We start from the raw sequence: 60,450 nt of genomic DNA on the forward strand, positions 1-60,450 counted from the left end.
CCCCGGCTGGAATTAACCTGCAGTAACCCCAGGCGCAGGGGCAGCCTTGGCGGGGCGTGCCTGCCTGGCCTGCGCTGGAGTATGAAAGCCATTATAATCCACTCATTCATGATGCTTAAAGAGCCAGAGGCATTTTTCCCCTGGTTCTCCTGGAAGAGAGAAGGGTTTGGAAACAGTAAGGCACAGCATTTCCCATCCTGACAGAGCAATCTCGTGCTTTTACCAAGCCCTGCCCACCATGTCATCAGTCCAACAAGTTTTAAAGTAACATTTATCATTTTTATTATGAACAAATAAAATTTCAGATCAGCACAACCAGACGTCTGTTTCCATATTAGTAGAAATTATTTCAAAAACATTTTTTTTTCCCAGTACACAAAACAGAGATACTACTATGCAGAAATCCCTAAGCTGTGAAAAATCGTATCCTACTCACATTTCAACAGTGACAGAGCTTAGACAATGTGCAGATTCAACTTTCCAATCCTTCCCTGAACACCCAACACTTAGACTTCTGCTCTTCACAATACCAGCAGAGCTGGGAACGGTTTTGGAAAACAAACCAGTCCATGCTTCTGCCAGCAGCAGTGTGTGGTTCGTACTGTTCCTTCCTGTGCTCGGCTGATTGGCAGCGAGCCTCACCACACCTCAGCGAGGCAGGGTGTAACCCCTCACTACAGATAGGGAAACTGAGGCACAGAGCGTTTTTAAGTGACTTTGTCCCAAATCACGCAGTGAGCAAATTGTTAAGCTGGGAACAGGTCCCAACTGCTTTAGCTGCGAGGTCCCACTGCTTCTTTTTCTGCTTCCATCTTTCACAGACTCATTTAAGCTAAACATACAGATGATGCGTCCAGGACACAAACATGCCACCAAAAATATATATATATTTATAGGTATATATATATATATCTCAAACAAAGTTCTACTTAAAGTGTTGTATCTGTTTCTTAATCTAACAAAAATTCTAACTCATATACATTCAAAATCACCTGCACCCACAGTTCAATGTAGGCAATTAAATAATTAAGAAACCCCTTGCATGTTCATAACTCAGGAAAAAAAAAATCAAATGGCAAATAGCTGTCAATACTTCTATGTATATTAAAGAAAGATTTAAGGCACCCAGAGATATTTGCCAATCTACTTTTAAAGTGACTGGACAAACACCAGGACTGTTTGGTTACTGCTCCTCAACTTCCACTCTCATTCCAGAATCTGGACCCAAATCAGCATTTGAAATTTTAAAGGAACCCTTGATGTCAAGCCCTGCTTCTCTGCTGAGAGGATGTGAAACACTGCTGCATTTCACAGCACACATCTTTTCTGTAGGGTTATGTCACACCACACCTTAAGGGCACCAGGAGCAAGGAAATCATTCTGCCCTTCTCCCCTGCCCACACCCCTTTCAAATTACTGGCTGGAGCAAATTCATCCTCTCTGGGGACTTCCACAAGTTCAGAGGGGTTTACAGTAGAGTGAAATCAGCCCATAATTACACAGCTAACAGTGTTTCTCTCTCTCTCTCTCTCTCTCTTTTTTTTTTTTTTTTTTTTTTTTTTTTTTTTTGAGGGTTTTTTATTTTCTTTCCAAATGGTAGGATACTGCTCTAGCCACAACTCCCTTTGCTCCAGCCAGCACCCAGAGCCTCAGAGCAGTAAGTATGCTGTCTCCTGAAACCAGGAGCTCTCTCTGAAGGACTCTCTTCTCCATTTGTCCTTGTTCCTCTTGGCTGGAAATCATATCACTCCTTACGGCTCAAAACCTCAAAGGGTCCCATTGCTGAGCAACACAAGGTCGTGGTGGTGGCAGGGAGGGGAAAGTGAGGAGACAGACTCATTTTCTGAGTAACAAGCTTATTCTTGTTAAGATCACAGAGCTATCCTGGCTCCTGGCGAGTTTCACTGCAGCAGGAGGAAGCAAAGCTGCAGACACTCGCTCCCATGAAGCTTCCCTGGCTGCAACGTGGCAGAGCTGAGGTGAGGAAGTTGGCATCTGCACTGTCTCTGCCTTCCCTGGCCTGCCTGAATAAGGGAGACGCTGCAAACCCCACTCCAAAATCACTTTGTTCCAGCTACCTCTTGTGCTTTCCTCCAGCTCCGATTGATGCATTGAAACAACAAAAACAGTACTATTGCTACAACTAATAATAATAATAGTAATAAAAATTAATAAAAAACTAGGAGAATTAAGGAAAAAACACGTTCAGCTCAGTGAGGGGTGTGACACAGTAACATCCAGAATGTAACCGACTGCCTGAACTCAAGCTGGTCTCTGCAACTTGCAGGAAACAACACCCACGCGGACTTTTTTCCCCGGCGCCCTCCAGCTGCATGCCCACATCGGCTCAGTGGTGTAGCTGACCTTTCTGCAGGCTCAGCCACCCTCGCTGCCAGTCTCTCTGGCAAAGGAGCGAGGTGGCGAGATGGCTCGCCGAGGGGGCTGGGAGGCAAGCTAAGGGACTAACAAGGAGCTGTTTTTGCTCAGCAGGGAACGGCAAACCAACACAGCAGACCCTGGGCAAGAGTGCACAGAGGTAGCTTACACTGGTGGCAGTGTCTTGCCTTGAGGTCTCAACTTCTTCGAGCCCTCTGTGCCAACTGGCTCCACACTATTGTTTCTCAGGCACTTGTTGAGTGGAGCCCCCAAGGATGAAAATACCTGCTCCTGCGGACACCCTCACTCCTACCTACACCTGCAGGTGCTCCCTTGTCCTGTCCCTGTGCTCAGCAAAGATGTGGATCTGCCTGCCACCCCGAAGGGACCCTGTTTTTCCAGCACAAAAAGCAGCTTAACTCAGAGGTGGAGCTTTGGCTTACATCCTTCTCCTCCTCTCCATTTTGGCAAAGTCCAATTTGCCAGCAAAAATCTCAGCAGTGGCGGTGAACAAAACTCACTATGGGCCGGTACTGCCCCTTGGCAGCCAGTGGCACACCCCTCCATCTGTCCTCCTCCTCACTGTGGCTCTCCAAAACAGCTGTGGAGCTCAGAGTCATGCTCTGCCTTCAGTCCCTCATGGCACAGAGGGCAGTGAAGGGGGGAGGCTGTGACACCAGAGGGAGTAGGAATTAAGGCCACCAGCACTCCCTCTCCAGTGCCCACCGCTGTTACCACATCCCCTGGCCACTGGTGGACATGGCTGGGGATCTGAGAGAGTCTGGGCACTCTCCTCTCCCCAGCCAGAGTGGCTAGGTGGTGAGGAGCCGGGGAGAACACCTCCCAAGAGACATCTTGGAAAGAAACAACTCTTCTTTCTCTTGGCAAGAGCAAGGGATGAGGCTGCTTTTCCCAGGAAGAGCAGTTTAGCCATGTCATGTCTGTCAGCAGCCCTTGAAAAAAGAGGAGGGACCATGGCAGAAACTTCGTGGGGAAGGGAGTGGGGAGAGGGTCACTGACTTTGGCTCAACTCTTCTGGCTGGTACAGACTTCCCTTAACTAAGTAGTACATAGCCAACTGCAATGGGCCTCCCCATGCCTCTTCCTACCAGCTTCTCTTCCAGGTAGAGACTGGGGCAATATAACTCAGGAGACAGGTTAGAGAGGCTGGAGAGGAAAACAGAAAGGGAAAGGAGAGGAGGGAAAGGGTGGCCTTGTGTTATAAAGGCAGAGTCTTAGATCTTAAACACGTCACGCAAAATGCAGCTTGGGAGGGGGTGTTAAAACTCATTATCATTATCTTAAGCAAACTGGTAGCATTATTCAGTAGTTAGTTAACAGAACATTAAACTCTTGTCCAGCGTGTTTGGAGGGGTCGGGAAAGGAGAAGGGGAGAAAAAAAAGGAAGGAGAGGTGTGGATGCATGTGTGAAAGGGAGCAGGAACTCAGCCACTCTTGTGACTTCCATCTCCAGTCCGCATTTTCCGAGCCAGGATGACCTCCTTGGAGACCTTCTTGCGATCGCTGGCCAGCCCCAGGAGGCACATGAGGTCAATGAAGGCTGTGGTTAAGTTGAAACGCCAGCCAAACTCACTGGTGGAGTAGTCATAGGGGAACGTGTGGTGGTAGTTGTGGAAGCCTTCTCCTGAAAAACATGACGAGGGAGAGGATGTTGCAGAGCTCTAGGTGATAGACCCTTTATCTTGACCTAAAGCACCATATTCCTGTAATGGGCTGTGGATTGAGTCCAGATTCCTCTCTCCTCTCAGCCCAGTTTCACCCTTCTGCAATCTACCCCATCTAATTTGGGCATGACCCAGCATGTCAGGACTGGTCCAAATGAGGCAATCACAGAGTATTTTGGTGCTTTAGAGGAAAACAAGCATGTGGCAAGGAACGGTGAAAGGCCCTAGCTCCCCAGCTGCACCAAAACACCACAAGAAATCTTGTAGCATTAAATCAGCTACCCTCTAGACCAGCAGCAAGTCCCCAATAAATCAGCCTAACCAATACTCCTACAACACTGGCAATCCTAATGCCAAATCCAAAGGACATTTCTAAATGGAGAAAAAGGCAGACACTAAGTAGACACTTCTACTAAGCAAACTACACCAGTCACCCACCATCTGTTCTGGACACTGACAACACTGGCTTCAGCGCTAACCCCTTCAAAGACACTGCCTCGACTCCTGCTCCTACCCCTGAATCTCTGCAGTTCAAATCCCTCTCTACTGAAATTCCACAAGCAGATCCTTTGGTGGTGGAAATCAGTGAAGCCCCAGTGAGGTACAGTGGTGCAAAACAGATGAGGATTTAGGTGTGGGAAAACAGATAAGGGCATATGCTGATCCTGGGATGTACTCTCTCCTAGATCTCCAAAATTTCAGTAAAAAACACGAAAGCATCTATCTTGTCTTACCCTCAAGTACCCCCAAAATCACCAGCTGTCCTGAGAACATGTCAAAATGTGAATCTGCTGGTTTTCAAGTTGACAAATATCAGACAGATAAGCAGTGACTGCAGCACGCATATTTCAGTCTAGTGAACGTGGCAGAGAGACCTCTGAACAGGGTAAATAAAATATTGCCACTGAGATAAGAAGGTGCTAAGTGTAGCAGAGTCCTTTCCAGCCTGGAAAGAGTCTGATGGGAGCTGATAACCCCACTGCCCTTAGGTACTCACTGGCCAGCATGGGAAACATTCCCAGATGCAAAGGCTGGAAGGGAAGGGTGGAGGGGAAATAGGGACACTTGGATTGATAGAAATTCCTAGAAGCAGTTGCAGCCCCAAGAGGCAGTCCCTGTTCTACAGTCCCTCTGCAGCAAAGACACAGATGCTGGACATACCTATGGCCCCCAGGCTGACCAGGGGGTTCTCCCGCGGGTTGATGTTCTGGTCATATGGCCGGTTGCCATACATATGAGCAGCACTGTTCACTAGCCAAGTGGCATTGAGCCCTAGGGCGTAGCGCAGGATGGCTGGAATGAAGAAGCTGATGATGATGGATTCATCCCAGAAGTACCAGGGCACTACAGTTGGCAGTGTGAAGCACAGCAACACCACCGAGGGCTTGTAGTATCTGGAAAGGAAGGGACCAGGAGAAAGGTGTTCAGTGGCAGAGGCAGGACAGGAAGGACTGATTCAGTCCTCCATTTGGAGGATTCATGCTCAGCTATACAGGGAAAATCAAGTGCAGAAACGCCTCACTCCTGAACCTTGTATCTTTTGCTCTGGATGTGCAGAAGCCTGTTGTCCTATTCTTTTAGCCTTCTGATGTTTACATTTTTGTAGTGGAGTCTTTTCACGGATTGTAACATAAACAAAGTGATTGTTTTCGCATTCCTCCTTGGAGGAGGGACAATTGATGGACTTCTAGTCTGACCAGTGGGGTGGAGAGGTGGCAACCTCATTGTCCAATCCATGGTCATCGTCCAGAATCTATATAAGCGAGGTCAAGAAAATAAACTTCCCTTATTTTGCCCTAACGACTTAACTGTGTGAGTATAATTCTTTTTGTGTCCTCTAGCAACAGAAGCCATGCCTGGAGATTCCCAAGTCAAGAGACTCAGACTAAATCCTGCTCTCCTCACATATGCACAAAGCAATGGCCCCATCACCATGAGTCTAGAGACCAGCTGCTGCTTTTGGCCTCGTCTGTCATTTGCTTCTCAGCTACACTGGTCCCTGGAAAGGCAACCCCATTATTCCAGAGTCCCACAGATGGTCCTTTCTCTGGATTTGACCCAGTGCTGCAATTTCTCCTTGCAGACTTGACTCTGCCTACAAATACACCCCATCAACAAGTGCAAGCAACTGGCACAGATGAGCATACATACTAGTATTGGGCTCCCTCACACTAGAAGAATGGGAGCAGAGGAAGGTGAACCACTCTGATGACCCACAAGAAAAATCAGTCTAGGACTGAACTGGGGAATTCCTGACTTAGGCTGGTTACTATATGGGTTCAGTCCCACATCTCTGTGAGGCCCTGGTGATAGGCTCTCCTGCTCTGGGGATCAGTCCTACTGTAGCTCCAGATGGCTGAGAGATACCCTACCCAAGAGTGAATCAAGACTTTCCTTCCCAGTTACTGCCCCTCTCACATCTCCCTTTTCACCATACTTCTTTCACCCTTCTTTCACCATACTTTTTCCAGAAAACTGAGGGAAGAGGGGCAAACATATGGCCTGGAAGATGTACAATCTCCAAGGATGTCTCAGAGGCCCCAGTGTGAACTCTAGGCTAGCCAAATCAGCAGCTGGGCTGTGGGGTGAGCGGGTTTGTGGGGGCTTTGTGGTGAGAAGCTCAGCCTGCTGCTGGCAAGATGCTGCAGGGTAGTCAGGCAAGAGAAGGATGTGGGAGGGCTAGAGGCAGCACTGGATTCTAAAGAGCTCATTTCTCACAGTTCATCTCACAGCAAAGCCTTGGGCATGCTGAAGAGTCACGTTTCTCACATGATGCACTCAATCCTCTCACATTCCGTCAAAGCCACTCGAGTTCCCAGCCCATTTGTCCCGGCTCCATTCCCCATGGCTTTCCACTAGGGTTGACCCCACCGCTCACCTGCGCTGGAACATCACCACTTTGTCAGCCTTTATGTCACTCAGGTCCAGCTTCTGTCCCTTCTCGATGACATCCGGGTGCTTGCGCACAAGCAGCCAGCCGATGTGGGAGAAGAAGAAGCCCCGCATGGCGTTGTGCGGGTCTGCATCTGTTTCGGAGAACTTGTGATGGACCCGGTGGTCCCGCACCCACTCATAGATGTCATTCTGCAAGTCAACGGGAGTGAACACTTAGGGTCAGGGCTGGAGACATTCCCTTCAAATTACAGAATGGTCTGAAATGTTTAAGTACTTAAATCCTATTGACATGAACTTGTATCAGTGGCATTATGTCTCATTAGGGTTTCGGGTTTCTGGCCTTTAAAACAGAGATTGGGTTTTGGCTGCACCACTCCAGGTTTTTGGTAAGCAGCTCCAGGGGTCCCTCAGTGCTGCTCTTTGATTGGCCTCTGGGCTGGGGGTTCCACCACACCCAGGGTGCTGCAGGCTCTGATTGATCAGCCTGTGCCCCACCCCTGCAGCAGCCATTCTCATTAGCTGGCTGGTGCCCCACCCTCCTTTGCTCAGCTCCTGTCCCATCCCCATCCCTGTCCCCATCTCCATCCCTGCACAGTGCCAGCCGGGGCTGACCTGCCCTTTCCCTGTACCTGACATTTCCCATAGGTCATCCTGCCTTGCTTGTCCTGGAATTGCCTAATCAGATGTTTAACTTGGGGCAGGGGTGCACAGCTAGGCTTTTAAAAACTTTTTTTAACTTTTTTTTTTTTCCATTGGAAATCAAACAGTCTTAAAATTAAGGTACCTTTTTAGAAAGAGAATAAACACACCATTTCAATGACATTTCTCAAAAATACCTCTCTTTAGCCCCATTAGTGTTCCATTTAAGTAGCAAAATCAATACAGTTTGAAAAATGTCAACGCTTTTATCATTTGTATTATGAAATGATTGCTTTGGCTGGTTTTAAGAATAGATTTTCATAAGCCTGTCATCATTTTTTTTGTATCAAGATTTCATCAAGCCATGTATTACACCATCCTAGAAAACATGAAATAGAGATCCAACCATGGCTCTATTACCTGTATTACACAAGAGGCTTCTTAATCTCCTACATACCCAGGACTTTTCCTGAAAACACTTTGAAGGTAGGGAAATGGCATAACCATCCCTATTTCTTACCTCGAAAGACTAAAAGACTTGTCCACACAGGGAGCCTGTAACAGACACGACTCCTCAAGTCCCTTTCAAGTATTGTAACCACTCCTCCTCTAACTGAGATAAAATGATTTACCTGCAGGCCATTCAAGAAGGCAATGATAAACATGGGCCAGGATTAAACACTTACTTGTTCCCAAGTACTGGGAACTGCTGCCTTCCTTCCAGCCAAATATCTCCAAGTATCAGCAACCCTTGATGATCGTGGCCAGAGCTTGGTCACTCAGTATTCCCCCAGGAGAGGGTGGCCCAGCCGCCCTCCCTACCTAGTAAACAATGAAACTCAACCAGTACCTATGCTGGAAAAGTTTCACCAGTAACCCAAAGTCTCTTTCCCATTCCAGACCCTACACAGCACCATGTAACATGAGAAAGCCCAGTCTGAAAGTTGACAGACAACTTGGGCTTGCACATATGGGAAGGTTTTCCCTGTCTTGCTGGAGGCAGGAGGCACAATTTTGGAGAGAGTTGATGTAACTCAAGTGGATTGTGGTATGACTTCATCCACCACACCCTGTCTACAAGCAAAATTGGGAGTCTCAAACCTGAAAAATCTGTATCTCTACCCAAACTTTAGCTCATTATCTTTTCTACAGGTCTTGTTTTTCAACTCTAACCTCTAACTGCAACCCTGACTGAAAATCATAACTTTCTGAAAAGATCAAGCAAAGCCAAGAATGTCTTCTTTCTGTTTGCAGCTACAGGCCATAACCATGAGAACTTCTGTTGTGCTGCAGCTGACAGGTCTTGCAGGTGGAAAAGCCAGTTAGAGGCAGAATTCACAAATTCTCTGAAATTACGAGTCACAGGCCTCTGAGCAGCCAGCAGGCATTTTCTGCAGGACCTAAGATAAAACAGTCCATAAACTTCCATGATCTTAAAAGTTACTGATCACCTCTGCTGCCACTAATAGGAATGAGATAAATTCAACATAAAACTTCTCTTGATTTCACTGAAAGTAACTATTAAAAAAAATCCATGGGGAATAGTATCGAATTTTCAGTAAAACTTTGGATTAGTTCCTATTGAAACTGAAATATCTGTCTGTCTCTCATCTTTGTCTATTCCTATCCCCTACAGCAATAGCTCAGCAAATTCTTTCCCCCTCTGCCCTATAACCCTCTGAAAGATGGTCTTTGTACAGGACTAGCTAACATGCAGCAACCCATCCTACTGCCTTGCTGAGTGCTGGACCACTGGCTGGAATCAGCAGCTTGGTCCCTCCCCTTCTTCATCAAAGACTGCTGTTTGGTCTCTATCAGAGAAGAAGAAATTCAAGGATGTTCTAGAAAGTTTTTCAAGGCTTAAAAAACTTTCCTGTTTTCATTATATGTAAACAAAGTAATATCCTCTGCAGAATTACTTAAGAGCACAGCACTGATACTTTTGTGTTCACCTTTTTATAGCAGAAAGTGCTGCATTCTGACACCTTCCTGAGTACTTCCCACAGACAAGCAACCTTTCAGTACAGTTGGAGGATGGAGTGTTGTTAGGGCTGGCTTACAGCAGCAAGCCTGAGAGGATTTATTTTTCTGTGCCAGGCCAATCTGAGTTTTCACTCTGACTTCTACAGATTTGCAGTTTTGTTTGCTTTGGGGAGTGTGAAGTACTCTCCCAGTAGTTAGGCAATATCCTGAGGTTAGTGCTCTTTGAGAGGTGAAGCAACCTCCCAAGGTGCTTAACAGTGCCTGCAGTCACTTGTGCCACTTTGAATGGGCCCAACCCTTCTCTCCTTAAAATATCACTGACCTGGGACCACTCTCTGGAAGCCAGTGGTGTGATTTGTACCATGATTAGTCCTAAATATCACTCTTCTGAATAAAAGAAACATCTCCTAAATCTCAGCAAGTTCTTGGTCTTCATGAAGTAGCAAATTCTACATCCTGTAGAATTCTACCTCCTAGGCTTTGCAGATATTTTCTCCTTTATCAGCCACACATCAAAAGGAGAGTGCCGCAACCTCAGGAGAACACTTAACACTTCCACACCTCTTTCATGGGGCCTGGTGCAAGCACGGAGACACCACGCCTTGAGAGAAAGGTACATTCCTGCTTTGGAGAGTTTTGCTACCCCTGGTCTTGGCCAGTTGTCCTCTCCCCATTGGGTTTGTCTCAGAATCAACCCCTGATGGGACAAGGTAAAGACAACGAGACAGACTCTAGCGCTGAAGCGTTAGATGGAAGGGGCCATCTTTTTCCTAACAAGAGGTAGTAGGAGAGAGGAACCTCTTCATCAGATGGTGTCCCATATCTGAGACAGGGATTCATGGGAGCACTTCCTTCTGAGGACCAGGGGCACACTGCTTACCTGGAAGGCCATGGAGTTCGCAATGGTCAGGACGATGCGCAGGGGCAGCGTGGCTTTGTAGGACCGATGACTCCAGAGGCGGTGAGATCCAGCTGTGATCCCCAGAGCGCTCACCACGAAACACAGAACAGCTGCAAAGGAAAAGAAAGTGTTTGAGCAGCTAGAGCAAAGCTTCAGGCAGAGCAACACAAAGGTGGGCCTTCCCCCAAAGCTGTATAAGCAAGAGAAGACTCCATGGAGAGCACAGATTGGGGCAATAAAACTCAGTGTGAGAGTGCCCAAGCTACCCCAGGCCTCCTAGGGATTGTGGGGCAAATCAATTCAGCTCTTCATCTCTAACAAGGAAGGAGGCTCCCCCTTAGAAGGCTTGTCACAGGGGTTGGTTCTTCAGCATAGTGCCATCTGTCATGGTGCAGAATAATCAAAATTGTATAAAGGGGCTGCTTCCATAAAGCACTGTGGTAAAAGCACTGCGGTCCACCAAGGAACAGCTTCTTCCTTTCCTTCCACCCCGAATAATCCAGGATCTTGCTTTCCTATCTCACCACTCCCCACTAAATGTCTTTTGCATTATTTTCACCTAGAGCTGATAGATAATCCTAGCATTCTTGAGAGGGACAGCTCAAGACCTGGGTTAGGCTTTTCTTCTGCTCCCTTTCTGAGCAGGAGCTGGCTAAAAAAAGATTTAACCTATCGTCCCACTGAAGTCTGGGCTTCACCTTCAGCTCTAGCTCACCTTCAGCTCTAGCACTGGCTTAAAATCTGCCCAGAGGCTACCACTCCTAGGGTCTTTTTGATCCCTCCCTCCGCTCAACCCCTTCACCTTTCACAGAAGGAAACCCCAGAGCTAATGATTCATTGCAAGTTGTGCCCCATGGCAGAGGCAGATGTTGCTGGGCCCTGTTGAACTTTGAGGCTGCTTCATGTGTTCCCTCTTCACTCAGGGCAGAAGGAATTCCTTGCCTCTTTGGCATCTAGTAAAAAACCACATCCCTCCCCCAATACATCATGTGTTCGTATTTGCCCTGGTCTGTGTGCCCTGTTTGTCCTCCTGGGAATTCTGGAAATTAACCTCAGCTCCAGCACTTGATCCTAAAACTAAAATGGAGAAAAGACCCCAAGAGTTTCATAGCAGCATTACACTACAAAGTAGGGTAAGAAGAAGATTGGTTCTGCAAATTAACTCTTCCTCTAGGAAGGAAGGCTCAGCAAGTTTGGCAAAAAAAAGAGCATTCAACAGCTGGTTTGCTCGGCAAGCTCAGACACAAAGAGGGAAGGGCGCACATCTGTGAACTGATCTACCTCTAGTCCTCTGGGGGAAGCAATGTCTTCTTACCAGTCCCCCAGGGCAAACTTTCCTGGTATAAATTTGCACATTTCAGCCAATTGTATCAATCATGAAAAGAGTTCCTTATGTAAGGAGTAAGTCCATGGATAGGAATTGCTAGTAGTATGCTTGACGTTCAGCCACTCAGTCCAGCCAAATGGCTCTAATCAAATTTATCTTGAACCCAGAAAGCCAGATACTCTGACAGAAACTTGTCTGGAATCAGAAATCTGAGACCTGTGCCAGGTATGGCCCGGTTCTTTCGTTCAAAGTAATACAGGTTTTATTTCTTGTCACCTCCTGCTTCAAGCTCCTTCTGTCACCTCCTTGTTTTTCTACATTCTTAACCTAATCTCTTATCCACTAAAAGCCTGTCTTGGGTGATTTATCATGTTCTGGTCCCTTAAACTTGCATGAACTTTTCTCACTTCCATCCCACTGCACAAGAGTGATCTTCCCCGTCGGCTGATCTGACCATGATTCCCCATCTTCATCTTGTCCTTTGGTTGCCCTGCCTGCTGCTGAATACAGCACAAGCCTTGGACCAGCACAACTCTGCCTTGTGTTTCCCTCAGTGGTCTTTCAGAAGAGCCAAGCATGCAAATACAGCAGGATCCAGCCTTTGGAAGAGACAACGGAGCAGAACAAAGCTCACAAAGCTGTCCAAGCCTGGAAGGGGAGAAGTGAAGGATGATGGAACAGGGAATTTGGTTCAGGTGTCCCTTTGGCCTTATGGGTGCTGGAAACCTTGAGGATCTTACTCAGTTTCATGATTCTGACTTGAAAGTTATGAACCAACTCACAACCTGTTTATTTTAAATTTTAAGATACATTTTAAATCAGTACTATCTCCACAGATAACACAGAACAGAGAGTCCATGATAAACAACATCACCTTGCAATGGATGTGTAAGGCAACTTGCTAGGGAAAGGGCCCATCTGTCCACGGCAGGGCAAGCAGGCCCTATGGATTGATGGTGTACCAGAGACACAAATCAACCATGTGATTTTTCATGATCTTCAATAAAACAAGAAAGTAAATGCCAGGTTAGATGAGTAGAGGCCTGATTCATGGCCCTGAATTTTCAGCTTTTTTTAATCTGGTGAATGCTGAGTGAGCATATTTTGGTAAAAGAGGCCTCCAGGAAGATGATTCTGGCTGAAGACTGTTGTATTTAAGTTTTGCAGGAAAGGAAGTTTATCTGTATCTCTTTTATACAAACAGTTCTCAGAATTTGTCTGTGGATATCCCTGCTGGGAAAAGATAACACCAGCAACAAAGACATTATCAGCAAGCACAGGGAATCACAAAAGAGATGTAATGGGGACACCAAGAGACTCCAAACCCAGACAACCCAGCATCTGCTTTTGGGTAGCCTTTCCTGGAAGCTTTTGTAAAAAATTTGGAAAAATACCCACTGCTTTTCGGTGCCCTGGTGTAGAACAGACTCAGCCTCCATCCAAAGCCCATGAACCTCAGCAGCTCATGTTGACTTATCCTGGAGCTGCATCCCAGGTCACTACAATGCCCATAACTCTCTAATTATAATCCTGGGCTGTCTGGCCTCTTGCCCATATACAGAAGCTGTAGTTTATCTAAGGGGCAGACACTTTCTGTGGGAAAGCAGCTGATTCTCAGTCTATGCATTTGTGGCAGCACAGAAAGCCAGACCCTACCTGGAGACAATTAGATCCATCAGCCATGTCTAAGAGTTTATGTGACAGTGACAGGATATGCACAATGATTGAAATCCTTTTGGAATATGGAAGAATCCAGCACCCTTATGATTCAGAGAGCTCACCCCCACAAACAGGTACAGTGGTGATCATAGGGAATCAGCATCCCACAGGGAAGAAGAAAAACACCTCCAAGATAATCCATTAAGAATTCAGTTGGAAAAAGAGTAGAGAAGGTGAAATGAAGTAGCACAGCTTCTCACGCCTGCCCTGTGATGCTGCCCCAAACTGAAGGACTTAGGGACTACATCAGCTGAGGATTCAAAGTCATCTTCCATACCATGCTTTGAACTACACAAGATTCAAAAGATTGGCAACAGGTGATATTCCCAGTGACCCATTCAACTGGAATACAAAGAATTATTACCACTGGCAGTAATAAGCACTCAATGCTCCAAAAATTAAACAGAAAACATTCCGCATTCAGTCATAGCTATGACTCATTGGGCTTTACCTCTTTAGGGCCCAGATTCAGACCCAAGTTATGATGAGAAACCAGGAATGTGCTAAAAGCATTGTCACCTGCAGTGAACACCAAGGATGTTTACATGAAGAGGTGCTTCTGCTTCAGAAGGTGTCCTTGGGCTTTTGCTCAGTGCAGGACTGTTCTCTCCTTGCTGCCCAGTCCCTATTAGCCAGGTGAGTCCTGCTACTCTCAGCAGAAAGATACCAGGGGCAATGAATTTTACAGGCTGCATAAAAGGAACAGTGTTTATTTAGAAGGAGCAATAGGATCTGCTGTCACTGAGACCTAACTTTCCTGCCACTGTCAGAGAAGCACACCACTTGCTACTTGAGCCTGGAAGGAACACTAAGTGGAAGGGTGTTGCCAGCTGTAGTCTTGATGGGAAGGTGAAAAAAAACCCACTGTAAACACTTTGCTGATTGTATCTCTAGGGGTAGTACGGGCTGGGATTTTCAGATTGTCCGAATTGCCTAAAATATCCAGCAAGATTCACCTTGGTCCAAAGATAATATAGCAACAAGAAAATATGGTATCAACTCATATTTCTAGAGCCTCTGGCACTGCAGGGAACTGAGATGTTGACAGAGCACCATGTCGAGAGGATCCGTTCCTGTTTACACTGCTGTCCAGGCCAACAGGAGTTAATACAATTACTGTCAGTCTGCTGCATCCAAGGGCTAAAAAGACTACCCAGAAATCACATTTCCTGGGAGGATCTGGGCAATTAGAGAAGAAACTGTCCATCACCTTTGCATCCTGCCCTTTTAGTGTCAGTCTCTGTGCCATTTGACAAATGACATAAAATCTGTCCATGATCCTTGAAAAGACTAAGCAAGACTTTGAGAAGTGCAGTGGAGGAGACAATAAATAAAAGAGGAGCTGACTAGAAAGCCAGGCCTGGAAAGGCTCGGAGAGCTCTTCTGATGGTGAGCTCTCACCTGATCAACAACCCGAGCTCATTCTGGGAAGCTCTGTACCAGAAAGAGATCAGGGGATACAATGCACACAGCAACGCAGAACAGCAAACAATGATGAAGGCAGGGCTGGGGAGCTTGAGAGACAAAGAGGAATCAGCTCATAGAGAAATGAAAACAAAAGAGGACAGTCACCACTATAACTGGTTTCAAAGGGACGGGAACATTAAGGAGACGATGGCCTGGATGAAGTGGGTATAAGCAATGGATAAATTATAGAAGGTAGATGAGTTACCAGGCCCCCCAGCTGCCTGTTGCACCACAACAGAAAACATCTGGGACTACGTTAATTCTATATCATATGTACACAACCTAAGGAAGAAATTATCTGAAAAGCAAACAAAGAGACAAGCAAAAACTCCAGCAGCTCCAGAACTCCCATTGCTAGAGCTGGCCTGCCATGAGCCTACTGCCAGGAGCAATCTAAGTCTCTGCTGCACTATCCTTGTGTGTAACGTGGGAACTGTCATCCTCTCCTTGCTTCCAGAGGGTGACAGGAAAAAACAGCAAGTCACTGACATGACAACCACAGATGCCTTATATATACCAAATAAGTATAGCTGAGAAAAGGGCAATGCAAGGAGCAAGACACCTTGCTGAGAAGGTAGACCTGTGGAGGATCAGAGTACTCCAGCTCCAGTTACTGCTGGAGGAGAATGGACTATAAGGGAACTCTCACTTGGCTGCAAGGTGCCATGAGCAGTGATCCTTTCCTGGAAGAGGAGTGCAGGACAGGGAGCTTGGTGGAGCTACTCCAGCTTTGGTAAGGCAGGGGTGATCTTCAGCCATTCCAGAATAGTGCAGTTCCCCCCAAACACCATGTCCTCCCATTCCCAGAACTTGTCACTCCAGAATCCACCAAGGAATCTTGCAGTGCCTCACAGTGGCAGGAGAGCAACTGGCACTTCACATCAGAGCAAGGAGGGCAGGAAGGATTGACATCAGATAAAAGCAAAACAGAATTCTGGGCAGTGCCATGAGATGCCATACAGACATCCTAAAGTGACACACGGTTGCAAAGACACTGCCTCAGAGACCATTTTGGGGTAGGGTGGGGTTTAGCAGAATGCAAAACAGCGTTAACTTTCTGGGTAAAGATGCTCAAGCCCTCTTAAGTATCCTAAGGGAACTCAAGGTGGAAGGGTTGGATGGATTTGTAAATCATGGAGCACATCAACAGCTAGAAATGAAATCAGAAATTCGACCCACTTTGTTTCCTTCTCCTTGCCCCAACATCCAGAGATTGGTTATCTGACTGGAATTGGAGGACCCAGGCTGTCAGCTCAGTGAGTGAGAGAAGCCAGCAGTCTTTGCTTAGCCTCCAGCCCAGGGATGGGACACACAGAACAGGACCAAGAGCCCTGAAATGCTCCTCCAAGGTCATGCTGTAGCTGCATGTTCTGCTCAGCTCTGATAGGCCAGGGGAGAGTACAGCCTGTCAGGTTTTCACAAGGGAAAGGCCCAGCAAAGTCTTCTTTCATGACATCCCTCTGAAAGCCCACGTGAGCTGCACAAGGGAACACATCCGTGCCTCTGCTTTTGCAGACTGACTGTAGCCAGACTCCGGCTGTTGCCTCCAGTGAAGTTCATCCCGCAGAGCTCTGCCTGCGCGAGGCTGACGTGGTCCAGGAGGAAGAGTCAGCCTGGCCATCCAGGGGCCAGCTCCTTCCCGGTTCAGCTGTGATGCTTGTTGCACACAGCCACCAGGAAGACAGACTTGGAGAGTGACAGACCAGGTGGATTGCCCCAGGGCCCATCCACAGCCGGGCTGAGCAGGAAGCAGGAGCACTGCTGAACCCAAAAGCCATCCCAGCAGGCTTTAATCTAGACTGTTGCTTTTTGTTTCAGAATGTTCTCTTTCACAGGGAGGCAGGGGCTGGAAGCAGTTTCTCGACCTCCCTACTGGGAGCCATTTGGCTTCTGGACTCCTCCAGGGGTCCACACAAAGGCTTGTGGAAAGCGAGGTTCTCCTGCAGAGTGGGCCCTGGGCCCAGCTGTCTTTCAAGCAGTCAGAGGAGAAGTTTGGTTCCTACCCAGGGTAAGATCTCTGAGAAAACAGAGCTTTGCCTAGCTACCTTCTGCTGGGTTGTGCTTTCCACTGGAATTTGCTGCCTGGAGAGACGCTTATTTATTTTCTGAAAGTTGTCAGGCTTAGTTCCAGGATGATGGAGGCTAATCTGTGCTTTTTAAAGAACGATAAAAAACCTGAGCTTCAGATTTAATTCTTGACTTTTATCTTCAGCACTACTGTATTTTGTCTCTTTTCCCTCATACACACATTGAGGCTCTGTGGGATTTACACTTCCCTGGTAAGGACAGGAATGGTTCTCATGTCTGGGCAGCAGCCTCATGCCAAACAGTGCTCTGTGCCTTGTCTCCCCAAACACCAGTTAAGGTGCTCTCGCTAGCATCTTTCTTCCTAACTTTCTAGCACTGTCACGGTACTCTATGGAACAGTTTTTGTGCTTCACCCCAGAAGCAGCTGCACATTCAGGACATTTCCAAGCCTAATGTCTGTGAATCAAGTTTTTTCCTTTGAGCAGACAAGCCAAATCCCTGTCAAATCATTCCCTCTAACATATGACCTTACAAGAGACACTAGCAATCCCTTCCACAGCTTGCTACAAATCTGACTGAAGAGCTGCTTCTAGAAGAAGCCCCCTGCTTCTTTCTGTCTCATCCCTGAGTCTGTGGGCCTGGAGGAAAAGAAACAAACCACCCAGCAGATTTGGGGATTGCGGATGCCAAGAAACAGACAGAAGAATGTGCTTACCCCATGCCAGCGTCTGGATCTTCGCAGAAGGTATCAGCGTCAACGCGAATAGGGCCCCGAGGTGCAGCAGGCTCATGAGGATGATATTCCTCCAGACGTATCGCAGCGGGGGCTTGGGGCCCTCTTTCTCCCGGTAGGTCTCATCAAAGATATCGTCTACCATGCCCCGGTCTCTTGCCAAGTCCTCATGATTGGGTAAGTCCTTCTCCATGATGGCATTTCCATTCTTGGTCACCCGGGAGGTGACTGTGCCAACAGCAGTGGTGCTGGAGGTGGAGGAGAACTCCTTGAAGAGGTAGCAACGGGTATTTTTGAGAAAGGAAAAAAAGGGAAAACAAAACACAAAGCTGGTGGTTATCAATTCAAGAAACAGAAACACATGCATCTAGGCTGGCAGTGTAAAGGTTTAGAGCCTGTAGTTTCCCTGAAGGCTCCATTCTTTCAGCTGAGCCCTTGGCACAAAGAAGAGCCTGCTCTGGCCATATGGAGCCATGACCTGAGAGGACGGAGGACCTGGTCTTTCTGGAGAGGAGGTGAGTGGCAGGTAGGGTGTCCAAAGTAAAGAAAAATACTTGAAAGCCAGTCTCTTTTCCACCAGTGGCTTTGGTGAGATCATTTGCAGACTAGAAGGATTTTTATTTTCCTTCAGTTTGATTAGTGGGTGTTTTTAGGTGGGTTTGTAGTCTGGGTTTGTGCATAAGCAGACAACAATAAAGGTAATCTTGTGAATGAACGAAGAGGTGAGAGAGAAATATGGACTGAAATACAGTTTTATATTAAATCAATGGGCTGCTCCTGATATCTGACTAATTTGTGTCACCCCACCAAGGATCACTGGGGACTATCAGGAAGATCCACAGGGGGATTCCTCTGGGGTCCCTCCTTATCTCCCCTTGCCTCACCTTCCAAGATGGCATGTGGCGAGACCGACATGCTTGAAGATCAGTGCAGAGACAGTCAGGTGTGGTACTTCCAGTTAGAACTGCAGCTGCTTATCCCGTGCCTGCTGCTAAGACTCTTATCCCTCTCTCATTTCCCACCCACAGGCATACTGAGGCAAGGGAAGAAAATCCTCTGATCTATGGCCACCAGCATGCAGAGAGGAAGTTTTAAGCAGCAAAGTTGGCTCAGCTTGGCTCCTGGCTCCCTTCTGTAACTGTGACACAACATTTCCTCAGAACACGCTTGTTTGCTCTGACTGAGTGACAGCCTGCCCAATCAGGCATGCATGACAAAAGGAGCAGGCAGGACTGACCCTAATGAGACAGGTCACTGAACCCTGAATCACCGATTTCCATCCCCATCCTGACAGTCGTGTGCTTGCTGGTACTCGCAGTCCTTTGTCAGTCCCGAGCCCAAGTGCCCAACGTGGCTGTGGGGTGCCAAGCACGTGGGATGCAAGCGGAGTGTCCTGCACACATCGCCCCCATCCCCTGCCCCTTGGGAACCTGCCCAAGGGACACAGCTCTCTGCCGCCCGCACCGCTGCCTCCGTGGGTGAGGCGGCACTGAAGGTCAGCCAGCAGGAGCAACAGAGCAGACTGCTGGGGAGGGAGCGTGGTCAAGCTGGGAAAGCTCCTTTCCCAACAGAAATCTCTCCTGAATCAACAGCAGATTCCCACTCAGGTGTTCAGGATTCATAAAAGACCACCATCCTGCCGTGGCCTAGTTTCCTAAGGGAGGCATTAAAATCAGGCCAGGCAGCTTACGTGGCCACCCCAACTCCTCCCTTTCCCAAGGGTTGAAGCTAGAGGGTTACAGACATACCTTCCGATGGGGAGGAGCTGCGAGGCTGACAGATTCCCCACATTTGGGAAGTAAAATGATCTCTACAGAAGGAGCGCTTTTAGTTTTTCCTTGGGGAATCAAAAGTTTGAAAGGAAAAAAGCTGGACACAAAGTATCCTGCTGTCTTCACTGCACGCAGGCAAGCTGCTGACCTTGGGACTGGCTCTTCTGCATCCTGGATATAGGCAGTCTCTGCCTGCTTTCCTACTTAATGTTTTGAGGGTATGATACTCTCATCTGCTGCAGAATTTAGAGGCAATCCCCACACCAAAAGAGCCATGAGAAATGGCTTCTAATCCAGACATTAGGGAAGGAGAATTCCTGCCCGTTCCCAAGTGTTAGATATTCTCATCTGGCATTTTGGCAGAAAGGTACAATTTTCTTTCTTGGCAGCAAGACAGTCTACCAAAAAGACCCAAGACTTGTCTATGCAGGAAAAATTCCCAGCAGTGATTGGTGATATAATTAGACGGGTAACACACCCCATATGGACATGCTGCTTCCACAGTAAGAATGTGGGGTTGGAGTTGCATTTTTCTCCTCCATGATAGCTTATGTCACTGTCAAAGTTACACAGGGGCAGAGGAGGAGGAGGGAGAGCGCAAAGAAAGCAGCAGAAAGGAAAAAAATCTCTTCCAGAGTTGTAGTAGCCACATGAGGAATTTTACCAGCATACCTATGCTGCTGGAATTACACTGATATAATCAGACTGGTCATTTCACACATGTAAAGTAACCTTGAACAAAAGGGCTATAAAGAAGCTGTGAAACAGCTCCACCGTTACAGACTCGGTGGGAGGAGCGTAGAGGGAAGGGGGAGGGAGAGAGGGCAGCTATTTAGGTAGAAACGGGGGAAAGAAAGAGAATTTTTATCCCCTTATGAGCATAGTGGCTTGTACTGAGGAAAAATGGGATGGAGCTTGTCTGGGGTCTAGGGCTGAGAGAAGGAGGAGGCCAGCTAAATCATTTTCATTAGCTTTCTCTCATTTCTGAATGACTTCGCAGCTCTCATCTGCAGAACAGATGTGTTTCCCCACCTACACCCCCACCTCCCCAGCACTGAACATGCCATAGGTGATCCTGACACCCAGCCAGCTTATACAACCAGCTGCAGCTCAAAGGCTCCTGCACCGGGTGCAGTGTTCGGGCCCCAGGGCACTGAGTCTCAGGTCCAGTACATTTGAGTATGCCCAGCATGACGCAGGGACAGGATTCTTTCCAGCTTCCAGGATATGGCCCAAAATACATGCCAAAACCATGAAACGTGGTTTGAGAACACTGCCCTTGACATCCATTCTTAAGGGGGAGAAAAGTAAAGTTCTTTACATCACAGCATCCCTGAAAGGTCATGGCACCCGCGCAAAAGGACCAAGGGAGACCCTGCGTGCTGGTGACAGGAAAAGAGCAGGGCTGTGATTTACATCCACTTCTAGGCATTGGCAGAGGGGGAAAGGATGAGAAGATGAGAGCACAAACGTGAGAATCAAGCCCCTGCCACCTCTGCTTGGGCAAAGGGGGGCTGCCCTAAGGGTCAAACATAAAAATGAAAACCTTTAAAAACCCAAAAGCTCCACATATCTTACTGGTGTGTCAAGTTGTTATTCAGACCTTCTTATGCCAAAAATGGGCAGTCTCCCTATTGTATGCTTGCTTGGCTCAAGCAATGCAGACACAGTCATTCATTTCATTTGGGCAGCCGGCTTTCACCTTGTGTCTGTCCTAGAGACACTTCCTGCTGCAATATTTGGTTTTAAAACCCTGTGAGTGAAACCCCTCTCTTATTAAAAAGAAAATTAATTTAAATTTTCTTAGAATTTTTAGTTAAAAATGAAAAAAAACCAAACAAAAAACCCCTCAGTTTGCGTATTATCAAAAAACCTATTAAAGAAAAAATAAAAATCCCAGTCTGACTATTATCAAAAAACATATGACTTCTCGGCACAAAAGATCTTCTTGAATAGCCCTTCGTGCTATTCAAGCACTCAGCATGCTTCGACGGGTGTTTTCAAAATAAACCTGTATTTTATGCTCAGTCTACCTGAGGGTACAGGATCCAGGAAGATCACCTCAAAGGCAGATGTCTCTGCTTCATCCATGGGCCGCTCATCAGACTTGGGTGATGTCTTAAGCTACCACCGAACCCCTTCGCCTCACGGCTGCGAAGCGGTGCGGAGAGGACACGGGCACACACGTGTGAATACGTGTGTGTGTGCACGCACAGACACGCGTGGGTGCCCAAACCTTCTTCCCCAGCGCGGCAGCGGCGCAGCGCTGCCGGAGCCGCGGAGATGGAGGAGGAAGGGGAGAGGGGAAGACAAAGCGCCCGCGCCGCGGGGCCCCCCTTACCTCCTCTTGCAGCAAGTGCGCAGGCATGGGGCGGCCCTGTCGCTGCTCCTCGGCGGCGGTACGCGGTGCAGGTCCCCGGCGCTGGCGAGAGCGGCTCCGGTCGGCTCCTCGCTCGGCGAGCTGTGCGGCTGGCGGAGGCGGGTGCCGAGGTATTTAAGGGGGGCTGCTCGCTCGGCGGCTGGCGGGGTCGGGCTCTGCGCGCCCCGGCCTCCCGGTGACCCCCTGCCCGCGGCTGGGATGCGCGGGGTCAGCGCGGAGGGCGGCGAATCGCGGCGGGGGCCCGGCTCTCGGCGTAGCCGGGGGGAGAGGCGGGGCGGAGCGAGCAGGGGGGCGGGAGGGAGGAAGGATGCTGAGGAAGAGGAGGATGACGAGGGCCAGGCTCTCTCATGATGCCTGGCTGCTTTTTTCCTTTTTTTTTTTTTTTCCCCTTTTTTTTTTTTCCTTCTCCTCCCTCCCCCTCGCGAGCTGATTGGTTGCGGGAAATTTGGTGCCACCTCGGCTTGCCCTCGCCATTGGCTGTCCGCAATCTGCTGTTCGCTCCCCGCGGCGCGCACCCTGCGCGCCCCGCTGCGCGCCCCGCTCCGCGCACGGTCCCGCGCCCCGCTCCGCGCCCGCCGGGGCTGCCGCCGTCCCCCGGGAGCCCCCCGCTCCGCCGCCGCCAGGGCTGCCCCTCGTGAAACAGGGGGCTCCCGAGGGCTGAGGGATGCCAGGGAGCCCCGCGCCCCATCCCCAGCTGGATGTGGGTTGCGGCGGGGGAAGAAGGGGATTCAGCATGAAACATCTGTCTGTATGGGGTCTGTCCGGGGAGCATCCTACAAAGTATATGCGTGTATAGAAATCATACATTTCTGCAAAGAAAAGCACCCCACAGCTTATGTCCGGATAAGCATATATGTCTATGTAGATGTTCATCACGATATGAGCAAATAGTTTGGAAACTGTTGGTTGTAACATTTTAAAAAGAATCCTGTCTGTTGTCCCCAGAAAATAATGCCTTCAGCAGAGGATGGAAGGAAAAAGTAGTGGCTCAGTTTGCCATCAGCTATTTTCCATAACGACATCCTCGCTGGCCAGTAATGCCAGCAATATCCAGCCTCTATCCAAAATCCAATCTCTATCCGAAATTCAAACTGTATCCCATAGAGACCTTCATCATTAAAAGAGAAAAACAGGACCTTTACAAATCAAACCTTTTCGGTGGCAGAGCCCGGAGGCTCTCCTAACTCCACCGTGTGGTCACCGTGTCAGGCACCCTCAGTCGTTTAGCACCAAGGCTTAGGTTACTCTAGTGCAATCACCCTGGCCAGGACCTCTGTAGCTCTTTCCTCTACTCAGTAGTGTGTCCCGTGTTCAGTTTCTGTCCCCTGCTGACACATGAGTCATTTTTGGGAGTGGAGCAGGGATGTCAACAGCCAAAAGTGTGCCCATATCCTCTGACATACGTCCCGTCTGGAGCTCTCCTGCAGTGATGGAGCTGACCACACCAAGATCGTGAAGAGTCCATCCCTGGGCTGATCCTGCTCAGACATATCGTGACTTTTCCAGGAGCAGCTGTCAAAAGTGAGTTGCATTGTAATCACTGGAAGGGGAAAGTGACAATGAAAATGAATGAAATGGTAGCCCATTTGTTCTCCAGATTTAGATGTGTCCAGCAAAGTGGGAAATATGTCCCTGCTTTTTCATTTCACTGTGATGGATAAAGAGGACTGTGAGGATTATATGTTTAAATTTTATATTAGGATCTTGAGTCATGCCTACCTTTTGAGACACAGTATTAAGACAGAGAGCCCAAATCAGAAGATATTCCGGGATGGTGAAAGCAGACATGAGTCAGGGAGGGACTTTCAACCTTTTCTTTTAAGGCTCTCCATTAAATGTTTGGTTAACAATACTGAGGAGAAATTATGTTTAAATTAAAGATTCTACCTATTTTCTATGTGAGCGCTGGAAGAACTACAAACTGAGCTAAAAACTACCCTAACAAAACCTGACTCCTGCTATTTCCAAAAGAAAACCAGAAAAGAAATAAATTTTATAAAAAGAAGGTGGTACTTGATGATTTTAAAGAGGTCATCTCCAGCTCATAACACACAGGGAAAATAATCTCAATGTCATGAACCAGGAGCAGACCTGGAATCGCTACCGGTGGGTGACAGTGAGGCCTTGGAGAATTCAAGGTTTGCAGTTTTGCAAATATTCAGACCCACCAGAGCCCTTTTCTTTTCCACGGGTTTCTTTCTGCAGACGTGGAGTGCAAGTAAGAGGGATAATACAGGGCAGCAGCTAGATTTTACCATCTAAAATTAACAACGTGTTTGGCTGCTCCCTCACAACAGGAGTAAGTTTTCTGCATATTTCCCTGCCCAGTTAGTCTGGGGGGTGACCATCACATTTTTTGTTGTTGTTGTTGCATAGAAGAATAGAGGGATCTTGACTATCACTGGGCTGTGCTTACCTGGTAGGTTTCAAGTCTTCTGTGCCAAGGACAGTTCTGAGAAATGCCCTGCACAGCTTGACCAACTTCTACAGCTGCCATTTTCATCACCTTTGAAACAGGTTAATGCTCCTGAATGTGGCCACGAGGTTCAGGCATTGACACCTTGGTGGGGAAGTGGAGAGTGTGCAGCGTGGTTTGCTTTTCCGATGTTTGGGTTGCAGCAGAACTGGCCTTGCTGTCAAAAGGCTTTTTGGCCCTGTGTGGGCTAGAGGCTCGGGCATGCTGTGCCAGGCAGGCTCCTTCCTGTGGAGAGCTGCTGGCCGTGCCTGTGGTCTGCACCCTGCGCCCCCCTGGCCCTGCCCATCTGAGTCCCTCAGACTTCTGTCTCAGCTCGGCTGCTCAAAGGCTTTACAAAAAAGGGGGATCACTGAGCAGCCCAGGTGGGAAAATAGAAATGTCTATATAGACACAGCAATACAGCTGAAATCAGGCTTTTCCTACTCTAGTTTGTCTCTCTCCAGACAGGCTTTTCCTTCCTTCCAGGGAGAACTTCCCAGCTGAGCCTTCAGCAGAATTACATTGCCTGTGGTGTACACCAACATTGCTTCATGAAGATTTGGCTTCAGCCATCATCCTCAGGAAACTGATTCAATTTTTCTGCATCTGGTGACTGCTGCCCTGGGGTCATAGTCTTTCATAAAAGAGCTGATGCAATGCCAGGGCCGCGGTGCAGGGTAGCAATGAGCAGAGCCACGTCATGGGCAGCACAGCCCTGAACTTCAGCACTGCATTCCTTTAGAAATACATGATCCCATGTAAGGCTGTGTCCACCTTCCTAAGACCTCCCCAGAGATTCACGACTCAGATGAGGAACTGGGCTAGTGAAAAATTCTTGCAGAATTCTTTTTGTCAGAGGGTCTCATAGGTTTTCATCAAGACTGCAGAAAACGAGGCATGAATGAGGCATAAGCCAGCACTGAGGTTTACCACAAGACAGTATCAGTGCGCAGACACCTTAAGAGAAAGAACTGTCACATTCCTGTCCTGGGATGCACTAACCACCCTGGTTTTGCTACCACAGTGCCAGGATGCAGATAAAAGCATCAAAGCTAAGTTAAGGTTCTTTTACCAAAACATGTTCCTTCATATTCTCCCCTAAAAATAATAATAATAAAAAAATCTTTTCCATTTAACAGTAAGTTTTGCAAGGGGATTTCATCTGGTGTTGACATCTTGGAAATTTTATTGGATCTCCTCAGTTACCCTCTCCAAAACTGTTGAAAAAGCCATGTACACAAAAATACTTGCCACAAGGGCTTTGCAAGGTTTGTTTAATGTTGTTTAACTTCTTTAACAACATTCCCTGTCTCCCACTTTGTCTTCTATTTCACAGCTGGAAGTTGAAACAAGAAGAGGAGACTTAAGTAATGAGGGAATAAGCAGAACACTGGGTAAAGAATGAACCCTATGCCAAAAATAAAGGCTTACAAAAGTTTTCCTAGGTTTATTTTTTCATCTCTTGCATTGATTTCCTGAAGAAGTATGAAGCAATTGCAGCTTTAGAGCTTTTTCTAGAGATAGGAGAATCATGCCGTGGGTCTTTCATACAAAGAGCAGTGCTGGGGTGGCTTTCCATCCTTTCACCAATGCTTTATCTCCTCCTTACCCTCATTAAGAATCTGCTCTTCAAAGATGTCAAGCCCACTCTGCAGAGCAGACAAACACTGGCATCATTCACCACCGCTGCCAGCGGTCTCTTAGGTTAAAGGTGTCTCTGGTTTTGACAACTTGACTTTTGGGCACAGTTATGTGTTGCAGAGAAATAGGGTAGGGGACCATGGCTACAGAATGAGTTGGGACAGGACCTGGCTCAGGCTAAAAGAGCTCAGAGTTAATCCCTGCTTGAAAGATGATGGCATTTGCAGGTCTTTCAGGGTTGTCTGTTTCAGGAGCTCAGCTGCCAGGGATCAGATGCCAGCTTGTGGGATCACAACCCTTGTTAGATGTTGTTTTCTCCCCATGCTTTCTTTTGGAAGCTGATGAGCCTGTGTTTTATTTTCACTCTTCCTTGTCCAGGAGAGGTAGCAAATGGCTTTCATATTTGAAATGGAAAGCTAAGAATTGTTCAGTCATATGGCTCCAGACACAGAGACTTAAGGAGCCTGATATCATGGCATTTACCAAAAGTGCTATCTAGGTTTACAAGAACTGGCAGCACTCTGGACACTTGCTTGCTTCCTATCACGTTCCCCCTACTGCACACACACCTTAAAACATCAACCGTTGCTCTATAAACTCAATGGTTCCCACAGATTCCTGAAGATCCCCTGCTGCAGCCTCACTCTTCAAGCATGGCTAAACTCAGTATGGATTACCTGGGCTCCTCAGTTGGGAGCATGCAGAAGAATAGCAATGGCCAAACACCCAAATGCTTTTGGAAGGGCAAGGGCTGGAAGAAGCAGTGGATGCTTACGTGTCCACCCTGCTGCTGAGTGGGAAATGTGGGGTTAATGGGAGTCGATAAAGTAGCTGAAATCACTGATGTCTCATTGCCAAGGTTAGAAGGGAATGCAAATGTACCTGGGATGACAGTCATAGCTCCAGGCAATGACCAGGATAGCCAAATTCCCTGCCATTGATGAGAGAATAATCGCCAAGTCACTCTTATCAGCATCAAAAATTAGGCTGATAACATGCTGATGACTGGGATAGGGTGCTTATCTCTGCACTTTGCTCCATCCCTTTCGGTCTGACACAATGCCAGACACCCTGCCCACCCTCCTCCCCTCCTGTTACCCCAAACAGGCTTTGCTCCCGGTCCTCGGGCTGCCAGCAGCAAGAACCCAGCCGGTATTGTCTAAACAGGGCCATACAATGGGCAGCATTGTTGATACTGGATTTTTGCCCTCATTGAAGATGACCTCACAGCCCACCCCTTGGCCACTTCAGCCAGCCCCTCGGGACTGTGAGGCTGTCTTTTGAACTCGGGTAAATAAATTGCGAGAGGAGGGGGAGAAAGGGATGGGGACCAGAGGAACACAGCGGTCTTTGTGTTGCCACCCTCACTTCAGCACTGGTGCTCTCTGGTGTCCTTCTACCCACATCAGATATGGCAGGCCAGGTGCCAAGGAGCCGCATGCCGAGCGCCCATCCCCACGCTCGCTGGGCAGCGGCACCTCTGCCCTTCTGCAGCCTCCCTTCTTTGGGCTACAGCGTGCTCTGCTCATCTCGGCTGCCTTTCTCCTCCTCCAGGCCTTCTGTGCCTTCTTTCCCACATCTGCAGCCCACATCTGCTCCTCTCTTCAGGTCGCGACTGTCCTCCCAGGTACCCCGTCGCCTGCTGCCAGCACCGTGGGAGTGCCGAGCAGGGATCTGCAGAAGTGCCACCTCCTGGTGGCAGATCTTCCGACCCAGCTTAGGTGGTGTTGGCAGTGCCACGGTGTCCCGTGCTCCATGGTGGCAGCTAACACATCCACGATACCTGCCGCGTCTGCGGGTGGATCTCCACCTGTGTGGGGAGAGAGGTGATGCTGCGTGGCTGTAAGCGTGAGCCTTGGGGACACATTGCCACACAGTCAGCACAGGGGGAAATTGCAGCACCGGGGAATGGTGAGGGCGCATCCAAGGTCAATTTGCAGCTGCCTCTTGGGCAGAGCACAGTGTCCCATGCCACTGTTTATCCTGTTTGTGTGTGTGCTCTGCATCATTGCTTTCCAGCCTGTCTCCTTGCTGCAACAGCAGCCTGACCATTTGATGGCTGCCTCAACGTTTAGGAGAACAAAAATAGTTCACCAAAGTTAAAAATAACCTGAGGTCTAAAGAACTGGGAGAAATCTCCCTTACATACTTTCTGGCTGAATCTCAGATATTCATTTTTATCCTGGAGATGTTTCTGATAGACTCCTGTTAGGGGAAGCAGGCACACCCCGGCAGGGAGACACTGGTGGGGTTGCCCTAGAATGCACACATGCTGCTGGGATGAGAAGCAGGAAGGACAAAGGAGAAGCCTGCTGGACTGTCAACCCAATCCTCCCTACTCTAGGCTTATCAGTGGCACACAGATGAAAACCTCAATGATGGGGTGTGCCCCTCCCTGTCTGCTGCTTCCAACTTTGTCCATTCCATACCTCAGTTGCTTTTTAACTGAATGTTTTCTTTCCTCTTGGACAACAGGACTAGAGCAGAGAGCTTTGTACTCCTCCGGGAGCCAGCATTGCTTTTCCTCTTTTTGCTCTCTGCTTATCCCACTGAAGAGCTATATATTGTCAGCAGCATTTTATTGGTTTGGGGATTTTTTTTTTCTTTTTTTTTTTTTTTTTGCCTACAGAGATGGTGCTCATGTCTTTGTCTAAGTCCATTTGCAACTGAAAATCCTTTAGGATTCCTGTCTGAGCAGAATGCCTCCCCACCATGGTGTACGGGCTGCAGCAGCATGCATGGCTAGCCCAGTAAAGGACATTTTTAGTCCTTAAGGAGAAACGTCCTTCAAGCTGTCATGTTTCTGCCCAGCAAAAAGGTCCTACAAGCTGCTAGGTTTCTGGTCAGGAACAGTTTTAGCTTTCCTTGCTTGCTCCCTTACCTGCCTGCCTGGTTTTGCTGCCTTTCCAGGTCTTTAAAGAACTTGTCTACCCTGACTCCTCTAAAGAACAGAGCTGAAAATACTCTTACCTTTCCGTGTCTGCCTCCTCACTTAAAGTAAAGGGCTGCAGACTTCTGGGTTCCTGTTAGTTTTGGTGGGTAAAAATGTCCCATGTTAACCTGGTGTTTGTGTTTGGAGAGTTAATAGAGGGAAAGTTCTGTTGCAAGTGTAAAGGAAATCCTGAGCAGGTAACATTGAGGGGACCCTGCAGCCCCATATCATCTGCTCTTAGCTACTTCTGTTACCTTTTTAAAGCATCCTCATTTTGTCTCTAAAGTCTTGTGACCGTACTAACGCAGCAGTCTCATTCAAAATATCAGTCTACAAAAGCATCTTACAAAGTCTAGTCCTCATGGCACTGGAGAGGTGAGCAGATGATTGACCACCACACACATTCACACATTCACACAGCAGGCATTTGGTGTGTTTTGGAAGGTGTGTGTTTTCCTTCATCCAAGCTGTGTTTGAGAGGATCACATTTGCAGAGGATTCAGGCATAAACTTCAAGAACAACCAGTGTTGGCACAGAAATTACGTCAACCTTCTCTAATTGATGATGCCAGGTGATTTTATTCTTGATTCTTTGAGAAAAGGAAGCAAGGTAAGGGTGAAGGAGCAGAATTTTATGGCTTTTGGTATAGAGTTATATGACATTATCAACACTGTTCTTATCCTAATTTTACCTAGATGAAGATGGTTATGGAGGTGTTGGGAAACTGGGCTAAGGGCACCCACTTTCAGTCTGAGGGTTGCTGGAACAACTCTGGGATCCATAGCTGCAGTACAGCTACTTTGAATTTCCCTGCTGATACACATGAAGAAAGACAGACCAAACTTCTTCCTTCTGTAGACTGTACTGGACTAGGAAGAACAGAAAGTGTGTTGGAGGTCACCTGCTTAGATTTCCAGCAAGATCTTGGCAAATGGGATACATGGACTGAACTAAATAACAGGATGCAATTCACCACACAAATACAAAGCTCTAGTTTGAGGTGAAGAGACAAGTATCCAAACCTGCACTGGGAGAGTAACTTGGTGAGATAGCAGTTCTGCAGATAAGAGTCTGGGGGCAGCAGTGGAGCATGTGCTCACAACGCCACACTACAAGCAGAGTGAACTGTAGGTGTACAAACAGTGGCACATGACAGACACAGGGAGTGACTGTCTGGTTCTGCTTGGCACTGGGGATACCCAAGGTCTGAGGGTTTTGTTTGTTTGTCCACTGTGCCATTTTGCTTTTTAAATAGCCTGCTAGCTCTGTGGTGTGCCTTGGGAATAGCAGCCCTGAAAAAGGATTTGCGTGTAAAGATTAGCAACCCTAAAATTTGAAGAGCCTCCCTGAACAGCAAAAATATCACACAGAGAGAATCCAGGCAGAATCCTTTGGTGCCTGTCCTGTAGCAGCAAAGTTTTGGTTTTGTGTGAGATTCTCGGCTGTACAGCTTTGGGAGATAGATGCCTGTCAGGATGGCACCTCTCAAACCACTACCAAGGGACTGCAATATCTCCTGCCCAGTGGTGTCCCCACCTGATCACAGCTTCTGTATTATGCTGAGAGCAGCCCACCAGTACTCCAGGATCCCAGCTAACATGCCTGAATGCTGAGACAGAATGAGTTTGGAAAGCACTGGAACACAGATAGGAGCTAACTGGCATGCAAACACACAATGTTGCCAGAGACTGGTTTGGCTCCAACTCCTTCTTCACCTCCTCTTTCTCAATCACTCGAGTATATCCTTAAAAAAATGGCTCAATCAGGGGATTGGTTCACCCCGAATATCAATCACATGCAGCACCTAATCCCAAAACTGATGGCAGACTCTGGGTGTTCAAATGGCCACCTAAGCCTTTCTCATCCTGTCTTCCTACCTATAAAATATAAACTTAATGGATTATTTGGAATTACATGGTGAGGAATAAGTAGAGGAAAACAAGTACTGTGCAGCATGGGACTGTGCAGGTTGAATAGATGTAATTGCACTGTAGACAAATGATTTTCATCTAAACAATTATTTGGTTACAGAAAACCAGTGAACAAAATTAGAAATGTGGTGAATAATTTGCAGTTCCTGAGGAATCTGCCTCTCTGGTCTCTAGCCAGGACTTGGCCAGTACCTTCTCCCAAAAGAACAGTGGAGTGAGCTTAGGATGTTCTGAGGTGGAACTAGAGCAACTCTTTAGTGTCCAGAGGGTTCCTGCCTTGGTTTCCAAAGATGTCAGGATTCCTTCTTTTGCATTTCCTCCCTGGGGCACACAGCTAGATCTCAGGAAGTGCCGGGCCTTCAGATTCAGGGACCCTGCCCATCTTCTGGTGCTGCTGGATGTATCACAAACATTTCTTTCACCCCTGGGAACAGTGTATCTCCTCTCCAGCATGTGGTAGTGTGAGCCTTAGCCACAGACTATGGAAGAACAACACCAAAATGCCAACTGTTGACACTTGACAGTTGCTGGAGGAGGGGGAGAAGGATACTCCTGCAGCAGGTATCAGAGATACTTGATATTTTGCCCTGGATGGCCCTGATTTCAGTGTCTCTTGTTGCTAAAGTTTGCTCCAGGCATGAGAGGAACAGGCAAGGTGAGTTCTTTGTCCAGGAATGAGTTACATGACAGTTAACCAGTGCTGAGGATTTAAGTTTGAATTGCTAATCCAGTTTTATACCCTCAGCTCCACCCTTTGGGCTTTCCCTAAATCATTCTGCATGGGATATCTGCATTGCCTGCCCCTGCCAGAGGCCCTGAAAGGTGGAAGTATTTCTAAAGTTAGCATGCAATGATTAAACTGCTAAGAGCCCAGCAACCTTCAGCAGATGGCCACGGTAGGTCCTCCACAGCATGTCTGCCACTCATGCTGTAGCTCGTGCATAATATGCAAGGACCAGTCACCAGCCAGAAGAAGTTTTCCCAGGTGGAATAAATTGCACTGCCTTAATCCCAAACACCTGCACTGGTCCTCGGGTGGGATGGGTTGATAGCTGAGTGCACTGCTGAGCATTTAACGAAGCCTGGCTGCCTTGCTCCCGGCTGTAGGATATTGTTGCCGCTCTGCCCTGGTACGGACAGGCTGGGTCTTGTTGAGGCTCTGCTGGTTCTGCCCATATTGTCCTTGTTAACCAGGGTGACAGGCAGTAATTGACTGAGTCTGATAAGAGCCCAGTGCGGTATGAAAAGTGAGCGCCGGTAGGATTGGGGTTTCCAGCGCTTGTGGTGGCTGGGGAACGTAGTTCCAGGCAGAAGAGCCACCTGAGGAGGGGGCAGTGCAGGCAGGGGGATCACCAACACAAAGGGCACAAGACGGGCACGGTCCGGGAGGCCCGTGGCACCGTCAGAGCTCGGTGCGTGCGGCCACCGCCGCACCGGGACCGGCAGCGAGCACCAGGCCCTCGGCCAGGGAGCGCACTGGGGACACTCGAGGAGGGGGGACAAGAGGACAGAGCGCGGGGCGCGCTCCGGGCCGGGGCAGGAGCGGGGACAAGAGCACAGAGCGCGGGGCGCGCCCCGGGCCGGGGCAGGAGGGGACAAGAGCACAGAGCGCGGGGCGCGCTCCGGGCCGGGGCAGGAGCGGGGACAAGAGAGAGCACAGAGCGCGGGGCGCGCCCCGGGCCGGGGCAGGAGCGGGGACAAGAGCACAGAGCGCCCCGGGCCGGGGCAGGAGCGGGGACAAGAGCACAGAGCGCCCCGGGCCGGGGCAGGAGCGGGGACAAGAGCACAGAGCGCCCCGGGCCGGGGCAGGAGCGGGGACAAGAGCACAGAGCGCGGGGCGCGCTCCGGGCCGGGGCAGGAGCGGGGACAAGAGCACAGAGCGCCCCGGGCCGGGGCAGGAGCGGGGACAAGAGCACAGAGCGCGGGGCGCGCCCCGGGCCGGGGCAGGAGCGGGGACAAGAGCACAGAGCGCCCCGGGCCGGGGCAGGAGCGGGGACAAGAGCACAGAGCGCCCCGGAGCGGGGACAAGAGCACAGAGCGCCCCGGGCCGGGGCAGGAGCGGGGACAAGAGCACAGAGAGCGGGGCGCGCCCCGGGCCGGGGCAGGAGCGGGGACAAGAGCACAGAGCGCGGGGCGCGCCCCGGGCCGGGGCAGGAGCGGGGACAAGAGCACAGAGCGCGGGGCGCGCCCCGGGCCGGGGCAGGAGCCGCTGGGGCGGAGCGCCGCTGCCACCTGGCGGCCGGGGCCGGGCGGTGCGGGCGGGGGGAGCGGGGCAGCCGCGGCCGGCGGCTCCCGCGGGGAAGGGGAGGCCGCGATGGCAGCACCTGGAGCATCCCGCATTCCGCACCCCGCGGGGCTCAGCTGAAGGATTTCACCTCGGCTGAGAGGGGTGCACGTGCCTGAGGTGGGCTGGACTGCCGGCGCTGAGAGATTTGAACAGCATATTCGTGGGATTCCTCCAAAAAAGTGGAAAAGATCAACGAACAAGTGTGCTTTTCCCAAACAGAGCGACCCTGGGCCAGTTTGTAGCCATATGTCTAAGAGCTGCCCAGCAAACCTAGGTGGTCACAACAGGTACTAAACTCATAAGCATGTAACTGGGGAGTAAGTAAGCTTTTCATCAAAAGCACTGAAGTATAAATGATAGCTAATGAAACCAAACAGTATTTCAATGCAAGATTTACTGTGAATAAACTGAAAAATCCTACAGGTATTACCTACGCTTGTGAGATTAAATGCTTTAAAAATCGCTGGTGCACCCAGAAGTGGGAATTCCAGCAGGCGTACAAGTCCTGAAGGAGGGAAACAATTCCACAACTGAAACCTTCTTTTACTCATCTCCCAATTATATGAATTATACTATTCCATCAGAAAGCTGGATGTAGCACTATAATTCTCCATTGTGCTTGCTTCTGTTAACAAAGCTGATGGAAACTACAATCACACCTGTTGCATCCTGCTATTCTTTTCCCCTATGTGTTAGCCCATGTATTAATGCAGTATTCCCCAAAACCCAAGAGGGATCAGCATTCCTTCTTCTCATTGCACTTATTCAACACAAGCTTGCAACCTGCTGTGTTTTCAGGGATATTATACAGAGACTCCCTTGCATATGGCAGTTAGTTGGACTGGAGAAGAAACCTTTGATCTGAGTCCTGCTTTGTCTTTGAAGGGACAGTGGCAGGTGTTTGCTTGTGATATGCCATGGGACACACATTGTTCCTTCTTAATGGCTGTGTATAAATCTGGCTCAAGGGAGCAGCCTGTATCCAAACACACTGCCCCTGGCACTGACAGCAGCCCAGCTGATAAGTGAGTCCTTGAGCCCCTTGATGGAAGCTCCCTGATTTGTGACAAGCGTGGGTCACTTCTGGGAGCAAACTGTGGGTTGGTTGCCACCCCAGAGCTGGTTTCATTGCACAGGAGGAAATAACTTTTTTTTTGAAGCTGGTCCTCCTCAGGTGCTTCTGTTTTTTTAGGTGTGGTGCTCATCACTGCCCACAGTGTGTCAAAGACAAACTTTCTCCCAGCAGTGCCAGTTGGCCCAGACAGTTCCTAGGAGCACAGGGCGTGTTTTCTGCGTGTGTGTGTGGTAACATGCCCACACAGGGATCTGCACAGCTACAGGTATTGCAATGAAGCCTTAAGAAAACAACACCCTGCAGAGTGACAGTAAAGGTTCTTTGTAATCAAAACTGTATTTAGAGATCAAGAAAAATTAGCTCTATATTCTAAAAAGAGGAAAAATCAACATTATCTTGTAAAGGACCTGATAACTTCATCCTACACCTGCTTCTTTCTGATCAGGTGGAGTTGCACATGCGTAGTCCCTGTGAATTTGCAGCCAGCCAGTGAAGCCCCCACTGAAGGACACTGCACGGGTACATGAATGTAAGAGAACTCTCCAATGGGTTAGGAAATATGTGTTAGTAAATCCATGTTCGTACAGTTGTTTATGAAAACTTATTGCTAAGTTGTATATCAAAGTAACAAGTTTTTGTAGGTCAATTTCAATCTGTCCTTAGCTAAAAAAATCTTTCACTCCCTCTTTACCTTTTCCTCCTCAGGCAGATTTATCGTGACAGATTGGAGACATGTAGGGTTGCTTACTGAAACAGTTCTTACATCTTGGTCTGCAGAAAGCACCTTTTGTGCTGGTTCCTCAACAAGTGTCATGAGATGGCTGGATTCCTTAGCCTCTGAACATAACTAGAATAATAATGGTATTATTCAAATGTAGATAAAATACACCTATCTAATTAAAAGAAAAAGAAAAAAAAAAAAAAAAAGAGAGACCAGCAGAGAAAACTTCACCTAAATGAAAAGTAATTGAAACACATGAATGTTAATACACTGTGCTGGGAAAATTTTCAAAATGTGTCATAAACAGTTTACTCAACACCAAGATACTGTGCTTGGAAGCCTGTTTTTTTTTTTTTTTTAATTTCTGATGCTTAACAGTTGATTAGTGCTGTCACTACTACTTTCCCTTTCTCTATTCCTGATGCAATCCATAGAGATAACAACTATCTCTAGCTCTGTTCATGTTGCCTGGAAGTGGGAACCAAATGCTTGTGTTGATGAGAACCAGCTGAAAATGGATTATTGCCAAGAGAATTAACATAGCACCCTAAGTAAGAAAACAGGAACTTGGATATAGAATTATTTAGGCATGGTTGTGTCTCTTTGTTTGTTTTAGTTGCAATGAAGAGTGACTACAGAATACTGCGCACTCCTAAACTTTTACATAAGATTTCTCAAGAACAAGACATCTGTAAAACTTTAAACCTCTGTGATGATGGTTAGGCTCCTGGAAGAAAACTAAAAGTATTGTTCAAAATCTGTGCTGAAACTGATTCTGTTATAAAGCAGGATACTTCTGTCCTGGTCCTCTACCAGCTCTATTCAGCACAGAAAGTTGGCCTGTGTCTGGCATCCCAGCATCACCTCTAGCTAGTGAAAACGTTCCTGCCAGGGCCGCTTCAGCAGTGGCTGGTGAGCTCCTGGAGAGCCTGTCCTCTTGGGTCTGGTGAGGAGACTCTCTCCCAGTGCCAACAAGAGACTGCTCTTCATTAACTGATAGGACTTTTTTCTAACCATGAAATCTAAATGCTTTGTAGTTCTAATTCAATGTTTGATAGTGCTATTTTGGGGGGTATTTATGAACTCTTTGGTGCTCTCTTCTCTTTACACAAAGGAATTAACTGTGAGATATTGTTTAAATATCTACTACCACTAACCACTACTTCTGTGGCTGTCGTACTTTGTCTTATCCTAACATGCTGAATCCCATTGTGATAGTGGTTTCTGGTTTTAGAAAGAGTCTTCCCTCAGTATCTCTGAAAGGTTTCTTCTAGGCCTGCTGAAAAATGAATCTCAACAAAGAAGGGAAAAAGGAGAATGGAGAAGAGGAATTCTGTTGGCTGGTTTTCACAAGTAGGAAAGTTTTGTGAATAAGGCCCAAGGCACTATAAGGAAAAGAGGTTGTGAGGTAAGTGCTCACAGATGCTACCAGACATACCCTGCTCCTTAGCCAGGAAATACTGCTGCTCCACACGGGCTTACATCAAACACCACAGAGGGCATAGCAGAGTGATCTATGAGGTCCTAAAGTCTGGATCATATTCTCCCCCCAGCTGACACACCTCCCATCATTCAAGTTTACTGGCTGAAAAGGAGCTTTCTAGACCCACATAAATTGAGTCACCCCATGCTGCCTGTAAAGCGCTGCATGCGTTTCCTTAAGTATAGAGTGCTCTTTGTTCTGCCTTGTGTTAGGCTCTTCAAAATCAGGTGACACAGACATGACCTGTCTTCTGGGCTTGGTGGGTGCCTTGGTCTTTCAATACAGGACAACACCCCCCCTTTCACCATCTGCTGTGTGCCCCAGCCACTGAAACAGCAGATCTGCACTGTACCTGGGTCCTGAAGGATGGGGTGGGATGTGCAATGGTGCTGTGCCACAGGCAGCAAGAGCTGCACTGTGAAAAAACCCCATGTTCACCCAAAGCAGTAGTTCTGCATGTAAGTCATGCTACTTGTGCATGGGCAGGGATATCTGCTGTACGGTCCCAGGAGTGTAACTGGATGCCTGGCTGAGGCATGTGGCCTTTCACTGAGGCCTCCTTCCTTAGCATTGCTGCCCTGGAAATGCTTCCCCTCCACCGAACCCGCTGATTCCATGCCACTGCTTTCATCTTGCTAGGGAGTAATAAAGCACAGCAGGCCCTAATAATACCAAATTCAGTCAAAGGATCCAACCCAGACCTCCAGTGACTTTCCAGGCACTAAGGGCTGCCCTCTTTGTGCCAAGTTAGGTCATGTCTCACTGTTGTTCAAGCAGCTGCTTACTGCCACGATCTTTGGGGACATCTCTGCATATCCAAGCTGGCTTGGCAACATCACCTGTATGAACACTAGAGTCCAAAGAAAGCATCATTACTTGGGCCAACAGGTGTGAGAGTCATATCGCTTCCTTGGGTAACGCCAGAAAAATAGCCACCTTCAGTACCCATGAAGAGGCACGTTTTCTGAATTGTGTATTCAGACCTGAGGAAGGACCAGGCTCACACTACACATTCTTTTATAGTCTCATCACCAAGGTGTTAAGCTCTGGGACCCCTCAGGGTACAGTCACAGGCCTGCTGGACCTGTGGTGCCTGGGACAACTGCTTGCTGGTGTACAGTGGCAAAGTGGATGCAGGCAACTCCCAGCCACTGTTATTGCCAGCTTTACCTGTTTGTTATTTTGGTGGGGTTCTTTTGGTTGGTTGGTTGTTTTGGGGTTTTTTGTTGTTGTTTTTGGGTTTTTTTTTAATATAATCAGGCTTGCCTCAGGGCTGACAGACGCTGCAGGGCTTGTGGAAATACTGCGAAAGCAGGAGATTCCACCCCGCGGTTTCCAAAACGACCGCTGCGTTTACTCCCGTGTTTCACCCCCGCGTTTACAACGAGCTAAGGAAGAGGATGCTGTGGCCCCCACCCGCCTCGGCGCTGCCGCCCGCGGGAGCTTCTGCTCTTTGTCCCTTCACTGAGCGTGGCAGCCCTCCAGCCCCGAGCAAAGGCTGCCCTCCGGCCCTGTCCCCACGGCGCTCCCACGGGGTGCCCCCGAACCGAACCGACCCGGGCCGCAGCAGCCTGCGGGCTCCGGGCACCCCGCACCCGCAGGGGCCGGCTCTTTGCAGCCTCCTCTTCTCACCGCGGCATCTACGTCTGCTACTGCCGGTAAGAGGCAGGGAAGGACTCCTGGACTTGTCGGTGTTCCCAGGGCTACTGCCATAACAGGGCTGGCGGTGGTTCCTAACAACGGGGAGTGCCACCCCTGCGGTCGGTGTCACCAGCTGGGCTGATATAAAAGCAGGAGAGGATGCTTGCTCTCTGCGGGGAGCTGCTGGTGTGCCCTCTCCTGGCTGCCGAGGCAGACAAGCTGTTTGGCATTGACTATCGCTCTGTTAACTTTCAGTTCCAGCCTGGACAGGCAATCGCCACAATTCCAGTTAAAAAGTACTTCTGCAGCCATGAATTTGTCTCACCTAAACAACAGAGCCGAGAGCCACTTTAAAGTATCAGAGGTGCATGAACTGGAGACAGTGGGGAAGAAGGCTTGGGACAATCCTGTTTACAATGGCTCTCCATCTACCTCCTTGAAAATTCAAACCATCTACAACCCTAAGTCTATCCTGGAGAATCCCTATGAGAATTTTGAAGAGGTTGGGGACCCACTTCCCTACCAGGAAGAACAGAGCAAAGCTGTGAATGGGAAGACAAGTCCTTTCCTCAAGTGCTGCTTCTGCATCTTCAGAGGCATCCGAGGTAAATCTCTGCTATCTCATTAGAAGGGACTTATTAGCCCTCCGAGCAATGGTGTGGGAAGGAGGGGAGGAAGAGAAGGGATGCAGAAGGTAGAAACCTCATAGTGTAGCCCAGGGACCAGTTGAACATGCAGTAGCGTTACTCCAGAGATGACTTTGGCTGACCTGAAGGGAGCATCCTCATTCTGTGTGCCTTGCTATAGCTTCATGGTCTGTCCTGTTCTCTTTACTACAAGGTAAGAGACTTAGTGGTGTGCTCAAGGTCATGCAGTGAATCTGTTGGCAGAGCTTATGTGCTCTGAATCCCCAGGAGCCATCACTGTGGTGGTGAGACTATTCTGTCTCTGTGTGCATTTTCTACATAGACTGGTGCTGGGCCCTGTGCTACAGTAGCATACGAACTGATAGAGGTATCTACCAGAGAAAATCTAGCACTGTCAGGACTGAACTGTAGGAGATTACAACAATGTATCAAATAATGTTTTGCTTGAAGTTAGCTGAAAGAAAGAGGTTCTGTTTTCCAGTTTAAAAGACAAAGGGGAATGATATATTATGTAGGCTTATTCAGAGGCAAACAAAACCCTGGGGGCAAGATAACTCTCCTGTCAGGATACAGTCCTGGGTGAGGGCATTATTTGAACAGTTTCTCACATAGAAGGCATAAAATGCTAATATTTTAAAACCAGGAAAGATTAAAAAAAAAAAAAAAAAAATCTTGCCAATGTGTCTTTTTTTCCCTCACTTGGAAGGCAAGAACCTTTCTCAGAGCCATACCCTCTAACAGTATGAATGGGTGAATAACAATATATCTTGGTCCTAAATTGCATAGCCCCTCTCTGATCAATGCTTTTGTCATTGCCATTACAGTCTAACACTACTAATTCACCTGGAATTCAGTGCGGAGGCTTTAGGGATTTCTCCTGGCCAAGAAACAGTGCTGAGTGAGTTTGATAGCTAATTACAGATTGTGCTTAGGCAGTGTATCATTTACCTCCTTTATTCTGAAATATTTTCTTCTAGGTATTGTTTAAGGCTTAAAATAGAAAAACATATCCATACTTTAACGTCAAATTTCCATTTGTGAGCTGCAGGAGTTGAATTTGAGCATGCAAATGATGGTAACTGTCAGGATACTACATAATTTTCTTCTTCTGATTGTTGCAGCAGTACGTCCTGACACTAAGGGTGGTAAATAGGGCTGTAGGAAATACTGAAGCTGGGAATCCAAAGGCCAGTGCAGATAGACCAAAGGCCTCTTTGTGCCTCACAGAAGTGGGGACATTTTCCTTGAATAATTTGCTTCCTTCCTTTGCATCTTTACTAGGTGCTCATCATTTTTCATTGCCTCTCCATTGCTGGCTTTCTCCTTTCCTTTTCCATTTAATCACTTTGGTGTCTCTCATGGAAAATAGAAGTAGTACATATAAGCCAGTTAGATAATGAGAGTTTGAGATGTTGGATTTTTTTTTGGTTAAAACCATTTCCTGGGATTACATGTCCATAGCTACTGGTAATAGTTGGATTATTAAGCTTTTTTCTTGTCCTCATTGGTTACTGTGCTGGGTTAGTATTGAGTAGCTGCTGCACCTAGTGCCACTGCTCAGGACTGTTCCTCTCTAACTGGTGTCCAAGCAACTCTGTGTCCTGGTTCCTGCCTGCCTCCTGCCACCTTTGCTGTTTCATGGCCAGCCCATGGACAGACTTTGCTGGGTATCTGGGTGTATGGTGGTTGATGAGGGATACCCAGCTTCCCACTGCTTTTGGAAGAGGATCTCCAGCTGTACCTGAGACTGTGAGCTAGTCACTCACCTGGGTCACAAGTCTGGTTTAAAAGCACACTCAGAAGATAATGTAGCTGTTGCCAGTAATTCTTACCAGTCACTTGTTATCATCAGGAAGGTGAGACTTATAAATGAACTGCATTCATAGCCTATTTTCTAGATTCTGTTATTTTTTCTTTGCTCAGTCATGTGAGTGCTGGATGTTCATTTATGCTATAAGGAAGACTGGATATCTTCCAGCCTGGAGTCCCTCTACTCCAAATGTCATGTCCAAAATAGCTGCATCTCCAAGGGGGTAGGTGGTGCCAAAGGAGACACGTATGGGGACATGACTTATGTATGAGGTGATAGACTTCTCTGGCATGTTTCCTAAAGATGTAGCTGAAAATAAACCTCAGCTGATACAGTATTACAACTACTGCATGCAATCTGAAAGGACTGGAGCAGCCTCATGGTCCTCCAGGTATCATTTTGGGCAAGTCTCTGAAGCAAGTTTTCAAGGACATTTGAGTGTCCTTGAATTAAGGTGTTCCTGAGTACATCTCTGTTCTCAAAGTAAAGAAGGTCTGTGCATTTGCTCCAGACATATGGATAGTAGGGGTTCCCTGCTCATAGAAAGAAACCCAAACAAACCTGTCAAAAGATTGCAGTGTAGTCATATCTAAGGATTATGGTGGTCATTTAAAAGCGACCTGAAAAGATGGGCAAATTGTTTCCCCATGTTTTTTTCTTGTTGTGAAGATTCCTGTAGATTACATGATAGTTTCTCCTCCACAGGAGTTAATCCAAATCATCTCCAGGCTGTCATTTCTGTTGCTAGTCTGGATTGTCCAGAGCAGGCTACTGTTTTACCTGCCCAGAAGTGACGATAGATGCTGCAACAGTCACTCTGCTAGTTAATGGTGCAAAAAACTCTCTAATCTCTTGAGATGCCAAAGAGCTATCAGAATGACAGGATAAATGCACACAGACCACTTGAACACTTTTGCTTACTCCAGAGAAAAAAAGAATTTTATCATCTGCCAGAGATGACTTCAAATGTGGGGCCTTTGATCAGCTTTGATCCTGGTTTGCAGGAAGATGGTTGTTGCATCCTACTGAGGATAGGAATCAGGGCTGAGCTCTCTAGGAGCTGCAGAAAGCAGCAGGACTATGGCAATTATTGACATGGCTTTCATCACTAGGCTTTCAATTGAAAGTTGTTATGGCTTTCAACTTCAGGTGCACTCCAGAAATCATATCAGAAAGCCATTACAAAAAGAACAAACAAATACACTAATGGTATTAGATGGTTCATCAAACCCAAAATACCAAGGCTCATTTTAAAGGAAGCATTTCTCTCTTATTGACACCCCTGATGACATTTAATGAGTTACGTGAAGAAATAGGATCTTTAGCTGGTGCAACTGGTGTATTGGATTCAGCTAAGCTCCACTGTTAGATGTCCTGAAGATAATTTGGCCCTAAATGTTACATGGAAAATATTGAGTTGTTTTGTTTGATTGAGTTTTATGACCAACAAGAAAACTGCACGAGTTTTTTGGTAAGCAAGAGACAAATATTTGGGGCCTAATGGTTCAATATACACTAAAAGGAGTAATAGTTATAAAGATAACACCAGATGCAGTTCTGCAATGGAAGACCTCTCAGAAGGTCAGCTGGTTGCACATGGGTGACTGAGATGAAATACTATGGTTTCAAGAGCATTTGTGACAAAGACTGAATTTCTGCAGAGTAAGCTGAAAAGCAGTCAGGAAAAGATCAGGCTATAATGAACAGAAAACAGAAAAAACATTAAACTAAATAGTGATTTTTGCAAAATAAAAAAAAAAAAAAAAAAGAGTGTATTTTAGTGTTGGTTAGCCACAAAACTTTTATTCATGCTGGAACAGTTCTTCTTAGGGGTATTTAGCACATTTTTATAGGTCATGTTTTGAAATTAGAAGTGGCTTGGCCTTGAAAAGTGACAAAACATCAACTCCCAACAGCGTTTCTTTGGAACAGGACTACAGCTCCTCACATGGCCCTTGAGAATGGCCATGAAAACTCTACAATCCCTTCTTTATACCCAACAGGTCTGTGGGGCACTACGCTGACTGAGAACACGGCTGAAGACAGGGAGCTTTACGTGAAGACCACCTTGCGAGAGCTGCTGGTCTACATTATGTTCCTGTTAGACATCTGTCTATGTAAGTAGCTCTCGTATCTCATAGGCACTATTTCTGTGTGCAGCGTCAGGGGAATAATGTGAGATTTTATTACTAGTCTTTCTTGCTCTGCTGTAAATGTTACATTTATTGTATGGGTGCTCACAGCAGCAAGAAGTTGTCATTAACCTAGAGAACTGATGCTGCACAGAGAAGTAAAATTACTGAACAACCTAACTGATGCTGGTTAGACTTAAGCAGTATTTTCTGATTGGCATTATCCGTTCTAGCCATTGACTCCACTGTCCTAGGAGAATCTGCCCAAGGTCTTTTCTTAGTTTCACAGCAAATGCTTATCACCCAGAGAGCAGCTCTAGAAACTTCCTGGTGTCAAAGACACAGTTCAGGGAGATTTTTCTCTCTGAGACTGGATGGGTGGCTGAGGTGATAAAGCAGATGGCAGCTGACCCTGTTGTTCTCGAGTGAATGTGCTGTGTCCCTGTGCTGAATGCTAATGCTAATATGGACTTTGTATCAGTAGGACAATGGCTGTTTGGTTTTGCAAAGGTTATCACAAGTGAGCACCTGTGGCATGGGACAGTGCAGAGGGTTATATTTCATGGATCCTATGGCAGGAGAGATGGACAGACAATACCACCCTAAGTTACTATCATGCTGGCTCAGGGAGACAGTGCTCCAGTCACTCTTCCTAAAGAACCAAGGCACGCACACAGACGTACAAGTTGTCACAGACTGACTCATCCAGGAGATGTGGGGGGTTGTGTCTTGAATGTCAGGTGCTTTATTTTCCTATGTCCTTTCAAGAACAGGACATGTTCTTAGTGGTCACCATGATGGATGTTCTTCTGAAGGAAGGAGCACTGGAGAGTTGAAACAACATGTTTGTGGAAGTTAGAGCCTGCTTCTCTTGGGGTTTCTTGGTAGATGAAAACTTACCTGGAGCTTTTCACTTGGGAAAATAGGGTGGGATTTGTGCCTTCATGACTTCACATCAGAAATCAAAATATAGGTCACGGACTTTGTTCTGAGAAATAAAATTTCCCTCAGAAATTTTGTCTGGGAACAAAAACTGTCATCCAGAATGTTCAGTTATATTCTCCAATGGTCTTCTCTCACTACTTAACTCTTACAGTCGGTCAGTCTGACCGTTTAAACTTGAACACAGAGCAGATAAGTTTGTAAATCCCTAAGAAAGCAGAAAGCCCTAAGGCTCGTTCTTCTGTGCCTTGTTCAGCTTACCTGTGAAAATATAAGGTACATAGAAAGTGAATATATAAATACATTTATATCAGTCTCCAATATTCAGGTATAAGGAAGGACCCTCCTCTTGTTCTCTTAGTGACATATGGAATGACAAGTTCCAATGCCTATTACTACACCAAAGTGATGTCTGAGCTCTTCCTGCAGACCTCTACAGATGGCCGTGTCTCCTTCCAGTCTATCGGCAGCATGGCTGACTTCTGGGTGGTGAGTACAAATCTGGCTTGCCATGGGGAATCCTGAAACTCAGCTAGACTGGGATATTCAATTCCCTCTGAAGTACTATCTAGTGATTTCAGCAAGACATTTTGCTGCCACAAGCTTCTGCCAGCTACTAGCAATAATTACAATAACATTTGCATGCAAAATATCACCTGAGCACTGTGTCCAGAATATTGGCTAGGCTAAGTTTTGTGTGTGCCCAGAAGGGTCCATTCCCCAGTAAAACAGGCAGGACATAAAATAATTTTGGTGATAAAAGCATCAGCTCATTGCACGGATAGGAAGTACTGGCCTAGAGAAGCCAAGGGATTTACTTCGGGTTTCCTTGTGACACAAGTGGCTTTGAATCCTAGAGTTCAATATCTTCAAGCTGGTGTCTTACTAATAGCCTATGTCCATTTTCATGGCATTTTGAGAACATCAAAACTAACTTGCCTGTAATTCATGCCTGGGCCTGTCTAATCTATAGATTCTTTAGGAAGAAACTGGATTAAAATTTGCAGTGACTTTTATCAAAGAGAATAAAATAGGGGAAAAACATCTGGGTTCCAACATTTCTGTTGAAGAATGGGTGAAAGAATGAGAGCCTCAGCGAAGGCCATTGAGTTATTGCAACTACTTATCTCTGACAGCCAGAAATTATTTGTCAATTAGAGTTGCCTTTTTCTGTCATATTAAAACACTCCAGCAAACAATGGCACTATTGTTTCCCCACCATTTCCAGGACACTGGGCACATGCATTATTCCTCATTCCCATCTTGTGCCAAGGCAATTCCTTGAGACTTGTGCTGACTGAAGTAGAAGAGACAATGAGACTCGTAGGGCTCTTGTCTCTTCATTAGGCATAGAAGGTGCCACAGACACATTACAGGCCTGTGAGAAACCAATGAAGATCCTGCTGCCCAGCATCCCTCCTCTACCACCAGCCTGGTCTTTCTTCTCCTTAATACACATGCAACACAAAGCTCTGCTACTTTCCATCTTGGGGACCAGAGAGGGATTAGTCAGGTCTTACTACCTCAATCCCAGACTAAGAAAATTCCTCTGATGCGTGAGCTATGAAGGAGCTGTTCTCCTCTGCCTCATTTGCAGTATGCACAAGGTCCCCTGCTGGATCATCTTTACTGGACAAAGTGGTACAACAACGAGTCCCTGGCAGCACACAGCACCCAGTCGTACATCTACTATGAGAACCTGCTGCTGGGTGTCCCACGCATGAGACAACTGAAGGTGAAGAACAACTCCTGTGTGGTCCATGATGACTTCAAGGAGGAAATCTCAGGCTGCTATGATGTATACTCTGAAGACAAGGAGGAAAGGGTCTCCTTTGGGCTCATCAATGGAACAGCGTAAGTGTATCTACTCCAAGTTAGACTCTTCTAGTTCAAATAAGAACTGCTGAGGTTGCAGGATGCTGGGGGTGAATTTCTCACATAAGACGAATTCCCCTTGAAGTCAGAGGCAGAAAATCTTTTTTGTCTATCAGTAAGGTCTAGTGTCTCTTCATGGAGAAGTACAACAAAACGAGTTTTCATGTTGGGAAAGCCATGAAAAATCCAGTGGGAATACAGGAAGAAATTGTTGCTTATTTTTTAAGGGAATGAGGATAAATAAAGACCTTTGGGGCCAGATCCATCAAATGGCAAGCTGGCATTCAGCTAGCAAGTTACTATTTGCTTTCCTCTGGGATTTCAGGAGCCAGAGAAAAGGGAGTACATCCCTTTCATCTTGACAACCTGTTTCTCTATAATTATGTGAGGTAGCTGCAGTTTAATAACTCTGCTCACTGCATGAATCTGGATCCATAAAGAGAAGCTATTATTCTTTAGGAAATACGAGGACAAGAGCATTCTAAGCAGATGGTTGTGTGGGATGTGGTGGAAGGCAATAGAGTAGATCTTGAGAATAACCTCCATGAAAACAAGACTGATATAGCCAACAAACTTCAGAATTTTCCCTCCATAGTATTGCAAATCATGTTGTGTCACTGCTGGGAAACCAGAAAACTAACCATAATAGTTACCGATATTATTTAGGGTCAGAGGAGAAGGAATTAAGTGCCAATTCTTCAACTGAAAACTGCTCTACCCTTTGAAGATATAATTTTTCCTGGGTACAAGGCCGTATTCAAGCCTGGGCAGGTGAAGCCTTTGTTTGTGCCTGTCTGTTGCAGGTGGAGGTACCATTCTGAGAAGGAGCTGGGTGGTTCGTCTCACTGGGGAAGACTAACCAGCTACAGTGGGGGAGGATACTACATAGACCTCAAGATGACCAGAGAAGAGAGTGCTGAAGCCCTGCAAGTCTTGAAGGAGAAACTGTGGCTGGATCGGGGAACACGGGTTGTCTTTATTGATTTCTCTGTGTATAATGCAAATATCAATCTGTTCTGTGTTCTGAGGTAAGCTGAGTCCTGATGAAAATTCTTCAGCCTTTTGCATCTTCCTCAATGCCTCAATTTGTTTCTTAAAATGCAAATCTTTTATTATGGTCCACCAGTGGGATGGATCTGACTGATGTCAGTAGAAATTGCATGGATTAGTGAGAAGTCTTGGTCTTCCTGAAATATGCAGTTGCACTTCTCATCACCTTTTACCCTTTCCTATCACAGGCAGTGAAATGGCAGAGATACAGGTGCATAAATGCATACACAACACTTCCACTCATGGTCTGGTGGATAGCTCAGGGTCGAGTTCAATGTCTCTCAAAACTATCTCTAAGCCTCCATATCCTAGTTCAAAATTGTTTCCTTCTCCCTTTCAAGGTTAGTGGTTGAGTTTCCAGCCACTGGTGGTGCGATTCCCTCCTGGCAAATCCGGACAGTGAAGCTTATACGATATGTCAGCGCATGGGACTTCTTCATTGTTGCCTGTGAAATTGTATTCTGTGTCTTTATCTTCTATTACGTGGTGGAAGAGGCTTTAGAGCTCCGTATCCACAAGCTCCAGTACTTCACCAGCATCTGGAACATTCTGGATGTGGTTGTCATTCTGGTGAGGATCTTTGCGCACTTTTTTAGGGGAGACGTGGCAGAGATGTATAAGAGATGAAATAAATGAAGGAATGTAGAAATTAGTCTAGACAAGAACTGGCACATGTTTTGCTCTAATACTATAAGGAACAGCAGAGTAAATGGACACAAGATCTTGTGTCTGGAAGAACTGCTAGGAGAAAATTCTTTCTTAGAGATGCCCAGGAGACTCTGAAGTCAGGGCATCATTCAGCACATCAAGACCATAATACCATAGCCCACCACTTGACTGCAGCTCTGAAGTGGGATTCCAATGAGTTCTGTGACATTTAAATTTCCCTGGAAAGCATAGGAACAGTAGTCACTGCAGACTATTCCTCTTCCTCTTTGCAGCTCTCCGTTGTTGCTATTGGGTTTCACATCTTCCGCACCACTGAGGTGAACAGGCTGCTGGGAGAGCTGCTGAAACACCCCAATGCCTACGCAGACTTTGAATTCCTGGCATTTTGGCAGACGCAGTACAACAATATGAATGCAGTCAACTTATTTTTTGCCTGGATCAAGGTATGGTAGGGGGTCTGGGAGGTGCCAGGTTCTCAGTCAGGCCTCTCATGGATACCTTGAGGGTTGTCTCTTCCACCCCTCTGAGTAAATGAGTGCAACAGCTATAGAAGAGAGAATTTTTCTCAAAGTCGTATGCTCTGTTTTGCAGTAAATCTGGGCAACTTTTTACCCCGCATTCTGAGATCAGTTATTTGGAGATAAGAGTCAGGTATACAAGCTCAGACACTGTAATGTAAAAGTGGTTTTAGAAAATGCCGAGTACCATGTGACTTTGTGCATCCTGTACTATTTTGGTATTCTTGAGGATAATGCAAACCATGGGTTTTTTTCATGATGGTCACTCAAGAGATGGAAATGACTCATCTGTTGACACAGGCTATGTATTTCCACTAAAACATTTTGGTGTGGCGAAAAGCCAAGGGGCTTCTCATCAGCCTTAAGAGATTCGTCCTTCTAGCAGTCCCTGTTTGTATTTTCCTTTGATAGAGGGAACAAAGTCATATATTTATGGACCCAGAGAAGAATGGTGGCACACCTGGGATAAATGACCTGAAGATTAAGTCACCATTCCCTTGCCAACTTTCTCCTCAGTACTTTGGTCCTGTGGTGAACCTCCTGTCTTAGTAAGCCTGTGCATACGTGAGAGAGACTGACCTAGCTGATGGTTTGGCATAACTTTGTCCCCATTCTTTCATCCTGCAGATATTCAAGTACATTAGCTTTAACAAAACAATGACCCAGCTCTCCTCCACACTGGCACGTTGTGCCAAGGACATCCTGGGCTTTGCCATTATGTTCTTCATTGTCTTCTTTGCCTATGCCCAACTGGGTTACCTCCTTTTTGGGACACAAGTGGAAAACTTCAGTACCTTTGTTAAATGCATGTAAGTGTGTAAGTTAATACCATGTTTCCATATTTTTATCAAAAGCATTTTTAACTGCTTTCCACTCTTCCCCCCAGTTGCAAATCTCAATGTCAATCAGACACCTGTTGTATCTTGTTGTAATAAAGCCACAATGGTTAATAAGGTGCTCACAGCCTTCTGGCTGTGACATCTTCATGGACAAAAGAACACAATCAGAAAATTGAGGGCTACAGGCAGGTTTCTGTTTGCCTGGTGTTTATCAGTAAGGATAAGCGATACAGTGGATATTGGTAAGGATATCTATTTCCATAGAAGTCCCACAGTTATTGATCAGTATATCTGAGGTGGAGGATGACTGGTGGGTAGATGAGCACACATGGAAGGGAGTGTTGGGGAAGTGAGTTAAAATCCCATCTCAGCCAATCCTCCAGTCCATGGGCCTGCTCAAGTAATGTGTGATGTTAATAGAGGTATCTGCTACAGAAATGGTTTTCAGCTTGTGCTCCACAGGCCTCTGGGCATCCAGGTCCTACCTTTGAGGGGTCTACAAGAGCAAACATACAGAAGCTTAGGATCAATACACTTAAACTTTCTTCATTATAGGGGTTACGAACTACAAAAGGTTGAAGAGCATTGTCCAGTTCTAACATCCCTCCAGAGTCTCACATACTCTTCTGCAAGAGATGGCTTTGTTGAGTCAAATGCCTTTAATCAGGTTGTTTTGGTTTTAACTCCTATTTATACCAAAACACACTTTAGACAACCTGAATTTGTGTGAAAACCTTGTTTTATTTTCCTTTTGCTCTAACGTGCTTCACCCCTGAAATACTATGGATGCATTTAACTTGCCGCCCTGGAGGGACTTAGACTCTGCTCTGGTTTGTGCCTGGGCCCAACCTGGGCTGCAGGCAGGTTCAGGTTCACCTCAGGACTGTTTGTATGTGCTTTTGTGTGACCCTGTGCTCTTTCTTTCCCCCAGCTTCACCCAGTTTCGGATCATTCTTGGTGATTTTGACTACAATTCCATTGACAATGCCAACAGGGTCCTTGGGCCTATTTACTTTGTCACCTATGTGTTCTTTGTTTTCTTTGTGCTTCTGGTAAGCAACAAAGTCCTTCTTGTCCCTGTACTGAAAGCAGTGTTTGAGAGACCCCTCCTGACAATCCTTGGGTTAGGAGCAAATGCTTAGAAAAGGAGTTTTGGTTACAGCAGCTTTGCAGTGCAAATAGACCACAGTAGGCAAAAAGTGTGTTACTACAATTGGGGATTTGATCATTAGGATGATTAAGGGCCATCATCTGCTAAGGTGAAGGCTGAAATTGACTGGCGTCCTAGGCAATGGATGCAGAGGGTTGCTCATAATAGCCAGGTTAAATAACCAGTGTCAGGACTCTATATGTAACCTAAGGTTTTGAAAGAGGAGCTACCAAAGGTTGTATTTGAGGTGGGAACAAATATACTTTCATCCACTGCTTTAACTGCAAAAACCTAAGAAAATATGGTGTGGCTGAAGTGGCCTTTTCTTCATCCTCTTTAATCTGCCCAAGATATAGAGAAACAACTCCTTGCTTGACTAAGTCTTGCCCATCTGTGCCTGTTTCTTGCTGTTTCAGCTGCTGGAGCAGGCAGGATGTCCCATGCATATTTATCTCACTTCCTCCCCTCTTCCTAGAACATGTTTCTGGCCATCATCAATGACACCTACTCAGAGGTCAAGGAGGAACTTTCAAGTCAAAAGGATGAGCTGCAGCTCTCTGACATCTTGAAGCAGGTGATGAATAGTGAAAGCTGTGGTACTTGCTATGTAAATCATGAAGCATTTTTTGGAAGACTCTGACCTAAGTGGAGTTTACTAGAGGGAAACAGTGGTTACCAACTCCAGATCCCCCTTCTTTGTGTGCACGAGAGTCACAATTCCTTTCTGGGATAAATCAAGCTCCCAGACCCTTTGGCAATGAGAAGATGAGAAAGCAGGTGTGGGGAGAATCCTGTTACTTGATGTAGTGTTTCTGAGAGACTTTTCTTCCCAGGATGGTCTCTAGACAATGCTCTTTCAGTCCTTCATAAGATGTACTTTGATTAATAACATGGTAGGTCCTGCTGTGCTAAGCTGAGCCTGTTACAGTGGCACAAATCTAGCAGGTTAAATCTGTCTTTCTCTTGGGCAAATTCCAGAAAAGTTCCTGGAATGACACAATTCTGCTGTGGGACCAATATTCTGCAAGGAATAGTATTTGGGACATTATCTTAAACAGCTGATGTGTTGGGAAATCTGGGCAAAGGAAGGATAAAGGAAGAACTGGGCCGAGAAAAGCAGAGGCTTAGCATGTTAGTGTCTCTCTGAAAGCATGATTCTAGTTTAGAGATGAGGTTCATACAGCAGTGCTTTATTTTTTGCTTGTGGAAAGCTTGAAAACTCCTGTTATTACTTAGCATATGCTCACCTGTATCGCATCGCCCACTCTGCTCTGCTTTTCACTGTTCTGTGTGCGTGATTCTGTGTCTGTATTTCGGTAACAGAGCTACAACCGAACACTCATGAGGCTGAAGCTGAAGAAGGAGCAGATTTCTGATGTGCAGAAAGCCCTGCAGAACGGAACAAAACAACTAGACTTTGAAGACTTCAAGAACAGCTTGAAGGAGTGAGTGAGTCAGTTTGAGGGATGCCCACTTAGTCCTTTCTCTAAGTAATATAGTTAATATAAATTTTCTGCTTTGCAAGACAAGGAGAGCAGTTAGCTCAGATCTAAGAAATTTATGACTAAAAAAAAGCCTCTTTCCTCAAATGTTTAATTTCCTGTTCTGAATAGGCTTGTGTAACTATCTCTTGCCTATTTGGGATGTTTAGGTTTGTCATGGGCAGGAGAAAACAATACACTGATTTCAAAATTCCCACTCTGTTCGAGCTTAACAGAGTAATTCCATGCTTTGAGCTTTCCCTTTGTGTTCTTTTGCAGACTGGGCCATGCAGACCATGAGATCACAGCAGCTTTCTCCAAATTTGACAAAGATGGCAACCATATCCTTGATGAAGAGGAGCAACAGCAGATGAAGAGTGACCTAGAGGCAAAAAGGGCAAGGAAAAAAATCTTCTGTTCGGTAGACATCACTCCAAAGTGGCCTTAGGAATCTTTGGGTTTATGGTATAAACTAAGCAGGCAACTAAAAAACAGTTCCAACTCTACCTGGATATAGCTGCATGTATTGCTGCCTGTGAAGCTCTGTGTTATTGACACTAAAGCTGACCACAGAGTTAGTATCCACATTTACAGGAGTTTCTGTTTTCCAGGTTGCTTTGAATACAGAGATTGAAAATTTAGGGAAATCCTATGGTGACAACAACCTGGATGAGAATCTGACCTACATGGAAGCAAGGAATAACCACGCCAATAAAGCCACCTGGGTCTCCAAAGAAGAGTTCCAAGTGTATGTTTGTGCTGTCAGTAGTTTAAACACCCTGCAAATGAGGGGTCTGATTTCCTGCTGCTTCCTCCCCTAATGTAACTTTTTACAGTGGTGCTGAGCAGTTTCAGTAAGATCTTGTCCCTTTTATCTTGCACATGTGTAAATAATCAGGTCAGGAGATAACTGGGACTGTTGCAGTAATGTAGTTTGCTTGATCCTGCAGAAGATTGAGTTAAGAAATTTTGCTTTCTGCCTCTTGAATAACCTCTGCAGCTGTCACCTAGCCACAGGCAATATGCTGTCGTGTTTCAGGTCAGAAGGTGGCCCAAATAACTGGGCCAGGGAAAGCTGATACCTTTACAGAAGGTCCCGTAGCAATAAATATCCTTGATTTATAGCCTAGTTGGCCTTTATCCTCCAGGTCCAAGAATAACATTGGCTATTTCTTCCATAGGAGGAGCACAGGATAAACACAGCACAGAGAATCAGTATATCTTGATTCTGCTTCTGAGAAACACTGAGCAAACGGCATTAGGGCTATATCAAAGGAGAGGCAGGTGCAATATTTAATAGTGCAATTATACTGTGTCTGGGCTGGGATCCATCCTAAGCAGAACCGGTGATCACAGATGAAAACACAGTGTAGCAGGAAGTTATGTCACCAGTAGGTATGAATCAGTGATCTGGGAGCATTCACTTCTATTTGAGGTGTCTGAGAGATGTCTGCAGCAAATCCCCTTATTCATCACAAGAAAAAGCTTATGAATTCTCTCCATGCCTCCCTCAGCCTCCTGCATCGTGTGCTGCAGCTGGAACAGTCCATAAACAGCACTGGATCCAAGACTGATGCAGTGGTGAACAAGCTCGATGTGCCAGAAAGAAAAGAGCTGAAGAGGAAGGATCTGTTGGGGAAACCACTGGGAGATGTTACCAAGGTTGGTGACCCTCCACCATGCATTTGAACCAGCTTCAGATCAGGTGACCAGCTCTGCTGGGAGAAAGGGCCTGGTGTCATCTTTGCTTTTCCAATCTTCATTGACTTAAGACAAAAAAGGCTTGGGCAGGGTCAGCACTTTGTAGGATCAATCCTTTTCTGTTTAAGCAAAATGACACAAAACCTCTTGTTTTCATGTCCCCACAGTTAACCCTAGTACCTTTAAACACACCTTTTGGCTCCTTTGAGGCCAACCTCAGCCCTGTGGCAGTAGATAAAATTTGTCTGTCTTCAGTTGCTTTCTAACTGTTCATCCTGAGATGTTAAAATGATCAAACTGTCCTTTCCAGCAAGGGCATCTCATGGCTATCATGGACTGTGATCTTAACATCTTGCCTATGGATTATTTATCACACGTGTGGTGGAAGATTGGTCAGCTCCATGCTTATAGCACATCACTGCACATTTGTGACTTTTGCCAGAGTGCTCATATTGAGTCAATAAGTGTTTTGTACCTTCAGCTTAAAGTCAAAGGCAGCAAGGCATGTGGGAGCCATATCACTACTTCATGGTTTTGTGGCTTCAATAATGAGAATAGCCGAACAGCACAAAGTGACTTAGCAGGGCCAGAAAGAAGCCTCCCTTTTGCAGAGTAGTCTTGTGATCTCTTCCCATCTACCTGAAAGAGTGTTTTGGGAGGTCCTACTTCTCATGTGAATATGCCCAAAATCTTATGCAAGTGTTTGTTTGCAGATTTGCTTTGCCACAGCATTTCTGTGAACATGCTCATAAAGGATGAAAAGGGATGAATTTCTCCTTATTTTTCTAAAGCTTGAATGTGCATTCATCAGTGTATTGCAGCAGTGTATTGGATCTTTAATAGGCAGGATTGTTCTAATTTCTGAGAGAATGTGGGAAGGTATTTTAGTATTATGCACACCTTGCCTCTCTCCTGGAGTGTTGCTAGACTTCTTGGTAGCTTGCTGGCATTTCAGGTCACACTTTCTTCTTGTTCACAGGAGGAAGAAACCAGTCAGGAAGAGCTGCACCCCCAGAGCCTAGACCAGCTGGGGAAAGAAGCACAAAGCTGGGGGATGGAACACGTCCAGAGAATCAACCTGAGTGACAACTCTTCCCCAAATGGGGTCTATCACATCTTGCCCAAGCCAAGTGTGCTGGGGTCTCAGGTGTCCAAGAACCTCTAGCCAGTGTAATGTGCACTTCTATAGCAGTGCTCAACATCCCAGTGCTCCCAGTCCGGCTGCCATGGTACCAAGTCACTGTCAGTTGTTCCCCCACCATTAGGAAAATCCAGACAGCTGGACACAGACAGCACTGTTGCCAGGAACTCTTAATGTGAAAAATCAGGGATGCTCTTCTCCGGTGTAATAGTGTATCATGTCACAGAGCTAGAACTTCAGCCCCGCTTCACCTTCTCCCCACTACCCATCTCAGGAAGAGGTGAAATTTGGCACTAGATAATGTATTAGATTTCTGCCTCTGAACAGGCTGGCACAACATCATTTATCTAGCCTTCCCCAAAAAGTAAGGACCCCTGAACTTCAAACATTTGTGTCCAGAGTGGCATATTGCAACTTGTTCCCAACACGCAATGGTCTGCAGGAGAAAGACATGTAAAGACAGCAGAATATAATCACTAGTGTGAAATGGGAAGAAGAAATGTAGTTGTTTCTACCTGGTTACAGCCAGTTTTGTTCTATTGTAGTTTGTTTCCCAGTGACCTTGGTAACCTTCCCTGTACCTTATTTAGATTCAGGTGTTGAGGAAGGAGGTTACTAGTGCTTGACTCTGGATAACTACAATAAGAGTTGACAACAGTGTAATTGGGAGAAGGTCTGAAATATTCTAAAATGAAAAGCAGTTGGTGGAGTCCTAGGTCTGAGTGTTAGGGAACAAACTTGAGGTTATATGATTTCTAACATAGCTGTTGACACTAAGAAATCTCTGTAATTTATTTTCACACTCCTTAAATTGCATCTCAAGGTTCTTGCACCTTGCCAACTAGCACCCCATTTATGAAGTTTGATGTTTCTTGTTTTTGTCAAGGAAACAGATTTGCAGTTGTAGGTGCTGACACCATTTGCATTGAAGAGTCTTGTGAAAATGAGTGTCAGTTTTTTGACCACATGCAAAATATTGCTTTTCCAAGCATTCTTTTTGTTTGCTGAGTCTTCTCTTTCCTTGTAATTGGTGCGGACTATTGCTGCTATTACAGGGCCATTGTAAATGTATTTCAAATACCTTAATCACTAATATTCCACAATAGTTAACCTCAAATAGGCTCTGTAGGCTTAAAGCCAATAGAAATGTGAGCTGTACCAGACCACTGCTGACAGCTGTCATTAGTGCTACACTGTTTAGTGTGCTGTGCAGTGATGGGTTTAGTGGGGACTTTGTGCAGGGGCATCTTGTATTGCCACCTTTTTTAAGATTGATGTGTCACTGCATTCTGGGGAAAGCCTCTTTAGCAATGTTTGAAGGACCTCAGGATGGGCCCTGTCCTCAGATGGCCCAGGTTTCAGGGCTGCTGCCACAGCCACAAGATAGTCTTGGTAAATTGAAGCAGAGTCATTCAACTACAAGGACCCAGCAGGAGCTGTGAGAAGCTGTCCAGCCCACAGGGAGCTTAGATGTCAAACAGGAGCTGTGGAGGCAGGAACTGCAGGGTGTCATGACTCACTTCCCATCATCAGCTGGTCCTGCTGTTGGGGGCAAGGCTTATCTGTGAGATATTGCCATGGTTTTTGACTCACAGTTCCACTGAATTCAAACTGAGCAAAATGTCTTACCTTCAGCTTTTCTGGCTGAAAACAGAACAATGGTGTTGCTTACTTCCTCCTCCTCTCTGCATTGAAGTTATTATCTTCTCAGAAGAAAACAGCCTGTCTGGAGAACTTCCTGAAATAGGCTTTTTTTTTTCCCCTCCACATTTTAATTAAACAGAAAATTCATATGCTAGATTGTAATTGAACAGAGGAGCTATGTGTTCTGTAATGGGCTCAAACAGTGCACACAGCCCTTTGTAGTCGATTCATCAGGTCTTCTGTGTGTTGAAAAGCACAGAGGAAGGTTCTTAAAATTAATTTGTAACACCTTGTTTTAGATCCTGGCTCAGGAGCAGACTACGAGTATCTAGGCATAATTGCAAAGTAAGAAGGAAAATTGCTCTTCTTTTGAGGGCTCAGAGAAGCCTTTTTCCATGTCTGCCTTTTCCATGGACTCAAATTACTGGATGAGATTCTGAGTTTGTATTACTGGGCAGGTATCAAATGCTTGGGATGCTGATCTTTTAGGAACTAAGTCCAGCACTCTGGGAGGGATCCAAGCAGCAGTTGTCTACTTCAGGTGGTTGAACGTGTGCTAGTAGCCAGTGTAAGATATGTTGCTGGCTGAGGCTGAGCTCCTTAACCTGGAAATAACTACTGTGAGGGTAACAGGATCCTGAAATCAGGTTCTGCCAAGAAAATGAAGGTAAAACTTATTACCTATAAAGCTTGGCTTTATAGACAAAGCCTCAGATTTATCACAAGGGAGAGTGTTTAGCTGCTCTGCTCAACAGAGGTGACTCGGAACCTCCCTTTCTGCATTGCCCAGTGTTTCTTCTCTGTTCCCCTTCTGCGGTGTGCCAAACCCCAAGACCAGCCCCACAGATAACCTCCCACTAAGGCAGGGATGCTGCAGCCACAGCAGCACAGTGTAAGAACACTGCCTGTCACTACACACCAGAAGATAACCTTCACTCTCCCTGCCCCTTTCTGCACTGGACTTTCCAGACTCCCATAACTATCAGGGAAGGCAGGTGAAGTGGAAAGGTGTGACAGCTGAACTCAGATCCATGGGACAGTGACCAACAGCATCAGGCAACCAGCTCCCAGGCACTGAGTCTGCTCTTTAGGGCAGCAGGAGGAACAAAATGGTAACGTGCACTGTTTGTTCATGCCTGAAACTTGGGAAGCAAGTTTTCCCCTGCAAAGGGAGAGAATGGGAGTCTCCACAGGGCCACTGCTGCTGAGAGAGATGTCTGCCTCTCACTCTCCTGTCCCTGGTAAATGCAGAGTAACTCCAGCCCAGCTTGCCAGGGCTCTCCTTTTCTCTCTGGCAAGAACAACCTGGCAGCTTCCTCCCTCTTGGATTTGGGGACAGCAATCAGTGTGCCATGTTGAGGAGCCCTAAACCAGCTCTGGCTGTGATCAGACAAGAACTGCAGGCTATAGTGGTCTCCCAGGTCAGCTCTTTTCCCCTCTTCCTGGCAGAAAGGCCCCCTCCCCCTGTGCTGTGATTTTAGTATCGCTAGTGCTCTGCAGTGTAAAACAACTTCTGTTACTGGCACCTACCTGTGCCTGCATTAATATCATATTTCTTGTACATCTTTATGCCACTGTGCCTTGTTTGTTCTTTGTTCACACTGTCATGTATATGATGTGTCCTAGAGCAGGCAAGGAAATTACTTGTCCCCAGCATTTACTTTTGTGCAATTGTCAATTGTGTTTTCAAGCTGGTTGAGAAATAACATCAGTACACCAAATGGTAAGTTCATACAGCTTTTCTTTTCAAATATGTGTTGTCAGGCCTTCCATCAGGAGCTGATATTACTTAGATGATACATGTCTAATGGGTAAAGTAAAGTATTTGTTCCTCAAAAGAAAGGTGTATGACTGTGTTTTGTTTCAATCTGCAGAGGGTAGCCTTCCAAACTGCACTGTGCCTTGAAGTGGTTAAAATCTTTGGGAAGAGGTTTGGAAGAATATCAAGTGTTTTGAAGAGATACCAGCAGTTATCACTGTTGTTTACGTTGGCACTAGCACTGGATGTGGTCTGAGGCCCACACTGGCAGCTGCTCTGTGTGCTCCTGATTTAGAGCCAAGGGTGTCCTAGCCATGATTTCAAAGTACAAGTGAGGCAGAGGGAGGTTCATGGATGTGTGCAGGGAAGGACATGGCAGTGATGTCTGGGAGGAGGCTCAGCTTACCTGGCAGTAAGCAGCCCCAGCCAGCTGTGGCCATGAGCACGGAAAGCTTCTGGTCGTGTCTCTTTGCTGTGTCTCTCCAAGAACATGATGCCATAGTCTTAACAATGAGCAAGCCTAACTTTTCATGTTTAACAGGAACACGTAAATCACCTGACACCTCGCAAACACAGCCAAGATTCTAGGTACCTTATCAGCCTGATTTGGTTTACCAGTAGATGTCAGTCAGCACTACTCACAACCCTTTGCACCTACAGTCCCTTCTCTTCAGTTTTCAAGAAGCAAATCTGTAATTTGTTTTACTGAGAAACTGAAATACAAAAACATTACCTTCGTAGTGACAGAGAAAAGACAGGAGAATCCATGGCTTCCATAAGGTAATTTATAACACTAGATCCTCACACTTGAGTATTTGTTCAAGCTTTATCTATCTCAGGCAGGTTATAATTCTCCCTCCAACCTGTAAAAAAGGGTTTGTACAGGTTTTGTTCATTTTCTCAGTCTTGTGAAAAGTTCTTAATGAGTGCTATTATTAGCCTGGAGCTGCTGCTGCTAACTGGTCAGTCTTTAGCACAGGAGGTTGTTAGCTCGAGGCTGCCCTGCCCCTGTCTGTTTTACAAACACACCCTAGCAGGAGTCATTTACAAAAGAAAAAAGCAACATCGGGGAACGTCTATCAGTATTCACAATTTATCAGCAACTATTGAAAAAGGGAAGGGAGTAGCCAGCACCTGATGATGATCTAGTTCATTACAAGCCCAGACGATGGATCCTTTTGCTGGTCACAGAAACCCTAATTCCAGGTCTCCAAACATGAGAGCAAGGAGCCTGGGAGTGCGGGAGCAGTAAAAGTAGGAGGGATTTCAGTGAGTGCCAGGTCCAGGCCCCATTCCGGGCTCAGGTTAAGGGATATGATAACGTGAATGTGCCGGGTTTTGGAGAGACATGGCACAGTTCAGCGCTTATGGCCCGTTTTCAGAGGTGGCGAATGCCAGGCGTAGCTCATTGCCAGCCAGCCGTGCTGTACACATGCCAGGCACTCAGGCAGGTGACAGAAGGATGTCAGCCCGAGGGCTGCGGTGAGATAAAGCCCAGCCCTGGCTGAAGAGTGCTGAAGGAGGAGTGCAAAAGTTCAGCTGACAAAACAATGGCTGTTCAGCGATGGGTCGCCAGCCTGAACCACCCAGCTTTGCTGAGACGTGCCGTAGCAAGTCACCGAGAGAGCCTGCGTGCATGGCAGTAACAGGGCTCTGCAGCACAGGATGTCCCCAACAGCTCTGGATGGTGCTGTTTCCTGGCCACTGCCGTTCACAAAAGATACCGATCGCTACTCTGGTGGTACACTCACCTCTAGGTGCCAGAAGGCACAGCAGCCTAAGAAACAGCCATTCAGAGCAACGTGCAAAGCAGGAACTTCAAGCTGGCTTTGTTGTGCTGCCTGAGAAGGGGCTGGGAAGCCACCCCAAGTGATCATTTCCATTGGCTGTGAGTCCCTGTGGGGTCCCCTTCAGCAAAAAGCATCAGAAATAATAATTAAGGGCGAGCTCAGAGAGAAAAACTCCATATCCGTGCACACATACACCTGCAGACATATTGCTGTAATGTTGCAAACCACCCAGGTTGTTCAGACATATTTGGAGTTCACAAAGAGAGCAGGCTTTCAAAGCACATACAAAGATTTCTGAGACAGACAAAAGGGCAGAGCTTCTTCTGAGTTTCCTACACAATTGAGAAGTGTTACAGCAACAAGAGATGATAGGCTTTCTGAATCCTTTCAGGAATACTGCCTCTTCTGCCTCAAAGGGTTTTATTCTGTTCAGGTCCAGGAGAGGCCATGCCACCAGCAGGCATTCTTTACCATGAAGGGAATAGGATGACCTTATTGTAAAACAGAACAGATTGCACTTGCTTCTGTTCTCTTACCAAGTACTCATGAGGAAGAAGAGATGTTCCCAAATGTTCAGCATTTTGGCACCAGGACCTCTGTCCAGGTGCTGTGGTCAGGATCCTTGTTATGACACAGAACAACGAACACCAGCTAGAGCCCTCTCATGTCTTCTCCATCCTTAGCCTGGTAACCAGGAGTTGTTTGTGTCTTTTCACAAGCTTTAGGAGATGACAGTGTTCAATTTCTTGTTCTGTCCCTCCTCTGAGTCATTAAGATTTACTCACGGTCCCTTCTCTCCCACCCTGAGTGCGAGTGCCTGGAGGAGCTACCCCTAGATGTGCAGCTGTTCTGGTGAGAAGCTAGGCTCAGTGTCATTAACACTTGCCACTCCTGGTGTTCTACACCCAGATTCTCATTGACTCTCCATTCAGACCCACCTTGCCATTTCTGTTGTGACTATACTCCCCCTGCCTCTCCTGATTAATGGGGAACTACCTCCAGCCCTAGGACACCTCACTGGCCTTCAGTGGCTCCTGGGTGACTCTGGACTCCCTCTGCCCCTTTTGTGTGCACTTGTCATCTCCACTTACACAGCCATTTCAAATGTAGGAGAGATAAGTCTGGAGAGGAGCAGAGCAATACAGTCAGAAAACCTGAGATGCCCTGGCCAAGACAAACTCCAGGCAGCGGCTTTACTGAAGAAGCCAAATACAGAGATGAGTTAGGACA

At 46.8% G+C, this 60,450-nt stretch overlaps 2 protein-coding genes across 2 annotated transcripts; one reads left to right on the forward strand and one right to left on the reverse strand.

Annotated features, from left to right (window-relative positions):
- Positions 1-257: 257 nt before the first annotated feature.
- SCD (stearoyl-CoA desaturase) lies at positions 258-22,139 on the reverse strand. The gene is made up of 6 exons (XM_040071688.2): positions 21,867-22,139; positions 17,736-18,021; positions 10,459-10,589; positions 6,940-7,145; positions 5,223-5,455; positions 258-4,021 (listed from the first exon to the last, which is right to left on the reverse strand). The coding sequence occupies exons 1-6, from the start codon at positions 21,891-21,893 to the stop codon at positions 3,822-3,824; spliced, it is 1,083 nt and encodes a 360-aa protein (XP_039927622.1). The 5' UTR covers positions 21,894-22,139; the 3' UTR covers positions 258-3,821.
- A 16,155-nt stretch (positions 22,140-38,294) lies between these two features.
- PKD2L1 (polycystin 2 like 1, transient receptor potential cation channel) lies at positions 38,295-57,436 on the forward strand. Its single transcript, XM_040071255.2, has 15 exons — positions 38,295-38,677; positions 42,533-42,646; positions 43,965-44,092; positions 45,201-45,457; positions 46,282-46,506; positions 46,870-47,098; positions 47,470-47,640; positions 48,343-48,524; positions 49,486-49,606; positions 50,180-50,278; positions 51,028-51,149; positions 51,465-51,582; positions 51,797-51,933; positions 52,700-52,847; positions 53,866-57,436. Exons 1-15 carry the CDS (start codon positions 38,383-38,385, stop codon positions 54,049-54,051), a joined length of 2,532 nt encoding a protein of 843 aa, XP_039927189.1. The 5' UTR covers positions 38,295-38,382; the 3' UTR covers positions 54,052-57,436.
- Positions 57,437-60,450: the final 3,014 nt, after the last annotated feature.

The sequence above is a fragment of the Hirundo rustica genome, chromosome 8 (assembly GCF_015227805.2).
Source record: "Hirundo rustica isolate bHirRus1 chromosome 8, bHirRus1.pri.v3, whole genome shotgun sequence".
Classification (NCBI taxonomy): domain Eukaryota; kingdom Metazoa; phylum Chordata; class Aves; order Passeriformes; family Hirundinidae; genus Hirundo; species Hirundo rustica.

Bases quoted from the DNA above. Each gene is read 5' to 3' on its own strand.
- SCD (XM_040071688.2), bottom strand. From the start codon at position 21,893: ATGCCTGCGCACTTGCTGCAAGAGGAG. The intron at 10,590-17,735 runs GTAAGCACATTC...TTTCCTTTGCAG, and splicing joins GATCCAGACGCTGGCATGGG to CTGTTCTGTGTTTCGTGGTG. The intron at 7,146-10,458 runs GTAAGCAGTGTG...GTTGACTTGCAG, and splicing joins CGAACTCCATGGCCTTCCAG to AATGACATCTATGAGTGGGT.
- PKD2L1 (XM_040071255.2), top strand. From the start codon at position 38,383: ATGAATTTGTCTCACCTAAACAACAGAGCCGAGAGCCACTTTAAAGTA. The intron at 42,647-43,964 runs GTAAGTAGCTCT...TTGTTCTCTTAG, and splicing joins CCTGTTAGACATCTGTCTAT to TGACATATGGAATGACAAGT. The intron at 51,150-51,464 runs GTGAGTGAGTCA...GTTCTTTTGCAG, and splicing joins TTCAAGAACAGCTTGAAGGA to ACTGGGCCATGCAGACCATG.